This window comes from Centropristis striata, chromosome 24 (genome assembly GCF_030273125.1).
Source record: "Centropristis striata isolate RG_2023a ecotype Rhode Island chromosome 24, C.striata_1.0, whole genome shotgun sequence".
Taxonomy (NCBI): Eukaryota; Metazoa; Chordata; class Actinopteri; order Perciformes; family Serranidae; genus Centropristis; species Centropristis striata.
In genome coordinates this window covers 17,917,476-17,989,564 of record NC_081540.1, presented here as the reverse complement: position 1 = coordinate 17,989,564, position 72,089 = coordinate 17,917,476, and the positions used below count along the sequence as shown (strand labels likewise).

The 72,089-nt window shown below is 38.7% G+C and overlaps 2 protein-coding genes across 2 annotated transcripts; one reads left to right on the top strand and one right to left on the bottom strand.

Annotated features, from left to right (window-relative positions):
• Window positions 1–17,359: 17,359 nt before the first annotated feature.
• Window positions 17,360–35,093, top strand: mxra5a (matrix-remodelling associated 5a). The gene is made up of 8 exons (XM_059328083.1): window positions 17,360–17,664; window positions 19,472–19,685; window positions 19,866–19,995; window positions 21,118–21,508; window positions 21,842–25,771; window positions 28,369–29,287; window positions 30,293–30,619; window positions 32,680–35,093. Exons 2-8 carry the CDS (start codon window positions 19,513–19,515, stop codon window positions 34,256–34,258), a joined length of 7,449 nt encoding a protein of 2,482 aa, XP_059184066.1. The 5' UTR covers window positions 17,360–17,664; window positions 19,472–19,512; the 3' UTR covers window positions 34,259–35,093.
• A 14,093-nt stretch (window positions 35,094–49,186) lies between these two features.
• gyg2 (glycogenin 2) lies at window positions 49,187–70,650 on the bottom strand. Its single transcript, XM_059328007.1, has 10 exons — window positions 70,385–70,650; window positions 66,959–67,097; window positions 66,702–66,876; window positions 62,633–62,795; window positions 61,675–61,801; window positions 60,889–61,054; window positions 59,381–59,455; window positions 56,728–56,844; window positions 51,245–51,376; window positions 49,187–49,559 (listed from the first exon to the last, which is right to left on the bottom strand). Exons 1-10 carry the CDS (start codon window positions 70,389–70,391, stop codon window positions 49,410–49,412), a joined length of 1,251 nt encoding a protein of 416 aa, XP_059183990.1. The 5' UTR covers window positions 70,392–70,650; the 3' UTR covers window positions 49,187–49,409.
• Window positions 70,651–72,089: the final 1,439 nt, after the last annotated feature.

The window sequence follows — 72,089 nt, the reverse complement described above, 5'->3', positions numbered from 1 at the left end:
TTTTAGGTGAACATAAAAGTCAATATATGTTATGATAACATAAATAATAACACAAAAAGGTTATTTCAATCACAAAAAATAGATAAAGCCTTTTAAAGACATTAATGTATATGACCAAGATGAAAGCTTTGTTCTTCCTCTAAAATAAACATGTACCATGCTTATGACATATTAATGCAGTGGATATTTGGTTATATGTGGATGTGAGTGCGTGTTAGGAAGGGAGCGTGCTGTTTGTTTTTGTGCAGCTCTGTGCCTGCTAGGTGTGTCTGAAGAACAGAAGAACAGATGTTATTCCTGGTCCCTCGGTGTGTGTGTGTGTGTGTGGGTGTGTGTGTGTGTCTGAGTGTGTGTGTTTCTGGTGAGGAGGGTCTGGCTCACTACATCACAGAGCATGGAAACTTCAGTGATTTCTAGCTAGGTCAAGATCAAGAGCATATTGAGTGCAAGAAGCAGTGCAGGGAATTGGATTACAGTTGGCGGATACCTTCAGACAATTATTCAACCAAAGGACATTATCTGTTTGTGTGTAAAGTTAAGTATGCTTCAAGTATCTTCTCCATCTGAAGTGGAAGATAGTGGATGATAGTGTGGTACGTTTCCAGTTTTAAAGAATTATGGTGAACCTGAAGACGCCTGGCCCTGCTGACAGAAACGTGAAACCCGACTAAAAATGCTCAATGTGCCCTATTTGGGTAACAAGCCTTAGTCTTCAGACGGTGATATATAGCTAATATCGTTACCATGAACACAGAAAACAAACAAGGTGTCTGTGGAGGAATATGTCCTGCTCTACTTACTGCATAGATGGAAGAATGAAGAAACTGTGGGATGGTTTTCCGAATGAAAGGTGACAAAGTGCATGTGGACCAAGCCCCCAGGAAGAGTGCCGGGCGTTGAGGCGGATTTGACATATTACAATATCTAGGTGCGTCACATGATCACAGATGCGTCACAGATTACCTGACAGGAAGACCACAGTATGTCAGGTTGGGGAACTGTGTTTCTGGGACATTAATGAGCAGCACAGGGGCTCCACAAGGCACTGTTCTGGCTCCATTCCTGTTCACACTGTACACAGTAAACTTCAAATACAACTCTGAGTCCTGCCACATCCAGAAGTACTCGGACGACTCTGCTATTGTGGCGTGTATCAGGAATGGACAGGAATCTGAATATAGCCTTCAGTGACTGGAGTCACAAGAACTATCTCCTACTGAACACCTCAAAGACTAAGAAAATGATCATAGATTTCCACAGGTTCAAGCCCCCCCCCCCCTTCAGCCAGTGAATACCTGTGGGGTGGACATGTAGGTGGTGCCAAGTTCTAAGTATCTAGGTGTATACCTGGATAATAAAATGGACTGGTCCCTAAACACTGACGCTCTATACAAAAAGGGGCAGAGCCGCCGCTTTTATGTCTTGAAGCTCAGATCTCTGGACATCTGTAGTAAGATGCTGCAGATGTTTTATCAGTCTGTGGTGGTAGTGTGTTGTTTTATGCTGCAGTCTGCTGGGGAGGCAGCATCAGACACAGAGATGCAAGGTGGTTGGACGGACTGGTCTAAAGAGCTGGTTCTGTGATTGGAGCCAGGTTGGACACACTGGAGGAGGTGGTGGAGACATGCACTGTCAAGGTGTTCGAGGTCATCCTGAAATGGGTTAACCCTGAAGTGACCAACATCAACCTTGGCCCGGAGGTGCTTTCTGACTACAGTTGGGGAGCTGACGCCAGAACAGTTTACATTATTTTAGACTGTCAAGTTCAACGTTAGCTATGGAAAATGCTTGTCTAGCTAGCATGAATGGGCAAAATACAAATAAATTGGTAATCTATTAATATAACATATCTTTCTAGTATTTCAAAACAGCCCCCATAGAATGTTGTTGTTGGCAGTCAAAACTTGATGTCACAGTGTCCCTGTTAACTAATGGTAACTTTTGTTTTACTTTGCTTCTTCACTGGTCGTTAACATAAGTGTAGTTCTGATACAATACCCAAAAGATGCAAGTGCAAAGATTTTGCAAGTAACATATACCCTGGGGGCTAATCCTCCCCTGTCTCCCAATGTTAGTAACGTCCCTGACGTAAAGTTTGAGAACCCTTGTGAAATAACTCCTTCCATGATCCATCGGGTCTGATCATTTTTGGAAAGTCTGTGGTTGTTTTGACTGGAAATGAATCCAAACAGAAGGTATTTCTGGATTTCTGTTGTTCTTCATACTATAGTACACTGTAAAAAAACGGCAGCTGTGTTTGCCAGAACTTTACCGTAATAAATACGGTGCAACTTTTTCCTAATATTACGGTAAAATGATATTCCCACTATCGATTTAACAGTGAGAAAAATTGTATTTTATTTAAAATGTTATTTATCTTTAAATAAAATATAAATACATGCAAAAATGATGGCTTGTATATATATTACAGTATATTTTTGTTACAAACAGGGTCCCATAGTATTTTATAGTGGAGTAATGTATTTAAAAAAACAAAAAAACTGTAAGAAATACTGTTTTGGCTGATACTTACATTTACGGTGTTTCATTGTTACTGAATTAACCTCTTTATCATTTTACGGTGTTTTACTATCATGGTTTAGCAGTTTTTCATGGTAAAATCTACAGACATTTTTACAGTGTACTTATAGCGCCAACACTTCACGCCAGCGAATGCAGCTCATGCTTGCATTGGGTTATGATTTTCAGGGGACCCAAGGCCATGTGAAATCGATTTTACATCGTTCAAATCTCTGTGTTTGTGAAGCCCATGTTTGTCCCCTTTGACTAAAGCCAAAGCCAGAGTCCTAAACTCCATTCCTCTGATGGCCACTAGATGCTGAGTCCAAAAATAGTGTTATAGTGTTGAATTGAAAAATACTGGAAAATATGTCTCTTGAAGTACAGAAAGTAGTGTTTCCATATTTTTTCCACAAGTCAAACGTCCACCAAAAATCTATCAGCTAGCAGTTGTGGTCAATTTTAATTTACAGCAATTCTGATAGATTCCAATGGAGTCATGGCAAAAAAAACAAAAATAAGTGATTCAAGCTTAATTTAATTGTCAATAAAAATATATCATGTTGAGTGGAACGTGTTCCAAGCCTCTGATGGTGTATAACATCAGTGATTCAAAGTCTGACTGCTGGAACTTTCAGCAATCCTGTGAAGTAGAAAGAAAAAAGCCAACAACACATCACTGCTGAAGCTTGAGTGACACACATCAGCCTCCCCCGCTGTCATCTGCTGTGGGTCAGACTCTTACATGAGGTCATAACCGTCCCAGCGAGGAGGACACGAGGGAGGAAATCAGTCGAGGTTGTGTTGTAAAGGCTGACACATGTTAACGTTCGAAAATATGTCCAGGGGTGACGGGGTCATGGAGGATTTTCCATCCGGCAGTGACTTACTTTTTCCTCTCCTCTCCTCGGACTGTAAAGCTGCCTTTACTCTCAATAATGACTTAAAGTTCACTGAAGCTCTTATAGCTGCACCTTTTCCCCAAATTCTGCCTGGGTGCTCGGAGGCTGAAATGGCGTGGGTGTGTGAATAAATCTTGAGGGATCCTGCTTCACCTTGCGCTGCCTCTCTCACTGAAGACAGTCTGAAGGGAAGAAGGATGAAGCGTTAATCCTTTTACCTTCTGCTGCCTCGTCAGCTTCCAACACCGCAGCCGGGGATGCATCTGCAGATGTTGAGGATTTCACCTTCTAACTTTCCAGGCATTAGGCTTCCCTTGGTGTTTACGTAATGTCCAAACTGTATCCAAGTGCTCTCTGGCGCTGCCTCTGCAGGGCTTTTTTCCAAGCAAATCGTCATTAGATCGCAGAAAGTCTCCCTGAGCACATACGAAAGCCATATGTCTGACTTGGAGAGATTTATTGTGTGTGTAAAGGCAGGAATACTTTCACTTCTCCCTCTTTTATTGCCTTTTTCATTCAGTCTGTCTCTCTCATACGCAGGCACAGTCAGCCTTTCTCTTAGTTTATTTTCAGGTTTGTCACGGTAGCTGCGTGCATACAGAGGGTCTACTCATCCTCAGGCCATCTCCTCATGTGTCACAGAGACACTGACACACGCGGGTGAGATCAACTATATGGTCTGTATAACCTCATGTCCACACCGTAAACCTTAGATGTAAATTTACATAGGAATCTGAACAGTGTTATACTGTATTTATGGTATATTGTGAATAAAAGTGGTCCAAGCACAAAACCTTGTGGAACACCATGACTTGTTACGGTGCAGTGGCATACTGTATATTGCAATGCAATCTGCAAGAAAAATATGTGATTACAGCACTTTAACACAACGCCATTATTTACAGGACTTTACTGTAAATTTACACAGAAAAGTATTCAGTATTTTAACAACAAAACTGTAAACAGCCATGTATTGTACATTTAAAAGAATACCGTATTATTTACACCCACACTAGTTTTGCTTCCTTCTAGTGACTTTGTCCCTAATCTCATCTGTCTGTACATTATTTAGTTCTGTTCAGTGTTGCCAACTTAACAAGTTTGTTGCTAGATTTATTGACTTTCAGACCCCCTTAGCAACTAAGTGACTAGCGACAACTCTAGCGACTTTTTCTGGTGTTACTGGAGACTTTTGGAGACTCGTTCTTACTCTTCTTAACAAGCAGCAAGGGCTGCCAGCGGCCCCTCCGTCGCCCCACAGCACTCACAAGCGGTACAGTCCTCCTGCAGGAGTCTCTCACAGCTGCAGCCACAGAGCCAGAGGGGATGTTAACCCCTTAGCGTCCAGTCTGCAAATTGCGGATGCGCAATGTCGCCGTGGCTGGTTTTTGGGTCACTTTTGCTGGTCCCGAAGCCAGGTAAAGGAGGAGGGTTGGAATTGTGACAGGAGACAGTGAACTTGTAGTTCTAAACATATTTAGGGTGTTTTAACTCACTTTTTGTCTTTCCCACAACATTATTCCTAAAATTATTTTTGCCTTTTATATTGCCAGAATAGGTTACATGATGACTGAATTAAAGGGGACATTAAAGGCATCAAAAGAGGTTTGTTACTATAAATGCAACAGAATTGCCAAATACACTATCATGTAAAAACATGGATTATGACAAGACTGACACAAGTTCTGACATTTTTGGACTGAAGATGTTAAAGATACATTGTAACACTGTAAAAAAATAAAAAATAAAATTATATATATATATATATATATATATATATATATATATATATATATATATATATAGATTTCACTGTAAATTTGCATCTAGGGTTTACAGTGCATATTCTTACATTAAACAGCCCACCAAAACCACCACATTTCTAATGTCACAGTTGAGTAAAAAATATTTGCAGCGAGCATAGAGGTTATTTTATTATAGAGCCCACTGGGTTGTTACAGAAGCAGGAAGCGTTATTTTTAAGCTTGTACAATATTGTTTATTCTTACAGGGAATAAAGGGAATATACATTCAAAACAGCTTGAATCAACCATTGTTAAACAAAATCTAGAGTAGTTACTGGAGAATATGGTTCAGCCATAAAAATAAAAGAAAGGATCCAGAAGATTAGATATGAGAAAGGCTGTGTTCTGGTTCATTTCCTTTGATTAAAGAGACCACTGTCGGTTTTCACTCTTAACAGTATTTTCCGACTGCAGCGTTTTCCTCTGGTTTTTATAGATCAGCCTCTCAGGCTGTATGGACTTTTAGCAATTGAGGCAAATTCCTGTGGTTCATGACCCTCTCATCACAGACCAAACCTCTCGGAAGGAATCCCTCGTTATAAAGATGAAACACAGAGAACTCGGCAAAACTAATCGCATTTTGATGAAAAAACTCCACTCACATCATGTAATGGCTCTTCAACCAAAGCTATTAAGTTTAATAGTTGGGACTGTGCCTCGCTTCCATTCACTGCACTGAGAAAATAACAGCCAGGGTTATGTTTTGAATATGTTTATGGTGAAAAAAATAGTTTCTGTGTGAAGGCTGCACAGCTGTAATTTTCACTGACACACTGAGTCTTAGCACAGATGTCATAACAGTCCTTCCTCTGCAGGATGATGCACTTGACAGAAACACTCAGTACAGGTCCGCTGTGATTGACAGCATGTCAGCAAGAATGATATCGCATGATAATCATTGTGACATTCTTCCATAATCAATGTCCTTTTGCTGCTCTGTCAGTAACTGCTGTAACACAGTTGTCATTCATCTCTGTACACATACTTTGATGCTTTGGTAATAATCAACACAAAGTAAAACACACTGTGACCAATCACCATGCACTGTAAACCTTTGATGTAAATTTACAGTGAAATCTGAACAGTATTCTACTGTAATAATGTCATACAATGTCATACTGTATACTGCAATGAGAGAAAAAAGTTGATTACAGCATTTAAAAATGCCATTATTTACAGTTATTTACTATAAATTTACACTGAAAAGTTTTACAGTGTACTGTAAATATTAAAAAATTTACTGACAAAACTGTATTGTGTTGTAAATATACAAGAATACAGTAATGTACTGCATATTTATTTCAAGTAATATACTGTATTTCCAAAACAGTATAAGAAACTGAGAAAAATAAAGTTAAAAGTAGTTAATTGACACTGAAAATTTTCAAGTACAATGTTCATTTGTTTAACAGTTCACTAATAAAAAGTACCCCACATACAATAGTATACTGCAAATAGATATTTGCTATTTTATCTGGGAGACAAAAAATATGCAATTACAGCAAATAAAGCATGTATAGTGTAAATAAAAGTGACCCAAGCACAGAACCTTGTGGAACACCATTACTAACATTACTGTGCAGTGTCATACTGTATATTGCAATGTAATCTGGGAGAAAATAGTGATAGCAGCAATTTAATGTACACAAAAAAACGTAATTCAGTAAATTACTCAGTAAACTGTTAACCATACTGTGTTGTATATTTACAAGAATGCAGTAACATACTGCACATCTATTTCTAGTAATACACTGTATTTCTAAAATACAGCAAGAAAGCATTTAGCGGAAAATTTGAAATTTGAATCTGAAAAGTTCCGATCAAAGTAAAGAAGACTGTAAAAATATCTCTTAACGTTACCCGTATGCCTTTGGTCTGTTGGAGTAATATTATATATTTTATAAATACGTTTATAATATGTTAAGCAACTGCCATTAGATGTTTAAAGAAAACTGCGTCAGTGGACGAATGGAATAATAGTAGCAATGTTGTTATTTTTATTTAAATGATTGAATAATACTCAAACTTTAACAGGACAATTGCAGAATTGCATGTATTTGCAATAAATGTGTTAAATTTCTGCATCCTTGTCTATAACCCCTTTTCGACCAACGCAAACCTAGTTCTAGTGCTGGTGGTGGTTCGTAGTTGGTTCAAGAACTGGTTCGAGATTAGGCATGGGCTCCGAACCGGCCCTCCAACTTTCTTGGTGGACAAGGGATATACTGTATATCCTGATGGGTGCACATATAAAGAAACCCAACATTTTGGGACCCAAGTTATAATAACTCGGACTGAAGCAGGAATTATCATAATTTATCAAAGTATTTATCAAACAGTAAGAGATGTGTTTGAGATAAGAAGAAAGAGCCAATAGGCTGGACTGTTAAAAAAAAAGAGTTCCACATACAGAAAGTCAGACTCCATTAACGGACCATGTGAGTGATGACAAATAAATACCAGAGTGACAAAAACCATTAAATGTGGAGCCCCCTGGCTGCTTTTAATGTTGCCTTCCACTGCCCATTGGCAGCCACACATACTGAAAGTCAATCAAATATCTTGGAAATAGACAGCCTCACCAATCGTGAGAGTCATCCATCAGGTTAGCATTCATCTTCTTGTTCACAGCCTCCTCGTTCTACTTTCCAGGCAATAACTCTGAAGAGTGACGAGTTCCAGGAACAGAACTGCTGGAAAATGGAGAATAATGCTGTTTGAATTGGAACTGAAGGCTGTAAATTGTTTCACTGTTAGTTTACTGGGTCTTAATTTGGAAACTGGCCATTCCTGCGTTTAGCAGCAGAGTTATCCTCAGAATACACGGAGGATGTCCTCACCTTCTGCAGTGTGCTTCAACTCTAGTTTGTTTCCTTTTTCACCACCCAGAGACAGGGATCGATCCACTGGAAATCAACTATAAACTGCTGAAATACACTGAGACCATCAATCAATTCACAGTCATGATCTGCCTTTGTAGCTCTGGCCACAGCTTCTATGATAACAACATATTCAGCACAGTAACAAGTGGGATCTGAAAACCAGTCAAAGAAACCCTGAAGTGACCAATCATATGGGAAAACAAAAGCAAATGTCAAAATTATGAGCCTATTCGGCTGCACTGTAAAACTTTTCAGTGTAAATTTACAGTAAATAACTGTAACAGTAGCTTTGCCTCCAAAGTATTGTATTTTTTTTTTTTTTACAGTTTTTTACTGTATTTTAGAAATACAGTGCAATACTCAAAATAAATGTGCAGTATATTACTGTATTCTTGTACATTTACAACACAGTATGATTAACAGTTTTCTCAGTAATATACTGAATTAACTTTTTTTGGTGTAAATTAACATTAAAGTGCTGTAATCACCATTTTTTTCTCCCAGATTACATTGCAATATACAGTATGACATTGCACAGTAATGTTAGTCATGGTGTTCCACAAGGTTCTGTGCTTGGGCCACTTTTATTTACACTATACATGCTTCATTTGCTGTAGTTTATTTATTTTTTGTCTCCCAGATTACATTGCAAGTATCTATTTGCAGTATAATATTGTATGTGGGGTGCTTTTTATCAGTGTACTGTAAAACAAATGAACATTGTACTTGTATTTTGTGGTTGAAAACTTTTCAGTGTCAATTAACAGTAATTAAAGTACTGTATTTTTCTCAGTTTCGTATGGTGTTTTGGAAATACAGTATATGACTAGAAATAAATATGCAGTACAATGCTGTATTCTTGTACATTTACAAGACAATACTGTTCATTTTTTCAGTAAATCACTAAATATTTACAGTATACTGTCAAACCATTTTTGTGTAAATCTACAATAAATTCCTATAAATAATGGCATTTTCAAGTGCTATTTCAGTGTATTTTATCTACTTTTTATCTGTGTGGCCAAGCTTATAATAGTCAGACTGCCAGACGTTTAAAAAAAAAAAAAAAAAAAAAGGCTGTTTAAACAGATGACATATGGGCCCAAATTCCAGGGAAATCAGGAAAACAGTGTGTTAATGCAGGTGGGAATACCCAGAGAACACATTGAAGTTGGAATGCAGTCAGATCGGCCAGACCACTGATGGAGGTGGTCTGATTTCAACCAGGTGAAAATGACATCCGTGACCACATTCTTAAAGCTGTGCTAATTGATTTCTTCACCACTCTAAATTTCCTGTTGACATACTGTATCCAGTAGAGACAGGGCAACATGAGCATATTGTTAGACATGATGACTCTAAGTCATATATATTTTCTCTCTTTTTGCTCCATTTTTGGTCTCCTCCACCCCCGAGAAAAATACCTGTCTGTTAACCTGCTAAATGCTTGTCTATGTTCACCAATAGTCTCTAACTGTGTCTGTCTGACTGATAAATCCACTGTCCAGTACCTGCTCAGCAAGCAAACAGCAGAGACTTTTCCACACACAACAGCTGCTGCTGGAAACAAAGCTGTCGAGATCCATGAGAGTAAAACCCAAATATATATATTTTTTTATTACCAAGAGCTTTAAAACTGCCCTGCTTTGACAGCTAGTGTTATCCAACTTGTTTTTAGTGCGAAAAATCCATCTTAACTCTGATCTACTGCTGTGAGTGGAAACTAAAGCAGCTGTGGGAGGAGGCTATATCCATCAAGACTCATTTGATTGCTTTTGGTCATGCAGACACATAACCTATTGTGACACTTCTTATGAGTCCCAGGAACCATTCATACTACTGTGGGTTGATGACGATGTAGATGGATAGTTATAGAATTTTTTTTCTTATTTTATGTGGCTGTATGAAAACTTTGTTGGTGTTTCAATAAATGTTATTATAAGTTCATAAGCTTGCTTGATTTACAGACAAGAAATGAAATCTTGCAACTACAAATAACTTGATTGGTTATAGAGGTATATTACATCAGAAAATGTAAAAATAAACCAAAAAATAATATCTGGTTTGTTTCTGATAAGAAAAAGACAATAACAATCTTTTTCTGTTTTCTCCCATTCTCTCTTTCCATCTTTCTCTGCAGACATCATTTCATCGATGTCCGTTCTGCAACGACACACAGAGGCCAAAAGCTGGCGTATGGTCCCTTTCCTCATTTAAATATGCAGAACTAATAGTCAGGTGGCTTGGGACCAGATTTTTAGAATAAAGGGGACAAGTCGGACAAAAGCACCTATTTTTTTCCACATGCTCTCTATCACCATAGGTTTCAATTTTTGGTAGGAGCCACTTTATCAAGATTGTGGATTGGAGATGAACACAGACTATTGGAACACATGGAGGCTGAGCATTGCATTTGGCTATTATTCTTTCAATAAATGGTTGACTTTATTCATCTGTTCTGAGTGTTTTGTAAGACCAAGTTTAGGAAAAAGAACCCGGGTGAGAGTTGGAGGCTGTATAAGCTTTACGCTCTAACAGGAGTGACACAAAGGTGCCTGTGAAGATATTAAGAGATACTCTGTGTTACCGTTCTCCCCTGAGACAGAGACTGGTTTCAGTGTTGATATCCGAGGGATGGGTTTGACAGTCTTTGCTGCTCCACAGCATAAGTTGATGTTGTGTTCAAGTCTAGTGACAGGTGATGTGGCCATGGCAGTACGTCCTTCTTTGCCTATGGGGGGTATACAGGTCATCTTAGGGAATGACCTGGCTGGAAATCGGGTGTGGCCTGATGTCCCTGTGCCAGTAGACACTTTCATTTCTCAGGTGGAAGGTTCTGAGTCTCCCAGAAATGAGTTGATCCTTCCCAGGTGCAGGTCATCTTGGAGTAAGAAAAACTTATGATAGAGTTCTGAGACATTTTTACTGGCCTTGGTTGAAAAAAGACATTTCTGCCTTCATTAATACATGTCACATCTGCCAGTTGACTGGAAAACCAAAGCAGGCAATAAAACCTGCCCCTCTCGATCCCATTCCAGTTGCCGAACACCCATTTGAACATCTGATTGTAGATTGTGTTGGTCCTTTGCCATGCTCTAAAGCTGGTAGTAACTTTTTGCTGACAGTCATGTGTCAGGCTACACGCTACCCGGCTGCCTATCCTCTCAGAAACATCACAGCGAAGTTAGTTGTTAAAGCTTTGACACAGTTCATGTATATTTTTGGCATCCCAAAGGTAATCCAGTCTGATCAGGGTTCTAACGTCTGTTCTATGTTGTTTGCAGAAGTGTTAAGACAATTAAACATCAAACATTCTCAGTCTAGCGCCTATCATGCTCAGAGCCAGGGGGCTCTAGAGAGGTTTCATCAAACTCTGAAGTCTCTCCTTCGCTCCCACTGCACTAAGTTGGAGCGTGATTGGGAAGAGGGATTACCATGGCTGATGTTAGCTGCTAGAGAGGTGTCTCAAGAGAGCTTGGGTTTTAGCCCCAATGATCTGGTTTTTGGCCACACCGTTCAAGGCCCTTTAGCTTCATTGCACAGTGAATGGCAAGCTGAGGAGGCTCCAAAAAGTGTGATAGATCATGTTAATGGATTCAGAGAACGGTTGTATCGCACAAACAAACTGGCGGAAAAAAATCTGCAGTCACCTCAGAACAAAATGAAAACGATTGGCGAACAAAACGCCGTGAGTTTACTCCTGGTGACCAAGGGCTTGCGCTTCTGCCTTTAGTTGGCTCACCTTTCCAGGCAAAGTATTCTGGCCCGTACACAGTGACCCAAAAATTGTCTGACTTGAATTATTTGATCTCAACCCCTGACCGGAGGAAGTCTGTGCAATTGTGTCATATTAATTTGCTGAAACCATATTTTGCCCGCTCTCCTGTGTCCACTCCTGCTTCATCACTTTCCTCTGTTGCTAGTGCTGTTACGCACGTAAAGGGAGTTGCAAATACCGTGGCTGATGCCATGTCCAGAGCTATGACTTAAGGTAACTTGCGTTGTCTTTTCTCCCAGCAGTGTCTCTGAACCATTCTAGCTTTCTTCTCTTAAATTGTGCTTCCTAGCTACCAAGGTTGCTGAGAGGGTGGTTTTGATGGTGCAGATTTGCGACTCCCTGCAGGTTGAGTAGACATTTCACATGTTGACATTAGAGTACTTTTATTGGATTAAAATCCATAGCTTCCTTTGTTTGGTTTGTCGCACCATACAACACAAACCTCACCATATTTTCCATGCATCCACACACTGCTGACATGACTGACTCCTTTCTTATCTACACGAGTGGTGACTCATTTGTAAATAAGTTAATTAAATTGTGTTAAATAAAATTTGTTTTCATGTAAAGTTTGTGAAGCCCTTTGAGGCAAATCTGTGATTTGTGATTTTGGGCTATATAAATAAAATTGATTTGATTTGATTTGATTATCTATCTGTGTGTGACCTCCCTCCTTGTTGCCACCTTAGAGCCAGGTGGTAACGGATACAAGAAAAGTCAACCAATCAGGATCAAATGAGGCACTCGGAGGGCGTGGATAAAGAGAAGGGAGAGGAGGGGATAAGAGAAAAAAAATGGAATCCTCTACTTTTTGCCTTCCACCCCACAGAAAACCACGGCCATTATGGGGAAACCACGGCCGTTTTTGCAGAAAAAACACCCTTTTTTGACAAAATTTGTCTTCAACCAGTACCAGGTTTGGAACCACTGACCTCTGGCACTCCAACTCCTTAACTTTCCACTGTGCCACTTTCTTTACACTATGTTTAGTTCAGAATTCAATCATGAATTTACTAAGACATTTACTAATTTTTAAAAAGTGAGAACATTTTCCTTAATTACGTCAAATTTCTTTTGACGTAATTAAGGAAAATGAGACTTTTTACACAAAATAAACAGAATATAGGAGCAGAAAATTAAACTGAGTGTAATAAGACTATTTTGAGAGTATCACAGCATTTAAGAATTTGAAGACTTTTTCCCTAAAAATTTCGACTTTTTTTCAGGGGGTCACTTTTGGACATCCCAAAATATGGTGTTTTTCTGTCATTTCTGGCCATATTATACTCTAATATGTATCAACAGACTATACTTGACCCATTTTTAGCAGTTTTAGGCATTTTCAAATTTTGGACAACTCAAAATGTTGTGTTTTTCTGTCATAGTCATCACTGGCACATGTCGATTTTGGTCAAAATTGGTCATATTTTAAAATGCCTAAAACTGCTAAAAATGGGTCAATTATAGTCTGTTGATACATATTACAGTATAATATGGCCAGAAATGACAGAAAAACACCATATTTTGGGATGTCCAAAAATGACCCCCTCAAAAAAAAGTCATACTATACCATGTCGATTTGAGTCAAAATTGGTCATATTTTAAAATGTCTGAAACTGTTTAAAATGGGTCAACTACATTCTGTTGATACATATTAGAGCATAATATGACCAGAAATTACAGAAAAACACAATGGAGGGAGGGGAGCACCAGGTGAACACAGACTATTGGAACACATGGAGGGAAGGGAGCACCAGGTGAACACAATCGGTAATTAGGGGAGACAATCAGACAGCTGATGGGGAAGGGCAAGTGACCTGAAACGAGAGTTACTATTTTAAAATAAAACAAGAAATAACAAGACCAGAACACAAAATAAAACACCACCTCACCACGTTGTGACAGCATATTATGGAAGATATAGTTTTCCTTCTTCAGAGTATGAGTGTATGGTCTCTTAATCCTAAGAGGGAGAAAATGACCTGTTATTTGAATTTAAACTGTAAGTTTAGTAACTATGTTTCAGGAGCTCTATGAAATATTCATTGTTTGAATAAGGTGCTGAGATGATGCATGGCGGCTGTCCTCAGGTGCTGCTGCAGGCCACATAGCTGCACTGACCTTACATCCATGTGGTTTTGGTGCTGGTGTGCTATAGGCCCGCAGTGACATTGTGATGGATGGAGGTTCTCGCTCCAGCAGCGGGAACGGGAGGCCCCCTCCGCTAACCGTCCCAGCACCACCTTTGACCAACACTTTCCTCCAACTTGAACACTGTCACAGAGCCGGGACTCAGGGGCCTCTGGACTGCAGTGATGGAGGAGGGATGCTCGGGGGCCAAAGATAATAGCAAAAGAGTGTCAAGAAAGATGAGCAGAAATTCAACATAAATTAGCCCGAATTTCCAGCACATGCACTGCAAAAAACAAACTTATATCTAGCAATATTATCTTAACCCTTAATAGGGCACTCATTGAAATACTTGCAAATTCCAAATTTCAACCCTAGAGGGTTAATGGAGGATATTACATACAGCCAGAATGTGGACTGTGGAATGTGTAAAAAAAACATACAGACCCGGGGGTGGGGGGAAATATTTTGAGAAAAAAGTTTACTAGATTAAAGTGGCAAATGTACGAGAAAAAAAAGTGCAAATTTACGAGATTTAAAGTGGTGAATCTGCGAGAAAAAAAGTAGCAGATTCTCATAAATCTGCTACTTTCTCATGGATTTGCCAGAAACAAAAGATGTAAATTCACAAAAAGACATAAAAAGACAAAAAATTACCGCAAAAAAAAAAAAAACACAAAAGATGTAAAATAATCAAAAAAAGACACAAAAAGACAAAAACACCACCAAAAAAAGACAAAACTTTTTTTTTAAAATCTTGGTAAGAAACAAATAATTGTCAGTGCACTCTGCTTGGGCCAGTTCATCACTGCTTGCTGCTTTGATTCATCTTGTTTTTAGAGTTAATTTCATCTTATTTTAAGCGTACAAGATCATCATTTCCCTCAGATTTAGTGTTTTTATCTTGTTTTTAGATATCTCTTTTTTGCAGTGTACAAAAAAAAATTGACCCACTGCACTGGCAGTTAATATAACTTGTTTCAAGCATGTATTTGCTTCATTCTAGTTATTTATTTCTCGTTTTTTGTCAGTTGGTTTTTGCAGTGTGATATCAGGATCTGAAGCTTTGGAATCAGTTCAGAGCTGATATAAATCAGATATTTAGCTTCCAGTTTCACACAGTAACATACTTCCTTTCCCTCAGGCATCCTGTCAACCTGTGTTTTATGTGTGGCCCATTGTTGTCATACCCTGTGTGTGTGTTTGTGTGTGTGTTTTTTTCCAGTGGGTGTGTGTCTAGACTGCATGCTGTGCATATGTGAGTCAGTGTTAATGAAAGGCCTTTGAAGTTTACCTTGAGCACCCAGCCTCCCTCTGTGTACAGTCAGAGATGGCAAGAAGGGCAGACAGCAGTTTAACACTTTTTAGCTGACAAAACAGTTTATGGGTGAACTGCGGTGCAGTGCTGGGGCAGCTAAAATAAGTCCACAGCACCTGGTTGACAAAATAAAAGCATGTGCATCAATCTATGATGATGATTTTAAGACATACGTCACAGGAATCCGTGTAATAGCCACGGATTCGCTTATCTCAAATTCCGTGGAATAGCCACCAGGTGAACACAGACTATTGGAACACATGGAGAAAAGGGAGCACCAGGTGAACACAGACTATTGGAACACATGGAGGGAAGGGAGCACCAGGTGAACACAGACTATTGGACCACATGGAGGGAAGGGAGCACCAGGTGAACACAGACTATTGGAACACATGGAGAAAAGGGAGCACCAGGTGAACACAGACTATCGGAACACATGGAGGGAAGGGAGCACCAGGTGAACACGACAATTGGTGAAACGAGAGGGGAGTTACTATTTCAAAATAAAAAAGGAAATAACAAGACCAGAACACAAAATAAAACACCACCTCACCACTGACTATTGGAACACGTGGAGGGAAGGGAGCACCAGGTGAACACAACGGGCAATTAGGGATAACACGGAATAACTCAAATTTCCGTGAAACTGACACGGATTTCACTACAGTGCAAGTTAATGACAGTCATATCCCGTGGCTATTCCATGGATATATTTTCCTCTTGGTTTGTTCCAAGTCACGTGACTTTCAAGGTCCCGGCGGTCAGAACAAAAAACATGGCGGACAGTTCTCTTATTTTTAGTGAAAAAAAAATCAATATTTTGACTTAGTTTCTGCATAAAAATGGATTTTGATTACATTTCTAGCAAGAAATATATGTTTTATTTTCTAAATATTCACTCAGTGAATGAACATAATCACTTTGTATGTTGGAATAGCCACGGGATATGACTGTCATTAACTTGCATTGTAGCGAAATCCGTGTCAGTTTCACGGAAATTTGAGTGATTCCTCTAGTGCAAGAAAATTTGATAACAAGCCTTAATGAGTGTCGTTCTAGTGCTCTTCTGGTCCCTCCATGGTTGAAAAAGTGTTGCTAAAGTGCCCTCTAAAGTGGTGAAAACGAGAGAAAGTGCCTTATTGGCCACCCTTTACACATGAAAAAAATTATTGATTGCCCTCTTGGGAGCTCCTTTATACAATAAATTATGATGATGTGCTCTCTAGAGATTCTATAATACCATATCACCCAACTGTGAAAAATGTTATGTGAGGTGTTTGCTCTCATTTAGCTCTCAAAGTGCACAAAATTGATGCAATTTACTGAAAAATGTACAAATTTTCTCCCGGGGGGGCCATACCCCCAGACCCCCCTAGATGGTTCGGTTCGATGGTTTTAATTGTCAGCACCATATCATTAATTATTCTGATCTGGATCTCCTTTAACTTAATGCTAATTGTAATCAAGGATGACTATTTCATCATACATGATGCATCATAGCTTTTTGTGTGCTGGTGGGGCCCCATGTTGTGCAGAATGTGCCCATTTATTTTTTTGCCCCTGCCCTTCAAACAGTCTGAGTCCGCCACTGACTCTCTATCATACTGGACCACTGACATGCTGCGAACCATCAGGATAAATCCACAGCTCAAACTCCTGTTTTTTTTCGTTAGAGGGTTTAAAAAAACGCACATGAAAAATATATAAATACATATTCCTCCCAGATGGCATTACAATAATCAGTATTACACTGTATGATATCAATACAGTAGAATGGTTTAAAGGAAGGTTTATTTAAGGCCTCTCCGTCACTTTTTTGGCATACTTCGTTCTGCCTGTCAGTTACATTTCCTCCTGCTTCTCCATGGAGCTGCGCTTGGAACTGTCAGCTTTTGAGGTTTAATCTAATTCTCATAGTTTCAATATGACTCACTCGATACATCCCAGCAACACTAACCAATCTCTCTTTACACTCAGCAGAGTAAGAGTGTTTGGCTTTATTACAGTCCAAATACATCCACTCAAACTCTCTTCAGCCTCCCAGAAAAACTTGTGGCTCCTCCTGTTGCGTCTCCGCGGTGCGCGCCGGAGGAGCTCCTTCACTCAGTCCTCACTGGAGGTCCACAGAGGAGGCTGCCCTTAGGACTTTAGACCCGAAACTTTTTTCTCAGGGTTTAACTTTAAAATTTGTGTCCAGATTTCCACAATTTGCAACTTTTTCTTTTTACTGCCTCTGAGAAATTTCATTCAGCTGTGCGGTTTCTGGACTTTATTCACGTTGACATGGACTATGAGGAGTTCCCTAGAGAGAAGCAATCAGGATTTTGAGGTAAGAGCATTTACAGTCCTTTAAAGTGAAGTTGAGAGAAGTTTAAATGTTTATATAGAACTTTTTTTGCGCTGCGGCGCACTGTGCGTAAGGTTTACCGCAGTTCATCCATTCATGCGGTGATGGAGGCAGAGAATCACGCATTAAACATAAGCCAAACGTAGATAAAATAATAATAATGCATTTTATTTGTAATGCACTTTATATTAAAGGAAATCTCAAAGTGCTACAGGTTAAAAGCATAATTAAAAAAAAAAAAATCTAATTTAAAAAAGGATTAAAATAGATGAAGTGAAGTTTGAACTCAGTTATATTTTCTTTTACACAGTCCATCACCTTTTTTTCTACTTGAAAAGTGTTGTTATGCTATGATCAATTATAATAAATAACAATAATAATAATAATAAATGTGTGTGTGCGTGTGTGTGTGTAATGGATGTAACAATAGGAACTCTTTTTTGATAGGAACTATTGTTTTTTGATGTTGCAACGGTTGTTTTGTGTAGTGATACTTCCAGAGTGAACAGGTAGAACAGGGATGGGCAACTGGTGGACCGGGGGCCGCATACGGCCCGCGCCCTCACTTGAAGTGGCCCTCAGTACAACTACATGGATTTGAGCATGAAATCGTAAAAGTGCAGTGTAAAAATGCACAAAATTCTTCTTGCTATTAACTTTGGTCTGCTGTTCTTGCACTAAAAAAAAAGAAATCACAGTAAGTGGTTATTTTTTTTTGCTTCAAACCTTTTGTATCCCTATTTATACTGTTATACATGCATTTGAGCATGAAATATGTTAAGTTACTGCACTGTAAACAAAAGACACAAAATGACCAAAAAAAATACACAAAATGACCAAAAAATTGACAAATAGACACAAAATGACCAGAAAAGACACAAAATGAACAAAAAAAACCCCACAAAAAGCCAACAAAATCCCCCAATGTTACCCTATGGAGAGGCTAGAGTGATGACATCATCAAAAAAAGACACGAAATGAACATAAAAAGACACAAAATGACCAAAAACATTAAATCTTAAAAGTGCAGTAAATTCGCAAAATTACTTCTTGCAATAATGTTGGTCTGCTGTTCTTGCACTGATAAAAATAAATCACAGAAAGTGATTATTTTTTAATTTGCTTCAAACCTTTTGTATTCCTATGTATACTGTTATACATGCATTTAAGCATGAAATATGTTAATTTACTGCACTGTAAACAAAAGACACAAAATGACCAAAAAAAATACACAAAATGACCAAAAAATTGACAAATAGACACAAAATGACCAGAAAAGACACAAAATGAACAAAAAAACCCCCACAAAAAGCCAACAAAATCCCCCAATGTTACCCTATGGAGAGGCTAGAGTGATGACATCATCAAAAAAAGACACGAAATGAACATAAAAAGACACAAAATGACCAAAAACATTAAATCTTAAAAGTGCAGTAAATTCGCAAAATTACTTCTTGCAATAATGTTGGTCTGCTGTTCTTGCACTGATAAAAATAAATCACAGAAAGTGATTATTTTTTAATTTGCTTCAAACCTTTTGTATTCCTATGTATACTGTTATACATGCATTTAAGCATGAAATATGTTAATTTATTGCACTGTAAACATATTTAAAATTGCAGTTTCATCATATCTGGTTAAGTGCACGGTCCAATATGTGGCCATGTGGTAGTGTGCATGAAAAATTGTGGCCCCCTCCAGCATTTAAGTTGCCCATCCCTGAGGTAGAAGTATGAGCATGTGTTTGAAATAAATTTAACAGTTGTAACATTGTTGTTGTTATTTACAGTTATTACACAGGTAGCTGCTGTGTTCCCCCTTTGAATAAAGATGGACTGCGTCCTCCAGACTCTGCTGGTCCTGATGATGTTGTCCCCAGTGGCCTCCGTCCCCTGCCCCCGGCCCTGCTCCTGCCCCCAGCCCACGGAGCTCCACTGCACTTTCCGCTCCCTCATGACCATCCCAGCTACTGTGTCTAAACACGTGGAGCGCATTAATCTAGGGTCAGTCCATTTTTGCATCCTCAGCATTCACAGCCTGTGTCAGTGATTGGATTACATTCCTAATGCAGTGTGAGAAAGGGATTTAATTTTATGCCATGTCAATAACCAGGCTCATGTATTGTTTCTCATGAATGGGTTGTTATGTTTATTATCCCGCCCACGGCGCTTTTGTTGTTTCAGGTTCAACAGCATTAATAAGATTACAGACAAATCACTGGCTGGTCTGAGGAAGCTCGAGCTTCTCATGGTCCATGGGAACGATGTCCACAGTCTACCTGATGGTGTGTTCAGGGACCTTACTTCACTTCAGGTACACACCATTTAAATGTTGGAATTTAATGCATGGCTGCTGTGCACTGTAAAAACATTTCAGTATAAATTCACACTGCAAAAGTATTATATTTGTACAATATTTTTGCACACCTTTTCGGTATGTTACTCACAACACAATACTGTTTTTGTAAACATTTTGTCAGTATATAACTGAAGGTTTACACTACACTGTAAAAATTGTAAATTTATAGTAAATTCCTGTAAATATTGGCATTCTCTTAAAGTGCTGTAATCTCATATTTTTTCTCCCAGATTGCATTGTAATATATAGTATGACACTGCACCGTAACGTAGTCATGGTGTTCCACAAGGTTTTGTGCTTGGACCACTTTTATTCACACTATACATGCTTCCTTCAGGAAATGTGACTAAAAAATAATGGCATTGTCTTACAGTGCTGACATTAATACAATAGATTACAGATTTCACTGTAAATTTACATCTATGGTTTTCAGTGTAGCTCAGGTGTAAGCGCCCTGGCCAAAAGGTCTGTGCTTTTTCGTGGGAACTCAGTGTCATGTGTTGTCACAGGCATTTAAATGTTCTGTTGATTTTTTTCTATATTATGGTATTTTACAAAGCATTTCCCTAAAAATGTTTCCTTTAAAAAAATGTGTCATGATGTGTCCACATCCAAAAATTGTAAATAAATTAAGTATTTGTAAATAAATAACTCCACTTACAGTATACTCTCTATCATACTGGACCACTGATATGCTGCGAACCATCAGCATAAATCCACAGATCAAACTCCCCTTTTTTTTTTCGTTTGAGGGTTAAAACAAAAAAAAAAACGCACATGAAAAATATGGACTGTGTACAGGCCCTACTAGAAATAGTACAACCCATAACACCAAAAAACTGGATATTTTTTAAATCCTGGGTTTCCGTTATAGCTTTTTTACTGTTTTTATATCAAGTTCATATTACGTAAAATAAGGCTGCATTAGAGTTATAAATGTGCTGTTGAAGATCTCTCACCTGTTCAGTATAAAGTGTCCAATCTTAGGTAAATGTGGGATCTTGGTGTTGTGGCAGGTTAAAGAGGTGCATGATTTCATGATTACTAATGATTACTTTCCATCTTGTTGCTTGCTAGATGTTAAAGATGAGCTACAACAAGCTGCAAGAGATCAACAGACACACCCTTCAGGGTCTGTGGTCCTTGGCCCGGTTACACCTGGACCACAACCGACTGGAGTTCATCCACCCAGACGCCTTCCAGGGCCTCACCTCCCTGCGGCTGCTGCAGCTGGAAGGCAACCGGCTTCAGCAGCTGCATCCAGCCACCTTCTCCACCTTCACTATGATGGGCCACTTCCACATCTCCACTCTGAAACACCTCTATCTATCAGACAACGGGCTGACGTCAATGCCCTCCAGTCTGGTGGCAACCATGCCTCAGCTGGAGAACTTGTACCTCCATGGGAACCCGTGGGCATGTGACTGCAACATGAGGTGGCTCCATGACTGGGATAAAACCTCACCAGGTTAGTGTAGAGATCCAGGGGGTCTTCACGGGTCGTTAAAGTTGTAATAAGAACAGAAAACAAGTCTTTACCGTCACACTGCACGTTTATTTTATATGCCAAACTTGAAGGTAAAAAAAAAAGAAAAACAACGTAAAGATGGTAATGGAGGAGTTCTGTCCAGCCCGGGAAAAAGTACAGTCAGCCTCAACTACGACCTTATGTTACCATGGTAACCAAAAGAAACAAAAGTAATTTAAAGTGGCAGTACTCAGAAGGCGTAGTCCAATGATTTGTTCAAAGATTATTTTTTGTTAACACTGCTTTTTACATCTTTGTTGTTTTTGTCTCCAGGCGTCCTAAAATGTAAAAAGGACCGGGCCCTTCCCGGAGGCCAGCTGTGTCCCATGTGCTCCTCTCCAAGGCATCTCCAGAAGAAAGAGCTCCAGGCTTTGGAAAACCTCGTCTGCAGCAGACCCATTATCATCTCTCCTGACAGGACTTCCCCATCTGATGATGCTGAGAGTGAGGTCATGACCACAGAGGACTTCAGGGGACCTTTTGGAAACATCTCCCTGGGCTTGTCCGATGAACATGGGAATGAGGTGGATCTGGAGTGTGGCATTGCCGAACCAAGAGAGCTTAGCAACATCAACTGGGAGCAGGTCAACCCACAACAGATGGCCGCCAATATCACCTTGCCAGTGGATCTCGAATGCCCTGTTGATAGAGAAAAGTATGAACAACTGTGGAGGCTAGTTGCGTACTACAGCAGTGTGCCAGCTCACTTACAAAGGGGGGTTATGCTCAAAAAAGAGCCTCACCTAACCTATGAGTACAAGCAGGACTCCGAGAGGGACGCCCAGTACTTCACAGGTGTTAAAGTTAATATCATGGCCCAACCAGCATGGCTGATGCAACCATCTGCAGAGCTTCAGCTGAACAGACTTCAATCGTCAGCCAAGGTGGTAAAATTGATCATGAACACAGACTTCTCAGAGACAGTAGAGGTGGAGCTGGCGCGGAGACAGAGGAGGACATGGGTCATGATCGAGTCAACAAACACAACTCGTAAAGTTTTGAGCGCTGTCGTGGGAAGTCCAAGTCAAATGGACTGTAACGTGCAGAGTTCTGGTCAACCGGTCATCCACTGGATGCTCCCAGATGGCTCCAAGTTGGAGGCACCAGACAGCAGCCCAGACAACAGGGTGTCTGTGTCCAGTGATGGACGTCTGGTCATTAAAGCTGTCAGCCACACAGACACTGGAATGTACTACTGCATTGCCAAGGTTCATGGAGACCTTGCTGTCATGCCATTCCATCTGAGAGTGCAGGAATCATCCAACCCTCCCCCAGGGGACGACGTCTCAATTACACCTATTGAAGGATTTGCAGGGAACCCCATTTCCCTGCCTTGTACCGCTTCTGGTTCTCCTGATGCTGACATTCACTGGATTCTACCAAACAGAAACATAGTTAGTTTTCAAGCCAACTCCTCTCGGGCTTTGGTCTTCTCCAATGGGACTCTATATATCTCACAGACTCAGTTATTGGACAGTGGTTATTATAAATGTATCGCCATCAATCAACATGGTGTGGATACAATGACTACAAAAGTCACTCTCGCTCGGCGCAAAGGGTTGATAAGACCTCTGAGAAAGTTTCCAGCAAGGCCTCAGTCTGCATCAGGGGTCAACACTCAGATTAAAGTCCCCACAGAGGATACAGAGGAGGCATCAGGAGACAGCGAGGTTGCTCCGGTGGGGGCTCCAACAGGCCGCTTAGATCCTGTGAGAAGGAGAATACCTGGAGGTGTTGCTCCAGGCAGGAGGGGCGTTCACCCCTCGAGGAGTAATTGGCACAGACGGCCGGTTGTTCGAAAACCAACAGGATCACAAGTTGAAGACAGGAAGAACGTAGTTGAAAACAGGAGGAAGATTAATGTGTCAAAGAGTAAAATAGACCCTGAGAAATGGGCTGATATTTTGGCTAAGATTAGGGATCGAAAAGCTCAGAATACGGTGACACCGCTCCCAGTTCAGCATACATCTGAGAGCACAGAGCTGACAACACAGTCACAAGATACTATTGAGGGATCATCGGATGGCATGCGGGAAAAGCAAGCACAGACTTACTTTACAACACCACACACTCCAACACAGTACATAAAAATTGAAACGGATAAACATAATACACAAGGCCAAAGCTTACATGTGACATCTAATAGCTACAACACACATAATACACTGGATATGACCTCAAACAGCCAGCACACACAGAGCAAACATGCTATAGCAGACACAACACACACATACAATGTACAGCACACAACCCAAGATACAAACTTGGATGTACACACAACTTCAAACAGTGTATTTTTCCTCCCACAGACCACATCTGTTCCCCTACACACTGTCACTCTCTGGCAGGATAACACAAACACTGCAAGCAGCAGCAGTACATTCTCTCTCCTAGAGAACCATAGCACAAATACAGATGTTGATAGAGTCAAAACAGCTGACGGGTCCAAGCCAGCGGAGAGGAGGGAGAGTATGGATAGGCTGGATGATGTGGCCAGCTCTAATAATGACAGAGAACTCTTTTCAAGGGGAAGTCAAATTATCCCTTCAGTCGACCCAAATGAATCAAGCCAAGAGGAAAATGGAAAATATCTCAGTGAGACTGCAACAACATCACAGCGGCACACTGAGCCAAAGGACACAAGACGTGATGATTTGAAATCCCAAGCAATGCTCACAACAGTGTCCCCAACAACTACACTTATACCCAGAAGAAGGGGGTCTGAAGAACAACCCCGACAACCACAACAACCTAACTCAAGGAGAAAGAATGGGGGCCGTCGCAGAAAGCCAAACAGAAGGAAACAAAAGCTGAACAAACCAACTGAGTTTATTGCAACCACACCTGCAAATGCTCCCCTAGCAACAGTCAGGACCACTGCGTCCACACAGCTAAAAATAGCACCATTAGAGGTTACAACCACCAATTTCAATACCGCTGTTCCATTCAGCAGCAGCCAAGCGGCGTCATCAGGCAGACTGAGTCATGAAGACAGCACGGTCTCAGGGCTTGACAATGAGGCAGCCACCGAACTCTCCCCACAACCAGCTTCTCCCTCCGAAACAAACAGCCATCCACCCTGGGCCAAACCACTATTCAAAAGCACATCAGAGTCCCCGTCGTTTCCAACAGCCTCTCCAGAAGTGGGTCACGGAAAGACAAGTTCTCAAACAGCCTTGAGAATCTCAGAGAGTGTGTCTCCTCCAAAACGCTCGGATATGCTCACATCAATCACTCAGCAGAGCTTTACGGACAGCCCTTTTCCACCTGATAAACCCTCTGAGGAGACGCATAGGCCAATCATTGCTGGAGACCTTGGACCTGTGCCACACTCTGACAATTCTTCTGGGGGCTTTTACACTAACACGCAACTGCAAACAGATGTCGGGCAAAATCAATCAGACCTAAAGAGTGAAAAGACTGACATGCATTTTTCAACATTGCCATCCCCTTTGGCCCCAGATGCTCCCTCGGTCGAGCTCGAAACCTCTAGATTCACTTCAAGTGGCCTAATTACCACACTAAGCATGCCTTTTACGGGCCATTTAGACACAGATGTTACCACAAAGAAACCTACAGTACCTGAAAGATCCTATCATGGTGAAAATAAAACCACAAGCAGTACATCAGGGGAAGATCTGTATGTTAAAGACACTGCTAACATAGAACATAATGGCGGTTCTCCTGTCACAGGTATCGTCACAACAACACCTTCTTCTACTACTTCAACAATCCCATCTAGCATGGCACCACATGTCACACTACCCAGAACCACAGAAGCCTCTTCATTAAGGGCCACCACTCAGGAGGCCCCAATGATTAATCGCATTCCAGACAGTCAACACCAACCAATCCAACCCATCATCACATCAACTCCCGACTCCCCTCCTGCGACAACTGACCACAAACTGGATCTATTTATTAGTACAAGTCCAACTCCCACAGCTCTAAATGTACCCAGCAGGCAGACATCCACCCCTGTCCCAACAACTGCTGTAGCCCAGACTGAAACATTCAGAGAGGGACTTGTAACAAGAACTCAGCACCAGCTACCTGGACAAGGGTCTGTTCCAAGAGGGAAGCCAAGGATAACTAAGAACAATTTCCAGACTTTCAGCGTGGAAGCTGAAACAGATGCTCAGCTTCCCTGTGAGGCTGAGGGCGAGCCAATGCCCTTCCTGTCGTGGACTAAAGTCGCCAGTGGTATGTATGACCTCATAACAAGTCATATGTTATATACATCAGGTCAGACTTGTCACTTCCTTCTTCCCTAACACTGTGAGAAATGGTTATACTAGTTTAATCACACAGTATGTAGGAGCCCAGACAATGTTTTAGTCCATGGTCTGCTTTTTTTCAGTTTACAATACTGTCCTACAAAGTCTAACTGCAGTAACTACACAAAGGGTAAAACTGAGAAAAACTGCTTCAAAGTTTATTGACGTTTTTTAAGTGGCCAGCCAAATGGGTTATATGTTTTGCATTGGTGTAAAAGGTTCTACGAGTGCAGTAACTACAATGTTGTTGTCTTCTTTCAGCTTTTATATTTTGTTTTAAGTGAATACACATTTTCAAATTTACCTAATATTATAAAGTAATGTTATATTTTAACTTCATCACTATCTAGATAATAATTTCCCTATCAAATAAACTTTCTTAATTTCTATTAATCTTGTCTTCACTATTCAACACAATGAAGACATACAAGGCTACACTGTGAACTTAGTGAACTTACTGTGGTCTGCTTTAGTTTTGAATTGGATTTTTTAGTTACTGCAATTTTAATATTATTTATCTGAAATAAAGCAAAATTGAAATCTAAATCTTTGTCCCAAGATAAAAGACATCAAGGATTTCATTTTTATTTCTAATTCAATTTCGACCAGTTACTGCAGTTAGACTTGGTAGGGCAGAATAAGCACTAACTATAAATCATTGTAATTATGAGTAGAATTATTATTAGTGCTAATCAGAATACCAAGTCAAATTAAATGCAATGTAAAACTTTTTAATGTAAATTTACAATAATTAACTGGCACCAGCTTTGCCTGCAAATTTTTGTATATAGAACTACATTACTAGAAATACATTTGCAGAACATTACTCTTGTAGATTTACAACTTAATTCTGTATGACATCAACACAGTAGAATACTGGGTGACACTTTAAATTAAACCTCAGAATTATTGCTTATTAGTCTCTACAAAGTGAACCACTTTGTAGAGTAATGGTTGACATATTAAGATCGTAACTCTTATACAACAACTCCCTTACTTACTGCTAATAAGCAATAATTCTGAGGTTATTGAGGGAAAACTCTTAGTTAATGTCGTACTTGTTGTATAATAAGGTCATGCAGAATAAGGCATTAATTACTACTTAATAATGACTAATTAAGAGCCAATATGTTACTTGTTTGCATGCTAATAAGCAACTGATTAATGTTGAATATGTGTTCCCTAATCTAAAGTGTTACCAAATACTGTTCAGATTTCACTGTAAATCACAGCTAGGGTTTACAGTGTAGTGCTAAACAATTCTTTGTTGTAAGATAAGCTGGGCTATTATATACAAATATGTATTGCACACAGGCGAGTGACAGCTTGCAATATAATTACCTGTGTGTGTGAGGGATACTCACACTTGCCTCTCATTGAGTGTGGATCAGGCCTACATATGTATCTGGTTCAGTACTCTGTGCTGACTCATTGTTTCACCTTCAGAGGCAGTGAGAGCATCTCCTATTCCCCTAAATGCATTTAGTGATTATTCGTAGTGTTTACTCTAGTGTGCTGGTTATTTGCCCTGGGTAGTTATCAAACCCAGCTCATTGTGTTATTTAAAGGTTTCCTTGACGGCTATTTTTGTGGTTTTGTTTGTAAGTGCTATTTTATTCCCTTTTATTTTATTCTCCTTATCCAAGCCTTTTTATTTAAATGAGCTTGTTATTCCTTTTAATTTTGCCTCATTCAGATATGCCCCATCCGATTTTTGTGGTTATCTCTGTGAGATAACTTTAAGATACCCTCTTGTAATTTACTAAAATTGTACTGTTGTGCTGTATAATAAACATTAAATTGGATGTACCATGTTTGTTACAGAACATGAAAAAGATAATTTATAAGAAGCCACAACTATTTTTCAAGGACTCAGGACTCAGATGCAGAGCAGGTGAACTTAAACGTTTTTTTATTCAAAGAATGCAGCAGGATTAGTCCTCACAGAGTGAAAGAAAAGGGCTATGAAATACCTGACTGAGTAAAAACAAAGAAAAGTCGCTCCAATGGAGGAAAAACACAGAACCTATCCACACTAAAAACTAAATATATAAATCCTAATCTAAGATGGGGGGGGGGGAACTAAAACTAAACTAAACTCTCGGGGGGAAAACAATAAAATAATAACACCTACAAACTAAAAGTGCTCCAAAAGGGAGGAACAAAACCTGATAGGAAAAATAAAAGATTCTACTAAAACACTATGAAAAACTGGATCAGGACTAAAGGGGGAAAAAACACTGTTGTCAGACAATTTGCAGATACTGATTTTGTTTTAATACTGAAAACCCCTAAATCTCGTTCTGATTTTTGTGATTTTTTTATTTACAGTATATGTGAAAGGGAACTCTGGTATGCTTTGAGTGAGGGACAGATTGTGGTTGTGACGAATAAACTCTGTTTAACATCTTCTTAAGATTAGGCAACTAAAATACTTGGAAAGGTCAAGATTATGTTTTTAAAAAAACATTTGTCCAACTATTTAACATGTCCTATTAAATCTGTCTTTTTCCACTAATGCAGGTGCGAGTATTGCTCAGAACACCAGGGTCCAGAGGTTTGAAGCCCATCTAAATGGTACATTAATCATCAGGAACACGCAGCCCATGGACGGGGGCCAGTACCTTTGCACAGTCCAGAACCAGTACGGCACAGACAAGATGGTGGTCAACCTTGTGGTTGTGTCTCGGCACCCGAAGGTCCTCCAGCCTCGGCACAGAGACGTCACTGTGCCCCTTGGTGGCAAAGTGGATCTGGAGTGTACAGTAGAGGGGCATCCTGCACCTCGAGTGACATGGGTGCTCCCTAACCTTGTCCACATGGCTGCTGCACCACTTGGTGTCCCCACCCAACAGCACATGGCCGTCTTCCCCAACGGAACCCTCCGGATCAGCCAGGCCACTTACACAGACAGAGGGATTTATAAGTGCGTTGGCAGCAGTGTAGCTGGAGCGGACACCGTCTCAGTCCGCCTTTACGTCTCAGTGTTGCCACCAGTGATTCATCAGATTCAACATGAGAACACCACAGTCCCAGAGGGCAGCACAGCTTACATTGACTGCACTGCCGCAGGTGCCCCTCAGCCGGTCATCCGCTGGGTCACACCTGATGGCATACAACTCATCGCTTCCCAGTTCGTTACCGGACATAACCTCTTTGTCTTTCCCAATGGGACCCTGTACATCCGGGGAGTGGGACAGGGAAATGCTGGGAGATACGAGTGCTCAGCCAGTAACGCGGTGGCATCCAGCAGGAGAACGGTGATCTTGACCGTAAGGAGGAATCCGTCATCAGCCAAGGCCAGTATCACCTTGTCGTCCCCCCAGAGAACAGATGTGATCTATGGGGGGAAGCTGCTGCTCAACTGTGTGGCAACAGGAGAGCCGCAACCCCGGATCATCTGGAGGACACCCAGTAAGAAGCTGGTGGATGCTCAGTACAGGTAAAAATTCACAAGCTAAATCATTTTTAAATAATACACATTGATTAAAGTTCTCCGTTGCTACGACGGATTTCCGCCATTTGGAGTTCACAGAGGCCACTTATGAATCAATAGCCCTGTTTCCTTTAGGGGAAAGAGTGGCCGCTGGGAAAGTCTCAGGCCACGCCCTCTTAAATGTCCGCTCACTTTGCGTGTCTACATTATAAAAAGGCCCCCAGAGGAATTTACGAGACACTGGAGGTGACGTATGGTTTTCGATCGTAGCATAATCGCTTAGCGACAGTTTCAACCATGATCGCATATGCGTCAAATTAACGGGAGAAGCAACTGTTGCAAAAACTGTTGCAAAACAAAAGCAGCATGGCTAATTATGCACAGCGTCTCCGCTGATCATAAACATCGTAATCGTGAATTAACCGGCATCACTAACTGTGCACAGAGTGTCCGGTACTTATTGTAAACAAACAGAGATCGCTAAGTTGGTGTTGTTTGTTTGATGCTTTTTCTGTTTGTTGTTAATTTTTTTAATAAGACAAAGCACTATAGAGAATTTGCACCCATTGTTATTTAATCCTGGGGCTGTTTGTTGATATGTTTTTTTGTTTCTATTTTCTTATATATAAAAGGTTTACTTGAAATAATAAGGAAAATAAAAACATGTAATGAAAAGTTATGTAGATGCTTGATTATTTTAGAGAGTAAAGACAAGCTTTGCAAAAAAAATAAATAATTGAAAAGACAAAAAAAATGCAAGATGCAATAGTTAACTGTTTAAAATCCTCCTCCTGTAAACAGTATTGGTTGAGCAGTTAAATGTGATGGCTGCATTTGGTGGTGAATTCTTATGCATTAGTATTTCTTAAGCAGGTGTCAACTAACCTGGAACATGTTTCACACACTGCATGTGACTTGTCTGTATACAATTTCAGTCAGAAGATTTTTTTAACTTTAATCCATGAATACATGAATGTCCTCTGAATGCTTTTATTTCTATTATCAACGCAGCTATGACCCGAGGATCAGGGTTTTCCCCAATGGCACTATAACCGTTCATTCTGTGACCGACAAGGACAGCGGTGACTACCTGTGTGTTGCACGTAACAAGATGGGCGATGACTATGTTCTGCTGCGAACCAACGTGCTGACCAGGCCGGCCAAGATCGAGCAGAAGCAGCAGAGATCCAGTCAGGAGGTGGTGTATGGTGGGGATCTGAAGGTTGACTGCGTGGCCTCTGGTCTCCCCAACCCTGAGATCAGCTGGGCACTTCCAGACGGCACCATGGTCAACCCCGTCAAACAGAGAAATAGTATCAGTGGAGGGCGCAGTCGCAGGTATGAGCTGTTTGAATATCTTTTTCTTATTACAACAGATCATTATATCCATTTTTCCTTTCATACTTTATGAAGAAAAATAGTTTTTGTATTATTACATCAAGTTTACACACATGGGTCAAAAATTACCTTGTGCATTCGAACCGTAGTGATACAAAAAGTGATAGTGTCTTATTTTTAAGGTTTGACTATAAAAGAGTTAGAACCACCAGATTACATTGGAAAATCACACATTTTAACATTTGAGACTTATTAGAGCCACCAAATAATAAATTCCATTGGAAAAACACCAACTTAACAAAATAGGATAGTTTATATTTGTGTCTTCTTTGTCAGGTTTTAAATTGGTGACAACATATAAACACCTTCTAATGCACAACATGGGTCAAAAATGACCTTGTGCATCAGAAGCGTACTGATAAAATAAAAAGGGTTTTATTCAAAAATTAAGAAATTAAAACCAAAAATTAGGATGTATGATGATCAAAAACAAGTTATTTGAGGAAAACTGCAATACTGAATGATGAAATTAATTTATTGCAAAGATATAGAATATAAAAACTTAGTCGGGTTACTTTAGACCCATGTTGTGCATCAAAGGGTTAAATGTAAAAAAAAATGGGGAAAAAACTTTAGGAAGCGTAACAAAGGAGAGATCCCCTCCCAGGACACAAAATAAACAATGTTATAAAATTACAGTATGCACTATAAAAAATTTAAAAATAAACAATGTAAACATATGAAGAATACTGAGCAGTGGTGTTCCTAAAAGACTCAAATCTGTAGCTTTGCTAGTTTGCCTTATTTAACAATACACCTACAATGAATGAATTAAGACATGTTAAGATGAAATGGAAGTGTCCATATGTCCATATAACTCACTGGAAACTAGTCCCTGGTGGTGCTACGGTGGCTGTTCACCATTTAAGATTGATGACTCTTCACACCTCCACAGAAAATTACTTCAAGAACCAATTTTGGCATCTGCTGCTACAAAACAAAATCTGCTTTGTATTTATTGTTTCCTGCCTTGACACATTGAACATACTGTAAATACTACTTGTCATTCTATTAAAGTTGGCCAACCAAACATATTTCTTCCTGACACAGAATAGCTGACTGAACAGGGAAAAAAGGCTCACAGAGCGTTAAAAACCAGAACCTTTGTTGTCATCTGCTCCACAAAAGTTTTGAATATACAGAGCCTCCATTACATTTTACATATAGTTTTCATTCATATGGATGTACAGTTTTTGAAAAAGAAAATGTTTCATTATTCCTTGTGCTCAGTATTTCTTCAGTAAAGAAGAGCTGCATGTGACAAAAGTAAGACCCCATGTCAAGGTTATTATAGTTAATGAAAACTGACAAAAAAATAGAATTGAAACATTTTCATTAACTGAAATAAAAATAAAAACAAGTTTTAAAAAAAACTATAACTAAATGTCCTTCGTTTTCGTCTTTGTCAACTTTTTCATACATAAACCTTTTTGGTTGATATGAAACCTAGTGATGTGCCAGTGAATCCTCATGAACCATTGTCATTATTGTCTGAGCCCACTAGATGGTGCTCTCCATTCAACAAAGAGCTGAAAACACACTCAATTCCCATTGCTTAAGCCTTTTTCTCTAAACCAATAGCTCTGTCTAGTGAGCTCAGAAAATAATGACAATGGTTCATGAGGCTTCTGTGGCACATCACTAATGAAACCTATTTCATTTATCTGGTTTTATGACTAAATAAACTTATTGGGGCAGAGATGGATCAGACAAAGGAAATAAAGGCAACATTTATTGTGACTTTTTGGAATCTCGCACCCAACAAATACCCCATTACAAAAAAGAGAAAATCACAAAGAAATTAAAACTAACTCATTAAAAATCCAAGTCTATTTTAACCTTGCCCAATGTGTGATGTCCAAAACTGAATAACCACATAAATGCATGCAATCATACATGTTCTTTTTAAATGTTCATTATTGCATATAACTCTTTACTGGTCATCAAAGTGTATCATTCAATATCTGCCTCCTGTCATTCCCTCTCTGAACTCTATGTAGGTATGTGGTGTTTGACAATGGGACGCTGTACTTCAATCATGTCGGCATGCCAGAGGAAGGGGATTACACCTGCTATGCTGAGAACCAACTTGGCAAAGATGAGATGAAGGTTAGAGTCAAGGTGAAGGTTGCAGCTTCTCCACCACAAATCCAGGATAAGGATCCAAAGACCGTCAGAGTTTTTTATGGTGAGACAGTTACACTCCGATGTAAGGCCAAAGGGGAACCAATGCCACTCATCACATGGATATCCCCCACAAATAGAGTGATCTCCCCTGCTTTAGACAAATACCAGGTCCTGGATGACGGGACATTGGTGGTTCAAAAGGTCCAGCGTTTTGATGGAGGTAACTACACCTGCTTGACCAGGAATAATGCAGGACAAGACCATAAAGTCGTAAAGCTGGAGGTCCTTGTGACATCTCCGGTGATTAACGGCTTAGGAGGAACTGCCAACTCCATCAAGGTGACTGCAGTCAAGGATCAGCAGAAGCTGGTGGACTGTGTAGCAAAAGGAACCCCCACCCCTCGCATCATGTGGGTTCTACCAGGAAATGTGATTCTTCCCGCACCATACTACAGCAACAGAATGACCGTTCACCAGAATGGTACTTTGGAAATCCGGTCGCCCAAGAGGACAGACTCTGGGCAGTTGTCTTGTATCGCTCGTAATGAAGGAGGGGAGGTCAGGCTGGTGGTCAGCTTGGATGTGAAGGAGGTTGTCGAGAGGCCACAAATTAAAGATAGCCTGTCGCTGACTTTGGGGAATGCCATGACTTTGAACTGCTCCTTTGAGGGCTCGACACTACCTCACGTCACTTGGATCTTACCCAATGGCAAGCCTTTGCATAGTGGTGCTCGGTTCTCTAAATTTTTTCACAGGTCCGATGGCTCTTTAATCATCAGCAACCCCTCTGTTGCTGAAGCTGGTACGTACCGATGTCTGGGGCTTAGTCCTCGAGGGCACGTGGAGCGTGCAGTCACATTGTCCCCGGGGCGAAAGCCAGAGGTCATCAACAGGTACAACTCCCCAGTCAGCGTTACAAATGGGGAAAGACTTTTGCTTCATTGTCTAACTAGTGGTGAACCTCTCAGACTAACATGGACACTACCGAGTGGGGTTGTCCTCAACAGGCCACAGAGAGCTGGACGATATGCTATACTGCCTAATGGGACACTTGCCATCCAACAAGTTTCAGTCTACGATCGGGGTTCCTACGTTTGCAGAGCTGCAAACGAGTACGGCAGCTCACAGCTTCCTATATCAGTAATTGTGGTTGCATACCCCCCTCGAATTACCAACGGCCCTCCCTCTGTGACCTATGCTAAAAGCGGAGTTGCTGTTCAGTTGAACTGCGTAGCAACTGGGATCCCAAAAGTGGAAGTAGCATGGGAAACACCTGATAAAACCCGCTTGGCTGTTAGCGCGCAGCCACGCCTTTTTGGAAATAAGTACCTTCATCCACAAGGTTCCCTCATCATCCAAACCCCGACAAAAAGAGACGCTGGTGTCTATCGATGCACAGCCAAGAATGCCATTGGCGTAGACTCTAGAGCTACGATTCTCAACGTGTTCTGAAGCATTTCACTGTTCATAATGGCCTATTGCCATACTGTATGCCCAAGCAACTGCCTAGTTAAAAGCAGCTAATGTTTTTAATGATCAAGATGTTGTAAAAACTGCTGTCACAATGATGAAATAATCATACTTTCAATAGCAAGTGTTTGCCAAAGACATGCTTCTTATGTTGCAAAGCAGGATCCAATAATGCCTTGGTTTGATGGTCATGTTCCACTTTGCCTAAATTTATACATTGCATAATTCTATATTTCTATCGGTTTTGCTTGCTGTGCTATGTTCTTTGTTTTTGTGGATACCAGGTGTTTGCAGTTTAGCTTTAGGATAATGCATTGTATGGTTCCTTTGGACAGGGCTGAACATCATCTTATACCAAATGATTTCCATTTTACTCATAATAATTCATAATTTTAAAATGACTGGAACTTCATCATATAAGGTAATGGCACTTATGAATAGTTGTTGTTACCTGATTGGCGATACATAAACCAAACACCATAATAAAGCCAAGTTTAAAAGAAATAAGACTTGACACATTTCTAAACTTCTGTATATTTTATATCACTCAGGTAGATGTAGCACACAGGTCTTTATATTCCTACCATAGAAGGAAAAATAGTACCAACCAATCAGGAAAAGGCTACTGCTCTTCTATGTCATCTCGTGAAGTCCTTTGACCAATGTATAAAATGTACATGTGTGTTTTGTGTAATAATTGCTATAAAACAACAGTAGTACAGAATGTCATATAGATCAAATGATTAACTATAGAGACAGAGCGCACTTAAGGACCGTCCCGCTGGTGGGGAAAACAATCCATTGCTCTCCATTGACTTTGAATTGAAATGAGCCTAATTGTCAATTCCTTCTGTTAGCAAACAACAGAAACATGTCTAAAAGCTGCTGTGTGGTGAAAAGCACTATTCGCATGGTTAAGAGTTTTTACCAGCTGACAACCCATAAGAACATGTTTTTAAAGGGCAAAAGTGAATAAAGATGTATACGGACGTGAGGCATCAGCAGTGACAATGTGGGATATTGACACTCAGTATGTCTAATGTTACGTGTGCAGTGCATTCTGTCATTAAGTCATGTATCCAATCCATATATCCAGGCTAACTACATTTCTAAGTTAAGCTAAAGCATTTTGGTCAGAAGGCTGTGCAGTATTATGTTTCCATGTGCCTTATCATAACATATAATTAACATTAGCTTGCTAGCTCAACTAACTTCTCCTCTCTGGGTGACAGAGTGTTAAAATAATAATTTGACATGCTTAAATCTAACGTTTTTAGCTAGCTACAGACCCCTTTTGGTTGGTCATCCCTGTGTTCCCCGGGTCCTATGTTCCTTTTTAGAAAAAGGTCCTATGTTCCCTGTTTTTCCCAAAAAGGGTCCTATGTTCCCTTGTAGCAATACATACCAGGGAGCATAGGACCCTTTTTCTGAAAATTGTTCCTATGTTCCCCGCAATCTAATAATCTTTACGGTAGACTCTCAGCACGGCCAGCAGGCCTACTGTCGCATGGCCAACTTTAGCTCAAGCAGCCCAAAACTTAAATTTGCACAGCAGCTACTTTCTGGTTAGTTTGCAATAAATTTTTGGGCTTTTTAAATAGGGTTAGAGTTAGGTCTATTTGCCATGGAATTTGGCAGTAATGGTGGAAAAAGTAACAGACCGGGGAAAATAGGACCCTTTTTGGGAAAAGCAGGGATTTGCACAGCAGCTACTTTCTGGTTACTTTGCAGTTCATTTTTTGCTTTTTAAATCTAGGATTACTCATGTTTGTACATTCTCACCCCTAATCATATTGTCTTGCATCCAGGCTTAGCTTTTTCCTTTTAGCGCTATGGGTTAGGGCTAGCGTAGGCCGTAGGCCTACATAGGCCTATTTGCCATGGAATTTGGCAGTAATGGTGGAAAAAGTAACAGACATATATTGGGGAACATATTTGGAAAAGCATGGAAAAAGCATGGAAAAAGGGTCCTATGTTCCCCAGTCTCCCCAGGACCCGGGGGAACATAGACACGATCCCGTTAACGTTAGCTTGCTAGCTCAACTAACTCCTCCTCTCTGTGTGACAGAGTGCTAAAATGATAATTTGACATGCGTAAATGTAACGTTTTTAGCTAGCTACAGACATTTTGTTAGCCTTTCAGCCCATGATAGTTTTTCCATCTGGTGCGTGTGGTTTTTTAGAGGGTGACGCATTGCGCTCTGTCTCTATTGAGGGGGGGGGGCATCATTTCTTCCAAGTTTCGTTTTGAGATATCCTGCTAACACACAAACAGGACCAAAAGGAGGTAACACAGTATTATACAGCTAGTAAACTGAGTGATATATGTAATGCCAAGTAAACAATCTGAGTTCTCAGGTTTTATTTTCTTCAGTAATTTTAAGTTAATGCCTGTAAATCAGAGTGTGCTTCTATAAGCTCCACTCTAGGTGCTACACATTAAAGACCATTTGGCTGATCCTGTCTTGACTGTAGCATTCTCAGCTATACATGTACATTTGCTTTAATGACATACAGTTGCTTTTGACAATGACACATTATGTCAAGCTGTAAAGAAATACATAACTTCATATTTTCTAACTAGGAAATATTGTTTAACTTAATTAGTCGGAATTGATTGAAAATACTGTTTGTGTAATGGTTTTTTTTTTTAAGGCAGTTCTTATTTTTTTACTCCAAATTTGAGACATTACTTGGTATCCTGTGTCTTTAATAATGTCCATCCTGAATAGTTTCTGTGTTGCACATATTTCAATAACTGTTCTCAGCAGTGTGCACCATCTTATTTCTGCTTCTGAAAAATGCTGATGCTGATTCTATGTCCTCATTTGTAAATTATTTGTCTTTGACGGACTGTGACGCATAGCAATTTTCCCATATTTCAATAAAACATTTCCACCTGTTTTTAAGCTCAGAGTCAAAAACAAAAACTTTTTTATTGCTGAGGCAGGGAAAGTAAAATATTGGAAAAAATGATGACTCAAGGAGGTTTTTCACTGTACTTTAAATGACATGCATCACTGAGAATAATGAAATAGGAGCATTTGCAACTAAAGCTTAAGGAAACCTACAGGCATTTGTGACTTTATATATCTTTTCATAATTAATTTATTCTAAGGTTCAATGTTTTGTTCAGCTGGCCTTAGAAAGCAGCACGCCAATAAAAATCAGAGAAAATACATCATTTTGGATGAAGGAAGTAGGTCACCATTATTCTCAAAGAGTAGAAACTTGCAGTCATCGCTCTGGGAATACAGCCGCAGCCTCAGCTTCCAGAAAGAAGAAACCTCTGGAGCCATGAGGAAATCCCCCATTAGTTCAGCAGATTCAGCCTGAAAGAGTCACACTTTGACACATTTCCAGTGAAGGAAAAAAACACATTTACCCTCGTTACTGTAACAAGGTTGTTTTTGTGTACTGATATGATATAGACGACATTTGAAGCTGTATCTGTTACAAAAAGTCACATGAAGTAGAGTGAGAACGGAACAAAAGAAAAAAGATAAATCAACAGCTGCAACTGAGAAGAAACTGGTGGTGTGTCAATCTGGAAAAGATACATGTTTAATGTAAACCTACCAGACAGGACACATGGACTATAACCAGTCCACTGAGTCTAGTTATAGTGGGACAGAGACTGAGTGGACTGGTTATATTGGGACAGAGACAGAGTGGACTGGTTATAGTGGGACAGAGACAGAGTGGACTGGTTATATTGGGACAGAGACTGAGTGGACTGGCTATATTGGGACAGAGACTGAGTAGACTGGTTACAGTGGGACAGAGACAGAGTGGACTGGTTATATTGGGACAGAGACTGAGTGGACTGGTTATAGTGGGACAGAGACTGAGTGGACTGGTTATAGTGGGACAGAGACTTAGTGGACTGGTTATAGTGGGGCAGAGACAGAGTGGACTGGTTATAGTTGGACAGAGACTGAGTGGACTGGTTATAGTGGGACAGAGACTGAGTGGACTGGTTATAGTGGGACTATTTTTGTGTTATGAAGCTGTCTCTGAAGGACCCAGAACCTGCTGATTACAGTTTGGAAAAGCTCACATCTTGTGCCCACCTGTTCCTTCACATGTGGCTGCAGTTTTCTCTCATTACTGAAAGAGACAATCATTAAGTAATGTCACGCTGTCGAATGTTTACGCTCTACACATGCACAGTTACTCTCCTGTTCTTATCTGCTCTCACTTCAGATGGTATATTAAAGAACTTAGACATCATAGAAAATGGAAAACGAAGTCATTACTCAAGGACTTAGTGCTAATCAGGGCATAGGCTGTATTCTGCTCAGATGCAACACAATGACAACACACTATAAATATTTTCAGTGTAAATTTACGAATAATTGGTTTGAGCAGACAATTAAAGTCCAAAGTCCAACTTCTCTGATTTCAGCTTCTTCAATGTGAATATTTCTGGTTTCTTTGTTCCTTTATGAGAATAAACTGAATATCTCTTTGGTTTGTGGACAAAACAAGAGATTTGAGGACGTCATCTTGTGTTTTGGGAAACACCGATTGATATTTTTCAACATTTTATTGACCAAACAATGAATGAATTAATCGTTTTCGTAATTAATCGTAATCGTAAATAATCAACAGATTAATCGATAATGAAAATAATCGTTAGTTGCAGCCCTAAATAATACCATTCTCTTAATGCTGTAATCACAAAAAAATTCTCCCAGAACGCATTACAATATACAGTATGACACTGCACAGTAATGTTAGTCATGGTGTTCCACAAGATTCTGTGCTTGGACCACTTTTATTCACAATATACATGCTTCCTTTAGCAAATATCATTAGAAAACATTTGATTAACTTTAAGACACCCAATTAAAAGCCTTAAAGACATAAAAACATTCTCTTAAAAGTTCATTTTTCCCATATCGCATTGCAATATACAGTATGACATCAATAACGTAGAATACTGTTCAGATTTCACTGTAAATTTGCATCTAAGGCTTACAGTGTGGTCAAAAGATGATTTTATAGTGTATAAATGACATGAGAGAGTCACAGTGACATGGCGCTGTAGCTGATTGACTGATATTTTTTCATCCCACAATGCATTACAATATACACTATGACACTCCACAGTAATGTTAGTCATGGTGTTCCACAAGATTCTGTGCTTGGACCACTTTTATTCACATTAAACATGCTTCCTTTAGCAAATATCGTTAGAAAACATTTGATTAACTTTAATTGTTATGCTAAAGACACACAATTAAAAGCCTAAAAGACATAAAAACATTCTCTTAAAAGTTCATTTTTCCCAAATCGCATCGCATTGCAATATACAGTATGACATCAATAACGTAGAATACTGTTCAGATTTCACTGTAAATTTGCATCCAAGGCTTACAGTGTGGTCAAAAGATGATTTTATTGTGTATAAATGACATGATAGAGTCACAGTGACATGGCGCTGTAGCTGATTGACGAATCAAAGACAGTACGAGGGAGCTCTGGTTGTGGAGAATTTGTGTCCTACAGCAACACCATCAATACATCTGAACATCAAGGCGCTGAATTTGAAGAGAAGTTGAAAGCACCGCTCCATCAGAAAGCATTGGCCTCCTTTTTCGGTGCTTGCCGTGTACACTCCTCACTAATGAAAGCAGCGCTGAGCTAACACCTTTCTTCCTCCATGGTTGCTGTGATGTTGACAACATTTTCATCAGGCACTTTGAGCTAACTGTAAGTGTGCATGTGTGATATACAGCTTGTTTGTGACACCAGGGCTGAGCTGTCTTCATGAATGCTTGTGTTCATAGTAAATCATATGATCACCAGTCTCAGTAAATAAGCTGCTAAATTGAAAAGAGGTGACACAGAATTTCGTGGCCTTGATGGTATTTTGTGGTCGGCTCAGTAAATCTGCCTGACTGCAGAGAGTTCAATCTTCCAATCACATAACAAACACTGCATCTCCCTCTTTAGTGTTAATAGGACTGGGTAAACCTCTATACCTTTTCAGTATCAACCAGTAGCACTGAGTATTAAAAACTGATTCTACATGTTCTTTGATCAGATATTTACTGATAAAAATAAGAAAACTTAAAAATGATTTTGACTGTATTTTTGATTAATGATTACAGTCAGTCTCCACAATAAAGGTCGCCTTGTTTCACCATTTAGATGCTTCTGGAGTCCATGAAAGTGCCGGAGCACGACTTCTTCATGACGTCAAGACGTAAAAACTGTGCAGCATGGAGCCCTGCTGTCAGCTTTTCTCTAAAGTTTTGGCTTTTCCAGAAGTTTCCATGTCCAATTTAATGCATCAACTCTTTTTCGGCACAGGTAAAAAACACCTTGACCAAGTGTAGTCACATGATTTTACTTTTTTTGCAGAGATTTTTCTAACTTTGCTGCGTGCTTTCAGCATTTTTAATGCAATCTTTTGTGTTTACTGTGTTTTTTTTGTAATTTCTGTGTTTTTATCTGTGTTCTTTGTAATTTCTTTGTGTGTTTTTATCTGTGTTCTTTATGTGTTTTTGTGTGTTTTTTTGTAAAAAAAAGTTTAATGTTTTTTGTGTGTTTTGTAATTTTGTGTGTGTTTTATGTGTGTTTTTTGTATTTTTTTTGTGGGTTTTTGTTCAAAATGTTGATCCAGTAAGCCAAAATGAAAAAAAAAATCAGGTCATAGGTGAGGTTGTGCTGAAAACAATGAGACAAACACGTCATGGTAAAGATTTTTGAGTGGTTTATACAGGGAGAATGAATAGGAGTCCAAAACCGTCAAAATAGCCCCAAACTCCAGAGTTAAGGGGCAACAGTAGGAAATTTTTGATTTACATTATACGTACATTGTAAAACTTTTCAGTGTAAATTAACAGAAAATTCCTGGAAATAATCTCTTTAGTTACATGTTTTTCTCTATCTCTGTGACACAAACAAACGTTTTTCTCCCTAAAAACATTGCACACATTGCATGTATGTGCATTATCGTATATATTGGATATACTGGTATCATATGCAACTAGAAGATCTAAGTAATGCATTGGTACCAACCAAGTCATGATATCTTGTTGGGAATAGAGTTGAATTAGCTACCAAAATTCGGCTATATTTAAGTGAAAACCTGACATGTCGTTTTCCCAAGAGGTTCCTTGAACTCTCTCTTCAACATATCTGAATGGAAATGGTCTCCCGCTTACAGGTATTAAATTCCATGACATGCAAACTTTTTTAGGGTCACCAATTAACCTTACTTGCATGTCTTTGGACTGTGGGAGGAAGCCGGAGGAAGTCTTGTGGATTCAATTAGCCCTATTTTATTAATGTGCAATGATGTTATTCCCCACTGTAGCCATTTCATTGCAGTGAGGGCATTTCCTGAAACTTGATCTCACTGTATAAAATGACCTGCTTTGACCTCTAGGATAATCACAGCCTCATGAAGCACAAACTAGAGACTTACAGCATTGAGAGGACTTATGGCTGTCCTGGGTATAATGACAATAATGGGGTTCTGGATTCGGAGAGCCGAAAAAAAATTGCAGAAATCTCCCAAATGACAATAGTTTTTGAAACCAAATCAGGTATTCTGTGGGTATTTTGGACTATTTTTATCCATGCTCAACCCTAAAATGCAAATAATGTAATTATTTGATAAATTTGTCAATGTTGGCCAAGGATGACTTCAGTTCCCCAGCTTTGATTATGATGGACGCATCTATCATGAATCCTTTTTTTCATCTTTTCATCTGACCGAACTTAATGGAATGCCCTGCTTAGCCTGCTGCCCCCGTGACACGGCCGAGAGCGGATGAGAATGGATGGATGGATGGATGGATGGATGGATCTTTTGTTATTTGTCTAGTGTTGTCTTTAAGAATGCTCAAAAATGTTAAACAATACAGATTGTTATATTTTAGAGATTTAAGATGATCTGTAGCTCTTTTGTTCAGATAGTAAAGGGAACTGTATTGATGATCTCTAAATGATGCTTTATGGTTTTGTGTTGGTTTTTAAAAAAAACAATTTCTTGTTTATTAGATCCTCCAACAGCACATCATTTGTTGCTTTAATGTTAAAATAAATGGACTGAATTTGACCTTCTTTGTTGTTTCAAGCAAATAACTAACAAGAAACTTTCTCAAAGACTCTCTCAGGTCCCAGCAGCTGCGCAGTAAACTTTGGACCTTTGGATCATCTCCCACTTTGGGAATTAGTGTCTAAGTCTCCAGGCAGATGTGAACATGTTTGTGGGCCAACAGGCGACTCAATGTTGTTTAATTCATTCTGCTTGGGTTAGATAGGATTCACAGAATTGGTGTATAATTTACAAGTTCTGGACCCCGGTAGCAGAAACACCAACTGTGAAATCCTCTTTTATGAGCTTTCCGAAAAATGCATCTCAACAAGTCGAGTAATGAATTGACCTTGAATGCTCCAGAAGATGCATTTGTCCATTAAATAGAGTGCTTACTTGTCTAATTGTGGGAAACTGGTTTGGTTTGTGGCCCAGTTTCAATCAGCAGCAGGCCAGTGGAAGGACCAACTCCGCCCAGCTGCTTTGCCCCAACAAGAACCTTGAAATGAGCACATGCAGAATCCTCCCACAGCTGACTGTCATTACTCTCGCAATCCCCAATTAGCCTGATCGCAAAAAATTGTGGTTCATTAGGATTCGAAGCCGCCAGTTGAACCGTTGATCAAATTAGCCGAGCGGCTTTGAGCATGAATCAAAATAGTCATGCGACGGCTCCCACACATGATGAGCGGAGGAGGCGGTTCAAAGCTGTTAACCCAAAAACATATGGAGGTGCTTAGGATTCTCTGACGGCTCACATTTCTTTCTCGTTCACACTGTGTATCTGAAGGCAGTCTTAAATAACAGCTGGGGCCGACTGGCATGGAAGTGTAGCCTACACCTGCACACACACTCTCCTTTTCGTTTCCTCACAATCACAAGCACTCCATCAGGCACAAAGCTACTCATCAAGCTAAAGAGGAGTTCCAGATGGGGACATTATCAGGACTATTTGTTCATCTAAACACACTAAAAGATGAGGGAGTGGGGAAAACACTTTTGTTGAAAATAACGAATAAACAAGCGAAGTGGGGAGAGAGGGGGAATAGAACCCAGGTGCTTCACTAATCTAGACCAAACATTGCTAAGAGCTCCCGGTTATTTGACCGGGCACGGAGCTGTTTCATCCTCCTCGAGATTTGCGTTAATGTGCAAAGGCGGCATTTCTTGGAAGCACATATGAGTGTCAGTCCCACACTGTCAAAACAAACAGACTGGGTCAGTATGGTGAAATTCTTTTTGGGGTCAGTGTGGTGTCAGTTATGTAAGTGAGGCTCAGAGCATTCTGTATCTGAAGGTTACATTGAAACAAATAGCACATTTTCTTTGTGGTGATGTTGAGATTCTGCTAGATTTTATTAAAGCATATCTTTTTTTTACTGTTCAAAATATTTTTTTATTGGCAATGCTGGTGGTTGGGCTCTTTGGACCACAGTCTCCAAAGGAAAAAGTCTAAGGATATGGTATAGTGGTTTGGTTTACATGTTCCGCTTATAGGATTAATTTTTATAGCTTTGTTCGTCCTCTGACGTTTTGCCTACACTGTTAAACTTTTAAGTGTATATTTCTAGTGAATAACTTTACAGTTTCATACTATAATTTAGAAATACAGTGTAATAATAGAAATAGATTTGCAGAATAAGTCTGTATTCTTGTAAATTTACAACACAATAATGTTCATTGTTTTGTCATTGAATGTTAGTCATGGTGTTCCACAAGGTTCTGTGTTTGGCCCAATTTTATTCACATTATACATGCTTCCTTTAGCAAATATGACAAAAAAATAATGACAATGCCTTGAAGTGCTATAATCACTTTTTTCCCTCCCAGATTGCATTGCAATATACAGTATTACACTGTATGACATCAATACAGTATGGTGGAAACAGCTCACCAGTAGGCCTATCTACTGGCCTATTCACTAAATAGCACTAATGATAAAATTGAATAATCATTTAGCATGCCCTCCTTTACTTCCCCTCATCCCTCATTCCCCATACATCAGACAAGTTTTAGGTGTAAGAACATGTTCTGACAGCAGAGGAGTGAAAATCAAACTTGCCCTCAAGCAGGGCTAATAGTTAATGATCCAATGAAGGGTTGATGTAGTTGAGTCTACAAAGTAATACAAGTTTCTCCTTGAGGATGAGTCAAAAAGGTATGTAACTTCCAGTGAGATGTGTAAGAGGAATACTTTGTGTGTTTGATGCAAACAGACAAAACACTGTCAGGTCTTTCTGAAGAGCAGTTAAATAAGAGCAGAAATCAGCAGCCACTGGTAGAATAAACTGTTAGCTTAGCATCAAAATGTGTGCAGGTTTAAACATGAATCAGTGTTAAGGTCACAATAATGCCTATACCAAGCTGGGATTCAGCAAAGCATTAACATACTAAAAGTAGTTAATAGCACAGTGTGAACTGATCAGCTGTAGACAAATTACAGTTAAAACTTGGTCAAGCTCACCACTTTGTAGACTGCAAAGAGACCAAAGAAATACAAAATATTAAGAGGTTCAGTAAGGATCCAGGTTCAGTATATATTCTCTTCAATATCCAAGTTCTCCCATCATGCAACACAGTGGGGCCATAGACCAAATGCAATCATGAGTCATGTGAGTAATGTCATCATGAGTACTGTAAAACGTTTCAGTGTAAATTTACAGTAAATTGATGTAAATAATGACATTATCTTAAAGTGCTGCAATCACTAACAATGTTTTTTCTCCTAGATTGCATTGCAATAAACAGTATGACACCGCACGGTAATGTTGGTCATGGTGTTCCACAAGGTTCTGTGCTTGGACCACTTTTATTCACACTATACATGCTTCTTTTAAGAAGTATGACTGAAAAATAATGGCTGTAAGTGCTGTAATCAAATATTTTATTCTCCCAGATTGCATTGCAATATACAGTATGACACTGTATGACATCAATGCAGTAGAATATTGTTCAGATTTCACTGTTTTTAATTCTGCCATGTAGTTATATTGTGTGACTAATCTGGCCTTTGATAAAATATGTTTCCGTAAGCCTTCTAATTACTGGCTCAGCGGTTGAGGTGAAATTGGGGCTCATGGGATAATGTAGGCAAACAGCATATGAGACCCACATGGACACATCGGACAGGAAGGGTTTTAATGTTGATCCATAAATGGACTGCAGCACTCTGCTTAACATGCCTATCTGCTTTAACTAGTATTACTGTGATTATATATAACTTGATTATCTTGGACTGACACTTTTCTTAATCAACATTAGTGTTTGCTGCATGTGTTGATACACTTTGTCAATCCTGACTTGTAATTACCACCAGGAGGTTGACATAAATGGCTTCTCCCAGCTGACAGGTCATATTTATGCTAAATCACACACAACACAAATGCAGGATTAGACTCCAGTCTGCCAGCTAATCATTACAGGAGCTGATTTCACAGATTTATACAGAGTGAACCTGAGAGGAGAGCTCAACAGTCAACTCAGCTGTTGTCAATTTGCTAGACTAAAATCTGCAGTTTATTGGAGCCCCACATAAAAATAAAGCTGCTCCAGCCGGATCTCACTCCCAACTCATCAGACGCTGACATTTTGTTATGCCGCTTGCCGTGTGATACCGAAAGCAACCCTCAGCTTGTGTACGCACCAAGCTTTCCATCGGCTGTAATATAAACCCATCCAATTTAATAATATACATCTTGAGTAAATTACATAATAAAAATAAGGATACCCATGTTAAATGTGGATGATATTGGTTTAATGGTTTAACTTCCTGTCAACAAGGAAGTTTTTTTGAAAAGCAAGCCTTGAGTTCAGCATTTTTGCTGTCGCCATCTTGGTTTTTGAATGTCGCAACGCTGTTTTTTTGTAGATCAGGCGGTAACCTCCGGGTCTGAGCAAGGAGGCAAACCAGGAAGTGCCTTAAGCTGCATTCTACCAAAAATTCCAGCAGGGGGCGCTAAGTTTGGCTGCAAAAAAATCTGTCCATTCATTTCAATGCAAAATTTGAAAACTTCTCACTTGATTTATTACCTCAGAATTTTTTTTAGGACAACACTATGGTCTCAATCGCTAGTAAAAAATCTTCTTCAAGACAAAATGGACAGCTGACTCCTTTGAGTGTCTTTTACTCCAACTGGACACTGAACAAGAGATTCTTAAGCAACAAGATTGTTCCACTAAACTTTGGTCAAGTGACAGATGTAGTGACCCTAAGGCATACTCTGCTATTTAACTCTACATAGGACCTTATGGTGAACATCATGCTGTATTGAAGAATACTAGTGATTGAGACCATGGACTTATTGTGAGAATGTTTATTGAGCTAATAAATAAAGTGAGATGGAGGGTCATTTTTTCCCCAGACTTTCATAAAAACAGAGTTCTTTTGGCAACAGGTGGTTTCGCCCCCTGCGGGCCATTGGATAGAATGCTGGTTCTGTATTGTTTTCACTTGCATACAACACATGCACAGTTTAACTGGAGCTGTGATGTTGGCAGCAGATGATGCTAGAAATAAAGGGATGCTTTCTGCTCAGGTGCTCTTTGCGTGCACTCGGCCTGAAAGAACCAAGGTGTTTCATGATCGTATTGAGACTTTCAGACCAGATTTTACTGCACATGTTGTACCAGTGATATGACAGCATCTCCTCTTTCTACCCGCCTTGGTGCGTTGGCATCACATGCCAAGAGCCGTGACAAAACATCCAACAATCTGGGATGAGAATGTGTTGGCGGCTCCTTCTGTTGTTTGTGAACCTGCAGTTTAGAAGCTGTCTTAAACAGCGTTATTTCAAGAGGCGTCTGCAGGGACTGATCCTTGATTCCTTCTGCCTTTCAGAGCTTAATGAATGAGGCGGTCAAGGGAAACCGGCAACTTATCCCAGATCGCTGTTCACACTTTAATCTTGATGAATCCGAGTCAAGCGGGAGCCACTCATCTGGGAGCAGCGATGTGCCAGGTTGCCTTTCAAAGCAATCATCATAAGGCCTTTTCACTGACAGCACAGCTCTGGCCCCAGCTCACCTCCTACCATGTGCTTTGTATTCAGCACACTATCTTCCTTCACTGTGTCACAACATTATGAGAGGATTGCCTATGAAAATTACATGCGCCATGTGCCCCGTGGATAAGGATCACACAGCATACTGTTGACTGCAGTCAGACATCTATTAATCTGTGTTCCTGCTTCTCTCATTTGCTGCCATGATGCTGAGAGCAATGGTAGAAGAGCCACAGTGCCCCCTGGTGGAAGACTGTGCAGGTGTTTAGTGTTTATGTCAGGGATGGGCAACTTAAATGCTGGAGGGGGCCACAATTTTTCATGGACACATATAGGACCATGCACTTAATCAGATATGATGAAACTGCAATTTTAAATATGTTTACAGTGCAGTAACTTAACATATCTCATGCTCAAATGCATGTTTAACAGTGTAAATAGGAATACAAAAGGTTTGAAGCAAAAAAAAAAAAACCACTTACTGTGAATTCTTTTTTTTTTTCAGTGCAAGAACAGCAGACCAACATTAATTGCAAGAAGTAATTTTGTGCATTTTTGTACCGCACTTTTAAGATTTCATGTTTTTGGCCATTTTGTGTCTTTTTTGGTCATTTTGTGTCTTTTTATGTTCATTTTGTGTCTTTTTGGATGATATCATCACTCTAGCCTCTCCATAGGGTAACATTGGGGGGATTTTTTGGCGTGTTTTGGTCTTTTTGTGACTTTTTCTCTTCATTTTGTCTTTTTTTTCTTCATTTTGTGGGGTTTTTTTTCATTTTGTCTCTTTTTTTTGGTCATTTTGTGTGTTTTTTTGTTCATTTTGTCTCTTTTTGTGTCTTTTTTGTTCATTTTGTGTCTTTTTGTTCATTTTGTGTTTTTTTTTGTTCATTTTGAGTCTATTTTTTTATTTTGTGTCAATTTGTTTACAGTGCTGTAACTTGCTGTAACATTTCATGCTCAAATGCATGTTTAACAGCATAAATAGGAATACAAAAGGTTTGAAGCAAATAAAAAATAACCACTTACTGTGATTTATTTTTAATCAGCGCAAGAACAGCAGACCAACATTAATTGCAAGAAGTAATTTTGTGCATTTTTACACTGCACTTTTAAGAATTCATGCTCAAATGCATGTAGTTGTACCGAGGGCCACTTCAAATGAGGGTGCGGGCCGTATGCGCCCCCCGGGCCTCCAGTTGCCCATCCCTGGTTTATGTCAACTATATGAACTCAAATGAGGACAAAAAGAAAAGTTTTTCCAAACTGCTGAAAAAGATTTGGAGATGTTTGTAATGTAATATATCAAACAGGATATTTGGTAATGTTGGTAACACTTTACAATAACCAACTAAGTTTATAGATGCTTTAAAAACCACACTGTAAACGATTGTCTTTACAATATAGTAATTGTCCTTTGCTTGTTGTGACGAATGATAAAATTGAATAATCATTTAGCATGCCCCCCTTTACTTCCCCAAGTACCAAACCAAGTCCAAACAAAGTCTATATGGTTCAAACCTGTAAAGAAATGCCCCACAAACATGGACGCGATTCCAAGTGACAGAAATAACTCTTAAAATTGTTCTCCAATGATTTGTTATTGCACTTTCTTAAGGTTGGAAGACTCAATTTCCTGAATTTTAGCTCTGAAAAAGCTCTGAAAACAGTGGATTCTACATCAGACAAGATTTAGGTGTGCGAACATGTTCTGAGGAGTGAAAATCAAACTTCAAAATGCTCTGGGTCTCTAGTTTATGGTTATAAAGTTTAATTCTGTGATTATCCTAGAGGTAACAGCAGCTCATTTTATACACTGTGGTCAAGTTTTAATTGGGCACATTAAATCCACGAGTCTCATCTTTTCAGTGATATCCAATTTATGTAAATCACAGACTGTTTAGGGACCCCAGTATGCAGAAATATTTAAATACAGTCGGCAAAATTAACACATTTTAATGCATGAGAAAAACAATGTGGTTTTTGCCTTAAACTCATCAAAATATTGCCTTTGTACAGTTCTTTCCTTCTGTTTTAGTTATGTTTTACAGTGTCCAAACTCTGTTCCTGTGTGGATCAGTTAATCCAGAAAGCGGTCCAGCATCTTCTGAATGTTACTGAAGGCGTCTCTGCCCATGTAGTCAGCCTGCCCGTTCTCCCACTGTCTGCGGTGCTCCAGACGTTCTTCTTCTGTTTCGGCATCCTTCTGACATGTAATTTCTAGTTTTATCTTAAAGCACAAGCAGAAGGCAGAGTTCAGCATTAAAAACCAGAATGGGTAGATTATCATTACTCATGTACACTGCAAAAAAGCCAACTTGTATTTTTTGGCCTAAAACAGTGATTTAAGTTGGTAAAACTTGGAAATATAAATTACTGACATTTAGGTTGGTGAGTTGTTGTTACTTATATCTTTAAGTTGGGGTTCACAACAAGGGACAATAGTTCTGCAAACTCTTATTTCTTTGTTGTGAAATGGGGGAAAGCTGTGAAATTCGGTCATTAGCAAAAGCTAGCGGCTAACTGATGCTAGCGGCGCTGCTTGTTACAGCCACAAGAGTAGCCATTAGCGTATCAATGCTAACTCAAAATTGTGGTCGCAACTTTAGCTGACATTTCATAGCGGCGTTACAATTGTGCCAATTCAGCACATTGCAGAAGTTAGCAGAAGTAAGGATTAAAAGTTATTACAATGTAAAATTATAAGTCAGCACAACTTACAGTTGAGTTGACAAAAATCTGAACTCAGAGTTGAGCAAACTCAAAAACAAAACTTAAAATATTTAGTTTAATTGTCCAACTTTAAATTTTATCAAAGTTTGTTGCCTTGAAATTTTGAGTTTACCCAACTTTTCTTTTTTGCATTGAACAGAGTTTCCGACAGCCACTTTGAGCTGAGAGAAAAGAATCCACTTTCTTTAAAAAATTATGTTTTATTAATGCTGTTGCAGAGGGCTGTAATCTTCACTGTAAACCTTAGATGTAAATTTAAAGTGAAATCTGAAAAAAAAAAAAAAATCCCTGCAGTCACAGGATCAATGAAATGGTAATTCGATTCAGCTTAAGTTAAATTAATTATTTATTTAACTTTTGTAGCAAATAAAAAACAATTTATAGTGATTACTTAACATAAGTAAAGCTATAAATAAGTTTTGTTGTACACAAGAAACAAATAACTACATTTAAATCTCATTTATTATATATATTTTTTGCAATACTTTGCAGGAGTAAATAGCAATTTGTGTACCTACTTTTTCTTTTTTGAATTTTTTCTTGTTTATTTATGAAAAAAATGTCATAAAAGGCAATCAAATTTGTATTACAAAAAATGTTAATTGTGATTAATTGTAAAATTTGAGTAAACAATAATATAAATAAGTAGATAAAAGCCAGAGAGAAACAATAATAAGGTTACTAAATTTATAGCATTACTAATACTAAGTTATACATTTTGTTGTACACATTATAACATTAAAAATAACTATATATTATATATTTTTTATTTTTTTGCAATTCTCTGCAGGAGTAAATAGTAATTTGTTTACTCACTTTTTCTTTTTTTCTTTTTTTATTGTTTATTTATGAAAGAAATGTCATAAAAGGCAATACAATTTGTATTACAATTTTTTTTTAAATTGTGATTAATTGTAAAATTTGAGTAAACAATAATTTTAATAAGTAGATAAAAGCCAGAGGGAAATAATAATAAGGTTGGAAAACTGACATTTATTATTGATGTTATGGTTATAACAAGTTTTCAGCAACAAGGCAGTAAATTCTCCCATTTTGAAACTATTAAATGCTCGAATCAATTTCAAATATTAACAGTGAGTGATTGGAATTATGGACGCTGATACATAATAAAGGTAGTGTATTGTATTATATTCAAAAGTGAGAAAGTAAAGGTTTACGTACAGGTTCTGATTCAGTGTCTGAAACAGAAACACTGTCCTCCAACTCGTCTTCATCAACCGCTGCTTCCTGGGTCTCTGTCCTCTCACATGTCCAAGAGTCCTCCTCCAGTGGTGTGTGATCTGTGTGGGGACACTACAGAATACATGTTACTAATGCTGGGTTAACACCAAAAGATGTCCCCAGTCCCAGACTAAAAACTGAAAGTCTTTAGTCAATCTAGGAGTTTTACTGGAGTCACGGCGCTTCCGACATGCCATCACACTGTACAATAACAGATAAAAGTCTGGTTCTATCCATCCATCCATCCATTCATCCAACTAACCAAACAACCAACCAACCAACCAACCAACCAACCATCCATCCATCCATCCATCCATCCATCCATCCATCCATCCGACCGACCGACCGACCGACCAACCATCCATCCATCCATCCATCCAACCAACCAACCAACCAACCAACCATCCATCCATCCATCCTTCTATCCATCCCTCCCTCCCTCCCTCCCTCCCTCCATCCATCCATCCATCCATCCATCCATCCATCCATCCATCCATCCATCCAACCAACCAACCAACCAACCAACCAATCAACCATCCATCATCCATCCATCCATCCATCCATCCATCCATCCATCCATCCATCCATCCATCCATCCATCCAACCAACCAACCAACCAACCTACCATCCATCCATCCATCCATCCATGGTTACGTTTATGGTATTAAAAGTGCTCTGTTTCATATCAGTCTTTTCCTAGTCTTGGCTTTGGATCATATCAAACGTGTTTGACTTTATCTCAAGTCTCAGTGACGTAACACAATCACCAACCAGTAGAAGAGCGGGGGAAAGGTCCCCGGTTCCAGACCGGCCAGTAAAACCACTTCCACAGGAAAAAGGAACATCACAATAATGCTAGTAAGCTCAGTCCTAAATGAAAATATAGTGATGTCATATATTTAGATGTTTCTTAGTGAAGAGAACAGTAAGGAGACCCAGTTAAAATGTATAAATAAATGTATACATCAATAAGTAATAAAAAATGTGTGATTAATGTATGATTAACTAAATGAAATTTAGTGTTTTTTCAGTCATTTTGTGTCTTTTTTTTGGTCATTTTGTGTCTTTTTCTTAGTCATTTTGTGTCTTGTTTTGGGTCATTTTGATACTGCCTTCAAAAAGTAGGAACCAAGTTTAAAATGAGGTGGGTTCTGCTTCAGCGTCACAATGCTTGATAACACTGTTGATATATGTTCATGGCTGCTGTCATACTGGAGGGCGTGTGTCTGTTCAGCCTAATCTTACAAGCTTGTTTAAGCTCAATGCATCAAGTTGAAATGAATTAAACAAATGACAGAAGTGCAATGAGAAGCTCAGAGGCCTGTGGCAGATAATAGGCCCTGTGTTCTTTTTTTCTGCCGGAGTCAAACCCAGTCAAGCAGAAATTCCCATAAATTAACTGGAACTAACAAGAGGCACTTCAGCTGCCTAATAACCCACCATAATAATCACCATGATATATTATAAACACAAGCAGCTATGCTAATAAGGTCATTCATTAAGCTCATTAATGGATTGATTAGCAAATATTTCTATTGAATACTTACTTGGCTTCAATATGTGACTTTAAATGAACCCTGTGTTTAGTTGTTTTAACAATCTTTTTCTTTTGGAGCAACTTACAGTGCAATGTGTCATCTCACTTATAGGCCGATTTATAAAAACATGTCAGATCTAGCGCTGACTGATGAATGGAAATCATTGTAACAAGCCAAATATACTTTACTTTTTAAACCAAAGGTCTCAAACTCGCGGCCCGCGGGCCAACTGGGGCCCTCGTGACGATATTTTGCGGCCCCCACCTTGATATGAAAGTTTTATATGAATGGCACTTTACTTTGAATTACTTTTTTGGGGAAATTTTGTGTCTTTTTTTCATTGTGTGTCTTTTTTTTAAATAATTTTGTGCCTTTTTTTAAAAAATATTTTTGTGTCTTTTTTGGCAATTCTGTGTCTTTTTTTTGGTAATTTTGTGTCTTTTTTAAAATAATCTAGTGTCTTTTTTAGTAATTTTGTTTCTTTTTTTGTTATTTTGTGTCCTTTTTGGGTAATTTTGTGTCTTTTTAAAATAATTTAGTGTCTTTTTTTAATTGTGTGCCTTTTTTAAATAATTTAACGTCTTTTTTAATAATTTTTTGCCTTTTTTAATTAATTTTTGAGTCTTTTTGGCAATTCTGTTTAAATAATTTTGTGTATTTTTTTTTATTTTGTGTCCTTTTTTTTGGTAATTCTGTCTTTTTTGGTCATTTTGTGTCTTTTTTATGTCATTTTGTGTCTTTTTTTTTGTAATTTTGGGTCTTTTTTGGTCATTTTGTGTCTTTTTTTTTAGTAATTTTGTGTCTTCCTTTGGTAATTTTGATACTGCCTCCAGCAGCCCCCAGGTAATTTGAGTTTGAGACCCCTGTTTTAAAGTAAAATCTACGTTTTGGGACGTAAATCTGTTGCTATAAACTGCTGACCAAACGCATTGTGTTTTGATTTTGGAGCATCAAATATTTTACCCATTGACCAAAACCGTTATTTCTGTAGCAATAGTGTGACACAGGAATGAATTCTTAAACCAGGAAGTAAGTTAGCATATTAGCGCCCTGGGGTCTATCCTCTCAAACTCAATGAGGATTTTGAATGTGTTTTGGTTAGATGTCTGAAATAAGGTCAATGGTTAACATAAGTTTAAGAGACTCTTTGTTGTACGGCAGAAAACATGTTAAAAAAGTGGTTGTTTGTAGATTGTAGATTAGGTTAATAAACAATTTATTAGGCTATGGTTTCGCTAGCTTTTCAAAATCGCTAGTTAGCTTGTTTGAGACGGTCTGAAGCAACAGTAGTGACGTAGAAGTCATGCAACCGTGGAGAAGTTTGCTCTAAAACAACATTAGCTTTTTACTTCTGTCAGCTGCATTAAAGCTTCAAATAAAAGTGGTGTTCACTTGTGAAGATTATCCTGCTCCGATGAACAAATTGCCCATAGCAAAGCTAACTTCCAGGTTGGAATACAAAAATACTTAAATCAATTAGATAGCACCTTTATTGAGAGAAAACAAAATTAAGTGTTTTCATCCATTTGTCTTGAACATCATTTCATTAACTTAGTTCCAAGGAATAATAATCAAAAAGGCTGCTAGCTTGCGTATAGGATCCATGAGGGGAGCATGTGATGTTCCCTGGGTCCTATGTTCCCCTCTTTGTATGAGACTGGAGAACATAGGACCCTTTCCCCCCTCTTTTCCCAAAAAGGGTCCTATGTTCCCCAGTCTGTTCCTGTTTCCACCAGTACTGACAAATTCCATGGCAAATAGGCCTAACCCTAACCCTAACCCTATTTAAAAAGGCAAAAAATGAACTGCAAAGTAACCAGAAAGTAGCTGCCGTGCAAATTTAGAGATTAAAGATTGATAGAACATAGGACCCTTTTTCAAATATCGTTGGAAGACAATAAGCCAACGACAGTGTTAGAAACACGGCCCATCATGAGGTCTCAGTGGCAGAGGAGCGAAAACACGCTAAGCTAGTGGCTAGCTAGTTAGCTAGCTTAACCCATTGAAGCCTGGAAAGCGGATACGTCGTTTTGTAGTATTTGTGTAAGCTCTTAAATACTTTTTGAATTTCATTTCTATCTGCTACAGAGGCTGAAAAATCTATTATTTAGTAGAAGCGTTGACACTTCTGTTGAATTTCCGGAAAAACTTCAGGTTTTAGGGGCTTATTTTAAAATCGGCCAGAGGTTTTACAGGCAGTTTTAGGCGTCAATGGGTTAAGTAAAATTAACCTGCTCCCTGTTAATTACTATAAATTACACTGTAAAGTTACAGTATCAAATGAGGTATGTCTGTTTAAGCATTGAGTGCATTTTTAGAACAACTTCAATGCCAGTAATTTATATATATATTATATTAAATAAATCCTAGCTGATTTGTTGTTTACTTGAGGAGGCACAAAAGGCGGTGGGGAATCAGTTGCCTCTTCACACACTTTAGGACACACACAGAGCGATATTAGCCTTTATTGGAGTGTTTTTTTTTGTATCCACATGATGAATGTCAGTCTATAATAACTAATAAAACTTTAAACTCTCTTTAGCTGGTAAATGCTCCTCTGTGTTCGCCAGCTGTTTAGTGCTGTGCAGGTAGAGTGCAGTGGGTTTTTCAGAGCTTTTTTACTCAAACAACTGCTGCTGCTGGTATAAAAAATTGTGTGTGGGCCACAAAGTAAGAAAATGAGCAAAAAGAGGTTCCACTGAGCTTAAGGGAGCTGCAGAGGAGGTGATAACTCCTAACGAGCAACATTTTGTGATTTGAACCAGTGTTAATACACAAAGTACTGTAATGAAGATGTTCCCATAATGGTTGGTACTACGATTAAAATTCAACACTTAATTAATTGAATTATTATAATGGCGAAATTCCACATTCACAAGGCCAAATTTTCCAAAGGTCGACGTTTCTTTCCTGCCTTTGAAATACAATTTAATAACTACCTTGATTGTATTAAAACAATTGATAACAACAAATGTATACATACTCTCAACACAATTCAAGAAATATTTGGAGAAATGTAATATTCCATGTCTTTTTCTTTCTTTCTTTCTTAATTTTTTTCCCTTGTAGAACCTGATAATGTAATAAATTCCTGATAATGTAATAAAAATCTGCACTTGAGTCCATTGAAAATGTAATAAAACCTGATAATGTAATCACTTCTGATAATTTAATAAAGTGCATTTCGCAATAATGTAATACACTTTTTTTTTTACCAATAATGTAATAAAGTATAACATTAATGGGAGGTTATTACATTATCAGGTTTTATTACATTTTCAATGGACTCAAGTGCAGATTTTTATTACATTATCGGGGTTATTACATTATCGGGAATTTATTACATTATCAGGTTCTACATCCCTCCTTCCTTTTTAATTTTCTGTTTAATTTACACCTATACTGAGTTATGCAATCCATTCACTTTGTCTCATATTTATTTATTTTCAATTTTGTGGATATGGATATTTTTTCCGATTGGTTTGTTCCAAGTCACGTGACTTTCAGGGTTCCGGTGGTCAGAACAAAAAACATGGCGGACAGTTCTCTAATTTTTAGTGAAAGAATCAATATTTTGACTGAGTTTCTGCATAAAAATGGATTTTGATTTCTAGCGAGAAATATATGTTTTATTTTCTAAATATTCACTCAGTGAATGTACATAATCACTTTGTATGTTGGAATAGCCACGGGATATGACTGTCATTAACTTGCATTGTAGCGAAATCCGTGTCAGTTTCACGGAAATTTGAGTGATTCCGTGGCTATTCCACGGATTTTGAGTTAAGCGAATCCGTGGCTATTTCACGGATTCCTGTGAGACCATGTTGCCACCAGTGACAGTGAATAAGAGATGTAATAAATAGATCATGTGTTGGAACTTACTGTTTGTGGTTCAGGCGGTGAATGAGGCCTCTCAGAAGGAGCTGAGGAATAAGCGAGCACGGAGTTGGAACTGTCCAAGTTTTCTCTAAATGGCATCTTGGCTTCTGGTTCTTGGATCTGCAAAACAAGGGAGGATGTTGAGTGTTGGGATGGGAACCAATAGTGGGGCCGGGCAGCCATGTGTCGCGTTTGGCTGCCAGTCTGCATGTTTATGTTCCAGCCAAACTCTGCAGCAGCTTATGTGACTGATTAACAAACCTTCGACTAAAGAGGGGGAAGTCATCAGTAAAATGTTCTGCTCGAGTGTTTGGAGTGAAAACCTGCAGAGACTCGGCCAAACATGGCACATGGTTGATTTCCTGCACCACAACACTGAGAGACACTGCTGAACACGGCATTTATAATCAGAAGCATTATATGGGATTCAGTGGCTCGGGTCAAACTGTTTTTTTTTGTAATTTTTTATTTTTTACGATTTGTAATTAAGCTCCAATGCCAGATCATAAGATAAGATCATAGACAGGTATTAACAAATAGCAACAATAATCATCATTATTAACTCTATGGAGTCTTGGACTATGTTGTTCATTTTTGAATCCTTTTCATGTCTTTTCATGTCTTTGTAAGTCATTTTGTGTCTTTTTTGGTCATTTGTGTCTTTTTGTGTCTTTTTTGTGTCTTTTTTTGTCATTTTGTGGCTTCTGTGGGGTTTTTTTCCGTCATCTTGTTTCTTTTTTTTGGTCATCTTGTGTCTTATTTAGTCATTTTTTGTCCTTCTGTGTCTTTTTTTAGTCATTATAAAAGAGGTGTTGGTTACTAATCACCTACATGTAAACCCTTGTCAATTGAAATGATGAATTTGGCTGTACACCTCCACAGTTTGTCCTGTTAGAACAGATGTATGAGGCTGGTAATCTGGCCGGTCCAATAACATTCTCACACTCTTTGATCATTCTTTCTGATCCATTTATTTAGAATGAGATATGATGCATTTACAGATATTGATGTGTGTGTGTAACTGAAAAGAGAAAATAAATATGTAAACAAATATAAAAGTTTAAACATGTGAAACAGTAATGAATAAACAATATGATATAATATAAATGAGTTTGAAATTACATATGATGACAGAACTGAACTACAATAAATGATTATAAGGAGGAGCATGAAATGAATAAGGGACCGTCAATATTTTACGTATTTGAACTGAAAAGCGGCACTGCATAGGCCTATTATACACACACTGAACAAGTAATTAGTTGACGGTCCCTAACTGAGGCCTGAGCGCTCGCGGTACAATCTAACGAGGAGGAAAAGTCCGACATAAACTATGAATATATTGACTATGAACATGAAAATAAACTGAACAATATACACATGACATATGAATAAGAGTATGAATTAAAATAGGGCTACAAAACACACAGAAACAAATTTCAGAAACCCTGCACTCACCTCTTAAGGACGCACACAGATATGAAATGAAATAAAGAAAATATACCTACTCCAAGTATGAAATGAGGTGGAATCCAGATGATGAGCTATGAACTGTAATGAAAGTGTAGATCTAATGGTAGTGTCCCCTGGAACGACAGCAACTCAACTGAGGAGAGCCGGCTTCTGTGTCTCTGATTACCATACCTAATTGATGAAATTCTATTGGTCTAGGGGCCGCATGCACAGCTCATGGTGCGAGTGTGTGACCTTCTGAACAGTCATTTTGTGTCTGTTTTTAGTCTTTTTGTGTCTTTTTTAGTCCTTTAGTCCAACATGTGATTTTGAATCTTTTCAAAACACTATCATGCTCAATAAAGAATTTTAAATGTTGCAAATGTGAATGTGAACTTTACAGGTATATAATTAAGCTCCAATGCCAGATCATAAGATAAGATCATAGACAGGTATTAACAAATAGCAACAATAATCATCATTATTATCTCTTCTCTTCTTGGGCTATGTTGTCCATTTTTTAATCCTTTCCGTGTTTTTGTAAGTCATTTTGTGTCTTTTTTGTAATTTTGTGGCTTCTGTGGGAGGTTTTTGGTCATTTTGTCTTCTCATTTTGTCTTTTTTTTGGTCATTTTGTCTCTTTTTTTTTTAAGTCTTTTTGTGTCTTTGTGTAGTTATTTTGTCTCTTTTTTTAGTCTTTTTGTGTCTTTTTTTGGTCATTTTGTGTCTTTTTTAGTCCTTTAGTCCAACATAAAATGTGATTTTGAATCTTTTTTTTAACTTTCAAAACACTATCATGCTCAATAAAGAATTTGAAATGTGAACAAAGGCTGCAAATCTACCATATAAGAGGGTTCCATCCAGTTCTATCATTTTATACTAAATCTATTTGAGCTTGTCTCCAGTTTTACTTGGTATATCATCATCAAACTGAAACTGGCCTCATGGAGTTTACAGCCAGAACTTTAGAGGTAAATTTACAGTAGGGCTCCACGCTGCTTTGTTTTCTAGTCTGGATGGAGTCAACAAGTCTGGATTTGGTGCTTTTGGTGACTCCAGAGAGTTAATGATGTTGTCATTTTACTTGTTTTTATTTATCCATTCTCACTGATGTCACATGAGGACATTTGCAAAGTGTGTTAAATGAGCACATCTTAAAGGGATAGTTTGGATATTTGGAAGGGAGGTTGTACAAGGTTCTTACCCTCAGTGGATGTTTTGCCTTCAGTAGTTGATGGTCTGTGCGTTTCCAGTTTGGAGAATCAGCCGTTGGAGTACCCTGGAAATCATAAATGTTTATTCTGATTGCTGTCATTGTTCACAATTTGCCCCCAACGACTTGTAGCGATGGTGGCATGCATCCAGGTACGATTCGAGCTCAAACAGGCCCACTGCCCAGTAAATCAATAAGAGACTAATTTTGATTTTTGTAATTTGAAGTATGGGTTGGTTATTGGGCACTAAACTGTACACTGTAAAAAATGTCTGTAGATCTTACGGTGAAAAACTGCTAAACCATGAGAGTAAAAGACCGTAAAATGATAAATGAGTTAATTCAGTTTTAGTAACAATGAAATATTGTAAATGTATATATCAGCCAAAACAGTGTTTTTTACATTTTCTTTTTGAAAAATACATTACTCCACTGTAAAATTCACTGGCACCGTGTTTGTAACAAAATTATACTGTAATATACAAGCATCTGTAATTTTTGCTTTTTTTTTTTGGAAGAATACTTTTTCTCACTGTTAAGTGTACAAAACACCATATCTCTAACAAAAATATACTGTAATATTTAATGGTGAAATCTTTAATTCATGCAGTATTTCATTGTCAATTATATGGAAAAACAGCGTTTCTTTTGATGGAAAAACTTTTTATTTATACGGTAAAAAACAGAATAAAATAACAATCTTAAATGGGAAATCAACAGTGCTAGTATAATTTTACCGTAATATTACAAAAAGGTGCACCGTATTTATTACGGTAAAGTTCTGGCAACCACAGCTGGTGTTTTTTTAACGTAAAAAACAGTTTTTTGTTTTTTTACAGTGTTGTGTTACTTGGTCTCCTTTGAAAAATTGTCACACACAGTTTCTGGTTGTTATTAGGGACCATGCATGTATGGGTCCTGTGTAGGTTTGACTAATTAAAATACAAAAATTGTCAGAATAACTCTGACTGGCACCCTGGCACTGTAAATGGGGTGCACTTATATAGTGCTTTTATCCAAAGCACTTTACACTACACACTACGCTCATTCACCCATTCACACACACATTCATACTGGTGGCCGAGGCTACCAGGGCACACTGGTGCCACCTGCCACCATTGGGAATTCATTCACACACCGATGAACGCAGCACCGGGAGCAATTTAGGGTCCAGTATCTTGCTCAACATGTAGGATGCTATGATCAGAACCATCCGATCAGTGTGTGACCACTCTACCAACGGAGCCCCAGATATTGCCACGCAAAACTATGTTATATCGATTTTCCCCCAGCTCTAGTAAAAAGAAGGGGGGCAAACACAGAGCTTTGTGGGACGCCTTGGTTGACTGGTGCCATGAAATGCCATGGTCGGGGATCAAACCACCAACCTTCCGATCAGAAGACGACCTCTCTACCAACTGAGCCACATCCACCACACTGTCAAACTGCTACAGACTGATTGACCCATCAGAGAGAAAAGATCATGTAGATGTTGGTACCTGTTGTTGTTTCTCTGGTTCAGATGGTTTTGTGTCACTGAGGTATTCTTTCCACCACTGAGACACAAACTGGTCCATTTGTGAGCCGCTGGCACCTCTCTGGCTGCTGGAGCTCCAGGGTTTCACTGCTCCTAAGAAATGGACGATCTTTGCATCGTGGCCAAACCTGCATGAACAAATATAAATATATATATAAAATTGAAGCAACGTCGAGCCGTCGAGCTGTCAGCTTCCCTCTAAAGGATTTGCTTAAACTAAGTCCTAGTTTTTCATTGATGGTGACAGTAAAAAGAAGAGATTTAATATATTTAGTATAAAAAAATAAACAAAAAATATATCCTCATTTTACCTTTTTTTAAATATTATATTTGCTACCATTTTAAACATTTGGAAACTGTGATTCATGTGTGATCTATGCACTTTATTCCTATGACTAAAACTAATTTACACATGTATTCCAGGTACTTGGTTTTAAAAAATATATGTAATTTTTAAAATCTGATTTTTATTATTTATATTGTTGGGGGGGGGGGGGGATTATTATCAGCTCATAAAGGTGAGGTTGTGCTGAAAAACACACACCGCGGCATGGTCAAGATTTTTTAAGTGGCAGAATGAATAGTATTCAATAACCGACAAAATAGCAGAAGACTCCAAAGGGTTAACCCAGTTTTTATGGTGCAACACATATAAAATATAATCTAAACTTTGATTTTGGCTTCAATTTAGTGACATAGTTATGAAATGTATTTGTCCTCCACTGTGTACAGTAGAACACCAACTCACTGTTGGAAAGCAGGCAGGTAGGTGTAGATGGAGCTGGCACTGAGGTTGTAGACAAACGGCAGGTGTTTACTGATGTCCTCCACAGGCCAGCTACTGAAGAAAGAGTTCAACAGGCCCTGGTCCCCTCCTCCAAGCAACACAGAGTATATGAGAATCAAATAAGATATATTTTATTTATATCATACATGTTGCATTTACAGTATAGTATATATTTAAAGTTGAATGCAAGTAAGGAGTGGATGTGTCCTCTAAATGCTCTGTAAACCTTTAGATTGTAAATTTACAGTGAAATCTGAACAATATTCTACTGCACTGATGTCATACTGTATATTGCAATGCAATCTGGGAGAATAAAGTATTTGATTAGAGCACTTACAGCCATTATTTTTCTGTCATATTTCCTAAAAGAAGCATGTATAGTGTGAATAAAAGTGGTCCAAGCACAGAACCTTGTGGAAAGCCATTAACATGCAGTGTCATACTGTTTGTATAAAAAACTAAAAAGTGATTACAGCATTTTAAGAGAATGTCATTATTTACAGGAATTTACTGTAAATTTATACTGAAAAGTTTTACAGTGAACTGTAAATATTCAGTTATTTACTGACAAAACTGTGAACAGTTTTGTGTTGTAAATTTAGAAGAATACAGTAATATTCAACAAATGTATTTTTCGTAATACACTGTATCTAGTAAGAAACTTTATTAAAAAAACACAACAGTATTTTGCAGGTGAGGCTGCTGCCGTTAATTTATTCTTAATTACTGTACAGTTACACTGAAACGTTTTACATTGTAAGTGTCTCCTTTAAAGAAGTCCTGAATCAGAGCTTTCATACACCTGTCACCTTTTTTTTTCTTTTTTTCGAAGTGACCATAACAGATGATCAACACGTTTGCAATAACCCATACCTCTGTGACATTAAACTCAACTAGCCTGAACCCAAACATGTGTTACCGTCAAAGCTGCCATGCTGCAGGGCGTGATCCAGGAGGCCACCATGGGTTTGGAGGGACGGTCTGAAGACAAACACGCCAGAGTTGAAGCAGTCGGGCCAGCCGGGGTCAGGAGCTGCAGACAACTCATCTCTCTCAAACAGCTCGTCCACGTTACACAGAACCTGAGGAAGAATAGGTCAGTTAGAGGATCTGTGGCTGTGAACACGTACTGTAGAGCAGGTAAATGCATTTCAGGCATTTACACACTGGACACTGAAGACACAACTTTGAGAGTAGGCTTTATGTATAAATGAGATGGTTTAATACTCTGCTGTACTATATCCATGTCACCAGATTTCAAGTTGATTATTGTAAAACTGGTCAGGTGATCTGTTTCTTGCAGGATTGCAGGTGTAAGGGAGGCCGGGCAGCCTTTGGTTAAGATTGGCGAAAGGTGTATTTCTTTGTTGTTAATGATGGCTGCCTCTTATGCCCTGCATCTGTTTGGATCTGCTGTAGTTGTGCACATCACCAGAAATAAATACTATGCGTCCGCTACATGAACTACACAGTTTAAAGCTAGGGAGTGTTGGAGTAGTACGACTATTCTATAGATCCATTACCCTTAACCGCTTATCTAAACCTGGGTTGTCTGGAGCTGATCCCAGCTGACATTGGGCGAGATGCGGGGTACACCTAGCCTAACACCAGACTATATCACAAATGAGATATAATCTGGAGACTATTCATTTTACCGTAGAGGAGGTGTTAGAGATTAATAAAATTAGCAATGGTCTGCATTATGACCTTTAGTAAAATGCATTTTATGTGCCAGGCACAGCACACAGAAATAAGGAGTATCAAAAGAAAGAACATACTGATAACGCTTTGCACATCGCCACATTATTTGAGGGCAAGCAGATGAAAACTGAAGCACTCTTTGTGCTCCAATTCAAGGTCATGAGCCCAGGTGGAGACAGGCACTGACGAACACTAGACAAGATACAAAAGTGTGCTGTTAGCTTTTTTCTTCCACAGGGCGGTGACCGGAAGCTGAAGCACCAAGAGGCTAGGACTAGCCTGCATGCCAACAGAATGGGCGGACCGAGTCTAAACCATGGGGCTGCCCCAACAGTTTTGACCAATCAGATCGCCGCACATTTACATTTTAAAACTCTGTGTAAAAGTAAGTTAGGTATCATTTTCTGGGAGGTGGTTACAGCTAACTGCTTAGCAGCCTGTGATTTCTGAACAGAGAATGTCCATGTACATGCTCACTCTTTCATTACTGTCTTAAATAAATAGTCAAAAGGATTTTGCTCTCCTCTCATCTGTTCTGCAAAAAAAAACAGAGCCATTTATTGGGAGCTACAAATGTCAATGGCTCTTAAACAATCGTATCAATTATACCGGATGACGTATGTAGAGCGACAGAAATTCGATGCGGAAGAAGACGACTGATGTTTACACGATGGCGCTGAACGATTATGCCGTTTGTGCAAGCAAGGCTTGGTGGTGATAAAGGAGTGTAAAGCCAAACGTTTTTTTCTTTTAAAATAAACTTTGGCTCTAAACTATCTAGAACACTATCTACAGCTAGATCCAATGAGAGCCTCTGGTCTGCTGCAACCATGTTGGATCCGTAAGCAAACTACAAGCTTCCGTCTGTCCAATAGTACACGTCATCGTCTTGCCGTCCCTCCCCGTTCTGTGATTGGATACCAAAAGCAGGGCTAAGAATCGGCCATGGACACCATACCGCCTTGCCGGTCGAAACGAAATCGAGTGTGCAAGGCAGCATGGGTTTACCCAGGCTAGGGTACACCATGGACAGGTCGCCAGACTATCACAGGGCTTCACTATACTGTAGTAGCTGTAATAAGTGCTGGAGTGTTGCCGTCTTTGCTGTAGTTCTATACGGTCTGATTTATGGCTGGGCGATATGGACCAAAAGTCTTATCACGATATATTTAGGCTGAATATCGATAGACAATATATATCCCAATATTTTATCAAAAAGTGAGAGCAAATGTTCAGTCAAAGTCAAAGCCAAATATGACATGTCACAAGTAGTTTTATTGAAACCGTTTAAGTGAACAAAAATACTGTATCACAACAGGAGTACTTTTTTATATATAGAAATCAAAGCTCCATTAAGTGCACATTCAAATAAAAAAATATCTTAAACAAAAATAGCCTATGAAATAAAATAGGCCAATCTTTTTCTGAAATAAATATATTTATATGAGAAAAAGAATAACAAACATTACAAAAGAACTAAATATGACAAACTCTAGTAAGGGCAGCATTTATATATAAAGAAAGAAAAAAATATTGAACTATATCGATATATGTGATATGGTCTAATTCCACATCACATTTAAAAATATATCGCTATATTTTTTATATCGATATATCACCGAGCCCTAGTCTGACTTTTCTTGTGCGCCCTGCATTGTACAAAGGCACGTTTGTGAAAAATGTTCACAAAGCATCCGGTTGACATATCACATTTGAGGAAATGGGACAATGATACTGAGTTACCTCTGCCAAAAGAAAGACATCAGTTTGGTTTGTATGTTTGTTGATACAAGCACATACAGTTGGGTAGGTGGAGAGATTTTAGAGGGTTAGGATATAACAGGATATCACAGTATTATTCCACTCAGAATGATCTCTCATGTGTTAAACTATAATAATGAAATAATTTAGTTGTGAAAGACCAATAGCCAAAACTCCATGTGTGTGCATGTGTGTACGTCAGTGCAGCTCTAACCTTGACTCTGTATGTTCATGTGTGTTTACTGAGCTCGGTCCTCAAACACTCCTGCTCCTGCGAACATGAGAACATGTTGACACTGACCAAACAGAAGCAACAACATACTCCTACATGTCCGCTGACATCCCTGTCGCTATTGATTTCAAGAAGAACATGTTGGCCAACAGTTCACAACATGAATGGATGACCCCAAACAGAGACAGACACAGTATGTTGACTGATCGATAGTGATAGATAGGGGTGTACAGTAGAGTCGTACATGCTGCAGAGCACTGTGTGGTGTGTGGGTCTGACTTTATTCTGTGTGTTTCTATGAGTAATTCCTTTGTAGAGTGATCAAAGCTACGATTTGACCCGTCAAACTTAATAAAACAGAATAAATCAAGGAGTCCTCTCTCCTGCGGGAAAGCAGCTTATGTGTATTATTGTGTGTCTAATGTAGTTAGACTTTTATTTCCGTAAATATTTCTGGCGCCCCTTTCTAGCCCACGGTACATCTGATTTATGTGCTTTTTTTTCCTTCCAGATGCTGTAGCTGGCTCATAGTGAAGATCCTGATATCATATGAAACAAGAAGATCTGGGGATCCATTCGTACCAACATCATGATATTTTGGCGGGAAGGGGGTGAAATAACGGGAGCCTGTCTATGTTCCCCGGGTCCTATGTTCCCCTCTTTGTATGAGACTGGGGAGCATAGGACCCTTTTTTCCTGCTTTTCCCAAAAAGGGTCCTATGTTCTCCGGTCTGTTACTTTTTCCACCATTACTGCCAAATTCCATGGCAAATATGCCTAATCCTAACCCTAACCTAATTTAAAAAGCCAAAAAATGAACGAGCCGACGACCCTGCAGCTCGTTAAGAAGAGCTGCCGGCCCCCGCGGCTCTTTAAGAAGAGTAAGAAGAAGTCTCCAATAACACCAGAAAAAGTCGCTGGATTTGTCGACAGTCGCTTTCTGGAAAAATAGTCGCTAAGGGGGTCTGAAAAGTCTAAGTCTAAATATAGCAACAAATTTGTTAAGTTGGCAACACTGGCGCGTGTTGTTGTGACATCGAGTACTACATCACATCCTGCTTAGCCTTCTATTCAATCAGCAACCAGGCTTTTTTTCAGGGGAGAAAAAAGGTCCTGCTCTTCGCCAGGGACGAAAAAAGTCCTGACAAAAGTCCGCTCCGGACAGCTCATATTCAAATTAGGGGTGTTTTGGCGAGTGAGACACGCCCCATTCCGGGTATTGGGCGGTAGTGGAAACAGCCCTTTTGTTTGTTTCTTGTTTGCTGTTGATAACTATTTTATTCAACGGACTCACCAGTGTGTCAGCATCCAGGAAGACACATTTGCTGTACTGGGTCAGAGTCCAGCAGTGGATTTTGGTAAACGTGATGCCGAGCTCAGGACGTCCCAGCAAGGCCAAGTTGAGACGGTCGTCACTGTCCATCACATCCACAGTGATGACCTCATCGAACACACTGTTCAGGGCGAGCCTGGTGGGATGTAAAAGGTTGAAGAAGTGAGGCGCTAACAGCAGCACTGCCACATATGTTCTAGAGAGGATGTTCCACACACCTGGACTTTTCTGAGACGTTTGGTGTGACCATGATGACGATGCTGCGTGTCGTCCCATGACGCTGCAAACTTCTGGCCACCACTGTGGCCCCCATACAGTAAGAGTCGGTGGTTGCCAGCGTGACGAAGGCCTCACCAGCTAGAGCATGATCACATGACACGATTAGACAAAACAAACATGCAGAATATCTACTTTCGAGAAACCAGCAAGGTAATTATTAGGCAGCATTTTTAAAAGTCAATATCTTGGACGTGGATCCTTCGGGCAGTCTCAGGAAAGGTTCACAAAAATAAGACTTCCATGTGGTTTTTAACCATCGAGGCCTCTTTAAGATTACCTTAAATTTTACGCCTTAAGGTCCCGAAACGGCCCCTCTTATACAAGTGTCATAAAAATGGGATATAGAAATATATATTTTTTCACTTTCGCTGCATCAAACTTTTTAGCAGCTTCAGACCTAACCATAAATATAAAAATGATTTTATATTTTTTTCATTTTTCATCTTTTTATGTCCTTTTTGTCATAAGAACCCCTGATTTTCTCAAGGGCAAAAACAAAAAATGTGCAATATTTTCAAAAATAAGGTGCAAAGTGGAGTATTTGGGGTGAGGTTATTACAGCCTTGACTAGATTAATAACTGATAACAATATTGATTTTCATGCATTATTATTTTTGGAGCTGTGAGAGTTTATTCGAAAAACTTACACTTTACGCCTTAAGGTCCCGAAACACTCCCTCTCATACAAATGTCATAATAATATGTGTTTATGATGGGAGTCAATGGGACCAAAATGGGCCTTGAGGGTCAAAGTGTGAGTGTTATGTGTATCTCCTATTCTATGCACCTTGCAAAAGAGGAATTTTGGAATTTTGAAAATTATAATAAAAAACAAATCCTGGCCTAGTTTCATACAATTTGCCTTTAAACAGACCTATATATTGAGAATCAAAAACATAAAATTAGCAGAATGTACACGTTTGGTCCCTGAGGTGCCTCGAGGGATAAAGGAGCAGTGTGCAGGATTTGAGGGGTATATTGGATTGTGGACCACCGTTTTGAAGCAACAGAGCAATCGTTATTTGAAACAAACAACTGACTCCAAACCCTGAACAATACATTTTTTTAATTTGTTAAAATGAATAAAAAATATTTTCAGGCTCCTATATATGATGGTGAGTGGCATCAGTAAAAAGATCAGATGTTGTTTATTATTGTAAGTACAATGGGTCAACTCATTTAATTTCTATCTGACTGCATTCAAATGCATTTCAATCAGTTTTTACTTCAGGTGACAGGTATGGTTTAGTTTTGTTTTCTATCTTAACAGTTTTGTGGCCACAAGCAGAATTATATTTTACTCTTATTCTCACAAAAAACCTCTTAATAAAACTAATGTTCAAAAGGTCACATTTGTCCAAATTATCCTGTGGTAACATGAAAATGTGTCTTAAATAACATATACGAACTATGGAAGCCCATTTCTGCCAATGTGAGGAAAAAAAACCTGAAAATCTGTAAGTCATAATGAGAAACTTCTTCAAAGTAATGAGAGAAACTCAAAGTAATGGCTTAGTATCTCATAACAATAAGAAACTTTCTCAATAAAATAATTTAGTATCTCATAAATATGACTTGGTATCTCATAATAATGAGGAACGTTCCCAATAAAATAATTTAGTATTTCATAATTATGACTTAGTGTCTCATAATAATGAGAAACTTTATCAATATAATATTTTAGTATTTCATGAAATGACTTAGTATTTCATAATAATGAGAAACTATCTCAAAATAATACTTTAGTATCTCATAAATACGACTTAATATCTCATAATAATGAGAAACATTCTCAATATAATTATTAAGTATCTCATAAATATGACTAACTATCTCATAATAATGAGGAATGTTCTCAATATAATAATTTAGTATCTCATAATAATGAGAAACCTCTTAATAAAATAATTTATTATCTCATAAATATGACTCAATATTATAGGAAAGTTTCTCCTTATTATGACATACTGAGATACTAAGTCATTATTATGACATATTAGGTCATTACTTGATAAAGTTTCTAGTTATAATCACTAACAGCGTCGTTATGTTTTTCACATTGGAGGAAATAGGCTTCCATAGGGCAATATTGCTCTTTGGAAATGATATATAATGACATCATACACTAAAGGCCTCTAATGGTTCTTCTTTTATTCCCGTAATGGTTTTACCATCAGGGTGAAGCCAGTTCCATGTGGGCTGTGCAGTGTGTAGTCGTGACAGGCGTGTCAGAGTTTCATTGTGCTGGCCTGCAGTCAGATACACACCATTGTAACCTTTTGTCTGCAGCCGTCTCTGGGCTGCGTGTAGTGTTACATTTCAATTGGCACAGTGTTTGAGTGTCGAGGAGTCTATTCTGATTTCGAGTCAAACTGGGTCGCTACACTGTGCTCAACAACTCGGAGTGGGAGGCCAGAGAGAATTATAATTCTGTTCCCACAAGGTTCAGAGCTGAAGTTCTTTTTTCTTACTTTATATTTACTTCACCTGCGTAAAGGTCGACCTTTACTCCTTAACCCTTAATAGGGCACTCATTGAAATACTTGCAAATTCCAAATTTCAACCCTAGAGAATATTGGAGGATATTACATACTGCCAGAATGTTTAAAAAAACAAACATACGGACCCGGGGGAGGGGGGTAATATTTTAAGAAAAAAGTTACAAATTTATGACAAAAAAAATATCAAATTAATGGTAGAAAAGTTACAAATGTATGAGAAAAAAATCTCAAATTAACGGTAAAAAAAATCTCAAATTTGTGACCAAAAAGTCTCAAAGTAATGGTAAAAAAAGTTTACGAGATTAAAGTGGCAAATCTATGAGAAAAAAACGTGCAGATTTATGAGATTTAAAGTGGCAAATCTACGAGAAAAAGTTGCTTTTTCCCCACTTTTTTCTCGTAAATCTGACTTTTTTCGCACAGATTTGCCACTTTAAATTTCTTAAATCTGCGACTTTTTTGTTGTTGTTGATTTGCCACTTTAATCTAGTAAATTTGCAACTTTTTTCTCGAAATATTATTGGCCCTAATATGCCGTCATAGTCAAGTTCTCCTCGTACAAGTCATTGAAGAATAACTGTTTGTACGACTGTTTCTTGCTGATTTTTTTTACATTGGAGGTTGAGGTCAATAAAGTTATTATTATTATATTATTATCAAACTGATTGGTCAGATGTCATGGTGTCACTGTCTGTGACGTAGCCTGATCTTTGCTGATTAGCTGGGAGAAAAATCCATGTGGTTCTACGACCAAAAAGAGACATGGGGGCGCCATTTTGATATCCACTGAAGTTACCAAATATAGTTCTTTGCCCAATAAAGGGTTAATACAAGTACAGTTTGATATTCCATATTTTCACCTACCTGACATTTTGATGTCTTAAATGCTCAGCAAATCCGGTAAGTTTATCCACAAGAGAGATGAGCAGGAAGCCTCTGATGGTAGAGAGGTAGAGTCCCGATGGTCCAGGTGACGCTCACATCTTTGCACCAGCTGCTATGGACCCTTAAATACTGACAGGAGGAATTATAATCTGACCCTGCACGAGAAAGTCACATCCCATTCTGCATTGAGAGTGAATGTGTTTGTGTGTGCATGTTCAACTGGTCATTCAACTAGTAGATAGTGAGCTTTGCCAACAATTGTGTAAGAATCTCGACCTTCACAGGCTGCCCTCCTGCCCCTTTGCTGATGGCCTGCTCACATACTGTGGAGCTTTCACTTTCCACATGAAATGAAAAACAAACAAACACAAGGAGCATGTGAAATCTGAACAATATTCTATTGTATTAATGTCATACTGTATATTGCAATGCAATCTGGGAGAATAAAATATTTGATTACAGCACTTACAGCTATTATTTTTCAGTTATATATCCTGAAAGAAGCATGTATAGTGTAAATATAAGTGGTCCAAGCACAGAACCTTGTGGAACACCATGACTACATTACCGTGCAGTGTCATACTGTATATTGCAATGCAGTCTGGGAGAAAAAAGTATGTGATCACAGCACTTACAGCCAATATTTTTGTCATATTTCCTAAAAGAAGCATGTATAGTGTGAATAAAAGTGTCCCAAGGACAGAACCTTGTGGAACACCATGGCTAACATTACTGCGCAGTGTCATACTGCACTGTAACAAAATCCTGTGTATTTACGGTGAATTTACAACTGTATACTACTGTATTTTATAATAATTGTAAAATACTGTTAAATATTCATCCCTCACATGTAAATTAACAGTTAAATCGATCAATTTACAATAAAAGTAGATAACTATAAATTAAAAGCATTAAACACTATTTGTAATGAATTGCTGTAAAATAACACACACCATTATCCCACGATCATTTACTTTAAGCCAAAATACGGTAATATACTGTTAAATAAATTACAGTATGTGGACTGTAAAATAACAGTAAAATACTGGCGCCCCTGCTGCCAGTATTTTACTGTTATTTTACAGTGAAATTCGTTACAGTGTGTATATTGCAATGTAATCTGGGAGCAAAAACAGTGATTGAATGCCATTATTTACAGGAATTTACTTGAAATTATTAAATTAGTAATTAATTACTTGTTACTAGGTTATGGTTTTGGGGTAGAAGGGGGTTCACTTGGATTTGCCGCCCCATTGTGAGTTGGTCCAAGTGTCTGGTTTTGTCCTTTTTTTTGTGATGTACTGTGGTTTGCAGTACTTGAGTCAGGAGTGTGTAGTTGCATTTGGCTTTTGTAGATATGGAGTTTAAACTGGCAGATTTTGTTGAAATTCCTACCCTGGAGGAGTTTGTGGGGTTGTAACAAAGCACAGTGAGAATTAAAGTGGTCCAAGCAAAACACCTTGTGGAACACCATGACTAACATTACCGTTCTGTGTCATACTGTATATTACAATGCAATCAGGGAGAAAAAATATGTGATTACATCACTTAAAGAGAATGCCATTATTAGGAATTTACTGTAAATTTAGACTGAAAAGTTTTAGTGTACTGTACATATTCAGTAATTTAATGACAAAACTGTGAACAGTATTGTAAATTTACAAAACACAGCAATAAACTGCAA

Coding starts and splice junctions, on each gene's coding strand:
- gyg2 (XM_059328007.1), bottom strand. Junction 61,055..61,674: donor TACCTGCCTGCTTTCCAACA/GTGAGTTGGTGT, acceptor TTGTTCATGCAG/GTTTGGCCACGATGCAAAGA. Junction 51,377..56,727: donor CACCGCCTGAACCACAAACA/GTAAGTTCCAAC, acceptor TGTATTCTGTAG/TGTCCCCACACAGATCACAC.
- mxra5a (XM_059328083.1), top strand. CDS start 19,513: ATGGACTGCGTCCTCCAGACTCTGCTGGTCCTGATGATGTTGTCCCCA. Junction 21,509..21,841: donor CTGGGATAAAACCTCACCAG/GTTAGTGTAGAG, acceptor TTTTGTCTCCAG/GCGTCCTAAAATGTAAAAAG. Junction 29,288..30,292: donor CTGGTGGATGCTCAGTACAG/GTAAAAATTCAC, acceptor TTATCAACGCAG/CTATGACCCGAGGATCAGGG.